The 72,089-nt window shown below is 38.3% G+C and overlaps 1 protein-coding gene across 1 annotated transcript; it reads right to left on the bottom strand.

The window, feature by feature from the left end:
- Positions 1–28,845: 28,845 nt before the first annotated feature.
- Positions 28,846–66,076, bottom strand: Col1a2 (collagen type I alpha 2 chain). The gene is made up of 52 exons (XM_048340042.1): positions 65,847–66,076; positions 63,327–63,337; positions 62,718–62,732; positions 62,054–62,089; positions 60,885–60,977; positions 59,511–59,564; positions 56,748–56,792; positions 56,498–56,551; positions 56,357–56,410; positions 55,923–55,976; positions 55,181–55,234; positions 54,614–54,667; positions 53,068–53,112; positions 52,724–52,777; positions 52,575–52,619; positions 52,151–52,204; positions 51,557–51,655; positions 51,415–51,459; positions 51,220–51,318; positions 50,757–50,810; positions 50,529–50,636; positions 50,116–50,169; positions 49,912–50,010; positions 48,933–48,986; positions 48,378–48,476; positions 47,928–47,981; positions 47,425–47,478; positions 47,236–47,289; positions 46,598–46,651; positions 45,591–45,635; positions 44,440–44,538; positions 43,170–43,277; positions 42,480–42,533; positions 41,235–41,288; positions 40,499–40,552; positions 40,342–40,395; positions 40,137–40,244; positions 39,701–39,754; positions 38,567–38,620; positions 37,434–37,595; positions 36,353–36,460; positions 35,609–35,716; positions 35,294–35,347; positions 35,100–35,207; positions 34,672–34,725; positions 33,272–33,379; positions 32,744–32,797; positions 32,542–32,649; positions 31,961–32,219; positions 31,377–31,561; positions 30,428–30,670; positions 28,846–29,293 (listed from the first exon to the last, which is right to left on the bottom strand). The coding sequence occupies exons 1-52, from the start codon at positions 65,914–65,916 to the stop codon at positions 29,147–29,149; spliced, it is 4,101 nt and encodes a 1,366-aa protein (XP_048195999.1). The 5' UTR covers positions 65,917–66,076; the 3' UTR covers positions 28,846–29,146.
- Positions 66,077–72,089: the final 6,013 nt, after the last annotated feature.

Raw genomic sequence — 72,089 nt, 5'->3', positions numbered from 1 at the left:
TACAATTAATGCAATGCTAGAGCCTTTAGGAATTATCCAGCCTGTAGGAATAATCAATGTTGTGTTTTAAAAACTTATTTTACAACTCTGTGTAAAGTTAACTTGTAAAAAACAGATATGATGTAAATAATTCCTATCTCCATATAGGTAAAGAAATTCAGCAGATGAGGAGAAAACACTACCTTTCTTGTAGTAAAGCTAACTTTGCAAATTCATTTTAATATTTCAGCTTCCTAAATTATTCATCTTTGAGGTTTCCTTTTGAATCTATTGTAATGGTCTCTCATTTAATTAATGAGTTAAATGCCATCTTTGATGTGTAGTGATTTTTATGTTTGTACTAGTGTCATATCTACTCTTTTTTTCTTTGTTTTTGGAAGTTATCATTTAACAAAATGTTTCCATGGGCTTGCTAGTTTATGGAAACACTCACAGGGAATTTAAGCAGATGCCAATGGTGCAAGGTTAGTAGGCTCAAAATACATATATACCCCAAATAAGAAATAGGGCTCCGAGATTGCAGAGCTTGCTTGTAGAGCTTATACAAACTGTGTTTGCCTTAAGTCTGCTGTATATGTTGCAATCATTTTTGACGGGATTCCTTGTTTTACTCTTTATTATTTTCATTTGGTTCAGTAAATAAAACTGCCAAAGTTTCTGATAACACATATCAAGGAGGTAGTTGAATAGAGGAATGAATTAGCATATTTGAGAAACATTCAACCCCAAGAGAGAGTCCCAAGAGAGACCAATTGCAAATGAAGTCTGTGCCTTTTCATATCTGTTCTCCTGTAGCAGAAATGCAAGGCATGATTTCACCATCTCTACCAAGAGCACAGGTATCCAGGATCTCATTTCTCTTCTCTTAGGTTTAGAGAAGTCCTGAACTGTTCAGATCAAGATAGAGATGTCATCTGTGACCAAAAATCTTAGAATACATTGCACTCAAAACCAATGGATAAAACCACTGGGTCCTTTTACAGTAGGGAGCTAACCCAAGGCCTCAGGCTAGCTAGGAAAGAGCTCGCCATTGAGCTACAGACTCAGAACTCCCCAGGGTGCTAACTAATCCCTTTGTTAGGCTAATGAAGGATTAAATAAGGTTAGAGGTCCTCCAGGAACTAAAGACTTCAGTAGATTAGACTTCCATTCAACATCCTAGCCCTGAAGGGTGTTCTTGGTGGAGGTTCTAAAGTTCATGTACTCTTTTCTAATCAGGCCCCCCCCCCCGCCCCCCCGCTTGCCTTTTGGGAGGCTCTCAAGTTCCTGGCTGATAGTAACTTTTACATTCATTTCTCCATTCCTTTCCAGAGGAGGGTAGGGAAAAGAAAGAAAAATTTCTTTCTCTCTATTCAGATTTCCTTCACAGGAACACACTCTTCCCTCCTGTTTACTTCAGTTCTTTTTACAATAACCATTGAATCATTAGTAATCAAAATATTTGCATTCTATGATTAATCACTAATAAATAAAACCATTACTAATCATTAATCAAAATATATGTGTTCTATTCTCTGCATAAAAGAAAGGAAAGATAAAAACTAAGCAGTATGACTTTGCATTATTATAATAGCCATAAAATAGTGTCTTTTTTTTCTTTTTTCTTTTTTCCAGTCCTGGGGCTTTAACTCAGGGCCTGAGCACTGTCCCTGGCTTCTTTTTGCTAAAGGCTAGCACTCTACCATAGCGCCACTTCTGGCTTTTTCTATATATGTGGTGCTGAGTAATCAAACCCAGGGCTTCATGCATATGAGGCAAGCACTCTACCACTATGCCATGTTCTCAGCCCCTAAAATAGTGTCTTGACACAAAAAAAACGACTTTAAATTTCCAAAACTTTCTGGATTTTTGTCATTTTGCTTAAGTTTGGGGGGCTTTTGTTTTCTCAAGTTTCAAGATACCATCAATTGGAAATTTTACTATCCATATGATAGTTATGGCAGTCCAAAAACCTCCAAATTTTTCATATATTTCTATCTCTTAAATTTTTGGGGTCATCTTTAAGTTGTATGTAATTTCATTACATTGTGAAGATGGCATGCATTATATCTGAATTTGCTTTGTTCTTTTTTTTGAATTTTTGAAATTTCATTTGGGAGTATCACATGATTATTGTCAATTTCTTATTCATGTTCAAAATGTTTATCTCAGTAACATTCTTCAGACTTTGCCTAAACTTAGAATTTGAATCTCTCTGATCTGTTCTTAGCCAGCACAAGAATATTAAAGATTGTGGTTATAATTGTAAAGTTGTTAATTTCTCCTCGGAATTCTGACCTTTTTTCCTTTGGTAAATGCTACACATTATTTCCATTTGTACCCTGCTCTTTAAATCCTTCCTTCAAATAGCCTTTGTTTTTAAAATGGTTGGAGAGCATATTACAGAGTTCTTTATCATACTCATATATTTAAATATGCATTTCCTCAAAATAATGATACTCTTTCAAGTAATAAATATAGTAATTGCACATGGAAATGGGTGTTGGGCAACATTATATATCACTTTTCAATTCCACTTAATCAAATGTTCGTGTGTGTGTGTGTGTGTGTGTGTATGTATGTATGTGTTTCATGTCTTTTGATTTCAATCTTTTTCAGTTCAATTTTGAGCAATACCCCAGTCTTTCTGAGTCCTTTGTGATCAAGAGTTTTAATGCACAGTTTTTTCTGGGGGGTGGGGAGAGGGATCTTATCTTTAGTTGTACAATATTCTTTATATTTCTTCTTTCTCTCTCTCTCCCTTCTCTTTCTCTCTTCTCCCTCTCTCCCTCCTTTCTTTCCCTCCCTCCCTCTCTCCCTCCCTCCTTCCTTCCCTTCCCTTCCCTTCCCTTCCCTTCCCTTCTCCCTTCCCTTCCCTTCCCTTCCCTTCCCTTCCTTCCCTTCCCTTCCCTTCCCTTCCCTTCCCTTCCCTTCCCTTCCCTTCCCTTCCCTTCCCTTCCCTTCCCTTCTCCCTTCCCTTCCCTTCCCTTCCCTTCCCTTCCCTTCCCTTCCCTCCCCTCCCCTTCCCTCCCCTCCCCTCCCCTCCCCTCCCCTCCCCTCCCCTCCCTCCCCTCCCCTCCCCTCCCCCTCCCCTCCCCTCCCCTCCCCTCCCCTCCCCTCCCCTTCCCCTCCCCTCCCCTCCCCTCCCCTTCCCCTCCCCTCCCCTCCCCTCCCCTCCCCTCCCCTTCCCCTCCCCTCCCTTCCCCTCCCCTCCCCTCCCCTCCCCTCCCCTCCCCTCCCCTCCCCTCCCCTTCCCTTCCCTTCCTTTCCCTTCCTTCCTTTCTGTAGTACTGAGAATTAGCACTTCGGGGTTGCCAGGAAAATGCTTTACAATTGAGCCTTCCAAACCTTTAATTTTTTTATCTTGCTTTTTGGGCTAGGGTCTTGCTGACTTTCCCCAGGCTGATCTTGAATTTGTGATCCTGACACTAGACCTCTTGAGTATCTGGAATTTCAGGTATGCACTACCAGACCTGGTTCACTTGATGTTTTTTGTTTCTTTTTGTTTTAAACTTCCCCAGACCTAGGAGATTTGCTGGAATATTCCAAATATGATGTCGTGTTCTCAGAACATTCTAGCTGGATGTGTAAAGTGTCAACCTTTCTCACTGTTCACAATATCAACCTTGAGTAGTTTGGTTTCCATAACATTTCTCTATTGTGTGGTAACCAATTGTCCTTCTTAACTGTTATGTGCATCCAATGAGAACAGCAGAGTATACCAATATACCATTCTTCAGCAAATTTCTACCCGGAAGATACATTCCCACTGCAATAGTTGCCATGTGATAGTAATTGTTGCCTCTTCTTCATATTTGGGTTCCAAAGGCTCTTTGGAGTCTTTCTAATCAACCATGTGGAAGAGGGCTGGGAAGATGGCCTAGTGGCAAGAGCACTTGCCTCATATACATGAAGCCCTGGGTTCAATTCCCCAGCACCACATATATAGAAAATGGCCAGAAATGGCGCTGTGGCTCAAGTGGCACAGTGCTAGCCTTGAGCTAAAAGAAGCCAGGGACAGTGCTCAGGCCCTGAGTCCAAGCCCCAGGACTGGCAAACAACAACAACAACAACAAGCGCTTGCCTCAACCATGTGGAAGACATCTTTTCTAAGAGACTAAACTCTTTGTCAACTCATTTGGGATCAATGCATTAATGCTACACCATGGGAGAGTGCTGAGATGTTTTTGTCTACAGCTCCTATTTGATTACATTCATACCTTCTAATAACTTTCAGTGAATTAAGAATTTCAGGCAATTAAATAGTCTCTCTTGAAAATCAGCCAAAGACTTCTGACAAATGTTTTCTGAAGGGCTTCATTGTGGTTCTTTAAAAGCATGTAACATTTGTATATATCACTTCAAGCTTTGAAAATGTATCTTCTATTAGAAAGAGTTGTTGTTGATTGCCTTGCCTGACTTCTTCCAGGTAATCTTTGGTTTCTTCTCTCAATAATATTTCAACTCTGTGCTGCCTCATAATGGATTTTGAAAGTATTTCAAGTGAAAATCTGGACCCTACGCTTAAGTGATGTGTTACTAAATAGTGTGTGGTACCAATGTAAATAATAGGGTCATGGCCCAATGACAAATTCCTCCTTTCTTTGCTCCCCCCCCCCCCCCGCCTCCTTATAATAGTCAGGGCAGACCAATCCTCCCACACAGCTGGGAATGAAGTTATGTACTACCACGTACAGCACAAAATGACTTCTTTATTTCGATAAGTCTATGTGCATGCAATGGTAGCTATGTCACAACTTACTTGTCAAAGATTTGTGGGCATGGAGTCCGAAAAGTATGCTTTAGAGTCAAGGAAATATGATGTTTTTATTAAGCAATCTATTGAATGATGCAATAGCTCTCTGGTAAGCAGGAGCAATCAGCTAGGTCTCCTTTGGCCACATGAGAAAACAAATATAAGTACAAATGGTATGAGGAAAAAAGAACATATTGGTTCATGTAACTGGAAATGATACTTTGTCTGCTACTCCTATAGTATCATGGAGACCTAGTATTGCTGCATCTCCAGCCTGCCATTTCCTGTTGTGGCTTTCATTTCAGGATAGATCTAGGCCTAAACTCTCCAATGTCTTAGTCCAGAGTAAAAGAGAGAAAGCATCTCCTCCAGAAGTTTCCACACAAATCACAGGAAGCAACTTGGGTTATGTGGTCCAGTAATTTGGGGGACTGTTTTTTGTCACTGGTCAGCAACTCCATGACAGGCCATCCAAAACACATAGATTGAGGGTAGGTTAGCAGATACTTGTACAATTTAACTTAAAAACAGAGCCGGGTATTGGGACTGTAGAATAATATTCTTACATAATATCTTATGATGGTTAAGTATGGAAGACACAGAATTAGGCTTTGGGGGTTTTAGCTCCCAAATGTAGAACCTGAAAGTGGCTCCGAGTTTCAGTTTCATTGCAGAAGTAATCAAACTATAAAATGTTTAAAAGTCTCTAGTTTTCTCTCATTAACTTTATATCATAACCTTATATCATTAACCATATATATATATATACATATGGGGAGATATACATATATAAATGCACATATATATATCACCTTATAACCTTCCTTTCTGTATAGACTAAACAACATTCATTTAGGATCAAACTGAAAGAAAAATACCTAGAGCAAAATTTTAAAAAGTAATTGTTTCCTTACTTGATCCAAGTGCACATGAGACTGATTTATTTATTATTATGACCTCTAAAACTTTACTTATGTTGATCCATTTGACTCTGGAGAGTAAATGACCTTAAGAATTCTTCCCCTTCAAACTGGGTGGAGATCAAACTGCACTGTTTATTTTTCCTGTAACTCCCAAATACAGAATTCTGCTTTTTGTCAATTATTCTTGTTTTCTGACCTACCCAGTGGCATAAAAATATGGAAATTATAATTGTAATTTAGTATTCTAGCCTCAAGATTGATCTATAGCACTCTTTCTCTGAGGTCTTGACACAGATAAAAACAGGAAAATTAAACAAGTAAAGACTACAAGCAACAAATATAAGCAGCCATAGGCTTTCATAACCAATCACATCTTGGTCTTTCGTTCTACCCACACCCAACTCCCTGTCAAATAAATGCACAGAATTGATTTATTCTCCACATTGGAGCATCACAACAAAACTTTTACCTCTTATGTGGCTCTTGGCTTGTTTAAGGCATTTGCAATAATCAATATAAAATATGATCTGTCTTAAGGATATGTACATTGTACAGGGAAATTCTTTAGCATTATTAAATAGGCCCTGAGGACAGTAACTGGGATTGTGGTTAGAGTTTCATGGAGAGGATGTATGAGTAGGAAAATGACCCACACATCTTTGTCTGTGTTTGTGCTTCTCTATGTAATCTGGGTCCTGCAAAGAGCATCCACTTTAGACATGTGTTTTGGAGTGACCTAAACATATGAGAATCCTCCTTCTTCCAGCCCATGAGAGAAGGAATAAATAGAGACTTGGCAGCCTTCACACAGACTGCTGACACCTGCTCAGGACAAATCCCAGGGCAATGTGCTTTCTGTCTTCATTGCATGTTCTGCACGAAGGCCTCAACTTTGTTTATCCTCAATCTAGCTAAAGAGATTATATTTCATGGCCAGCTGGTTCCCTTTGAGACTGATTTTGACTCCTTAAACATAGTACTTGTCTTTAGAAATGTTTAAGTTGTTTAACAGAGGACATATTTTTTTTCATTTTCCATTAGTCTAATTGTAATTATTTGCATATTTGTTGACAAGTTTAAAAAATTGTTCTTCTCTCTGAAGAACAGTATAAAAGGCCCAATAATTTTTTTGCTAGTGATGAAATTCCTTTTACTTTATCATTATTCATAACACTTTCCTCTGGAGATTGTGACATTAGCATAATATGTCTAAGGTTATTGGTTTTCAATTAATGTAAATATTCTCAGTTAATTGGGGGGAGGCTTTTTCTTTTCTGTTTGTTTTCTTCTGCTGTTATGTAGATATTCCCCCACTCCCCCCACCTTTCTCTCTTACGTTAGACTTGTGTGCTTAGAATTTAATCAAATTAAAGTCCCATTTAAAAAATCCTGAGAAGCCGCCTCTGAAGATCCCCAAGCATCGCCCCAAGGTCTGCAATGAATCCTCATGGTGGGCAGTGTGGTACCATCTGCACAAAATGCATTCTGTTTTGCATGTTATTTGAATGAAGATGTAATAGTTTTGAATTATCTGTGTAACTTTTGAGAAAGAAAAATCCATTATAATATCAACTGTTTCTATAAATCTTCTATTCTGGGGTGGATTTTTTTGTTTTTCTGTTTTTACATTTGGGCTGCTCATTTTCACGGAGCCCTAAGCCTGTCTCCATGGGCTACATCTTCATGAATGCAGTGGACTCAGATCTGACAAAGCTTCAGACTCTTTCATTATGATCAGCTTGCCCGATCTCACATAAAATGGGACCTGAGAAGAGCTGGGTCCCATCAGATCAGAAAGCAGCCACCATGAACTGAGCTAAATGAGACACCTCTGATTTTTTGGGCATGACTGAGATGGATGGCGTCACAGCTGTGGATGAAGATAGCATAACAGTTATATACAGCCCTGGAATCTGGCCATCTAGGTTGGGGACCTAGATAGTTCCTAGTACTTGCTGCATACTTTTAGACAAATGACTTAATATATCTTTAAGCCTCAGTTTCCTCACATGTAAACTAGAGTTAATAATAGTCTCTACCTCACAAGGTTGATGTGAGGATTACATGAGCTCATGCTCCTAGAGTACACGGGACAAGGTCTGGCAGCAAATAAACACTCAATGAATGTTAGCTGTTAAGTCCTCCTGTCTGCCACAACTACTCCTCGACTCTGAGCTATTAAAACTCTTGTCATCTGACATGTTCCTGTTGGCACTTGCTCTTGCATTATTTCATTCATCACCGTCTACGGAGGTAAGATTGGTGTCAATTGCTGAATATGGCTTCAATAGTGTTTGGGAGAACAAATTACCCATTTTATTGTTGTTCATAATTAAAGTGATTGCTAATAAACATTTACTCAAAAGCGCTAGGTCAGTAGTAGAGATCTAAAGTTACATTGTGCTCTATTGATGATGAAAAAATTGTCTAGCTTATGGAAGCCCCCCCCCCCCATCATATTTGGTTTCATTATGGAATCTGCATGTCAATAAAGACACTCAAGACACAGGGCAGGTAGAAGACGGTGGTGATGTTGATAGGGTCTAGAACTCCCAAGTCGGATTATGTGAGAGGCACTGAGAACCATTGGCTAGTGCTGTGGATGAGTTTTCCCTCTCTGATATCATGGGCCATTGGGGAGATTGTAGCAGAATCCCTGGAGGATTGGACTGAAGGGTGTGACTGCCCCCTGTTGGCTGTTCTCACCTTTGTAGCTCTTAAGGCTTTGTTTCTAAGTCCAGGTTACCTTCTTTGCCATTAGAAGGAGCGCCTACATTGTACCAGGGGCTCTAAGTCTTCCTGAACCCCTAATAAAATATACCTCTGTGTCATTTTCCTAGACATAGCATGCAAGATCAAAGAAATAGAAACCATGGGAAGTAACAGACTATAGAGACTGACAGGGCCAGGAGTCATGGTCAAGAGAGCACACTCACTGGGTAGGAGAGTGAACCCCAAGCCCTGCACTCTCTGGAGTGTGCTGATGGTTTGAAGTGAGATTCTGTCAAGTTCCTGCCAATCATTCTTATTTTTCAGACTGCCCTATGCTTTGAGGAGCATTCAAAATTACTCAAGTGATTTTGCCATTCAGATCATTTTAAATAATCAATGCAAGAAATGATGGTCTATGTACAAATTTCTAGTAAATGTCTTTCACACAAACACACACACATACACACGCACACATTTCCTTGTGATTTGGAGATCAAGGATATAAATATGCATTTCAAAACTATGAGTGGATATTCAGCCCCAATTTCTCACAGAATTCGATGTTGGGGACTATAGAATTGTGCACTTAAAAAACCCAATTACTCTAATTGTATGCTCATTTTTGTTTCTAAAATCAAAGATAAGTGCAATTTCAGAATGTTGTTTGAAGCTCTTGCTCATCGCAAGGCTGCTGATCTTGTATACTTTCTAGTCCTTTCACTGCCTTTTGCTCTTTCTTTTGGCTGTTTTTGTAGCAATGCAAATTTGCTGTTTGTTATTTGCTGTTATATCCCCTTTTTTAATTGTTTTTTTTAAGCAACAGCTATGATTCACACAATTATAGTAAATATATGGATTTAAATTCCTCTTCTGTGTTGAGATGCATGAAACATTGGATTGCTTAAGTGTCTATGAGAAATAGCCTTTTAGCACATAGCTTTTACTTTCATCAAACTCACATTAAACACCTACGTAATTTTGTTTCAGGTTGTGAAATGTTTTTGCCTCTGATGATTCCTCCAGGAATCCTTCCTTCTTTTCTCTCTTTCTCTCTCTCTCCCTTCCTTCCTTCTTTCCTTCCTTCCTTCCTTCCTTCCTTCCTTCCTTCCTTCCTTCCTTCCTTTTCTTTTTGCTCTATTTCCCTCCCTCCCTCCCTCCCTCCCTCCCTCCTTCCCTTCCTTCCTTCCTTCCTTCCTTCCTTCCTTCCTTCCTTCCTTCCTTCCTTCCTTCCTTCCTTCCTTCCTTCCTTCCTTTCTTCCTTCCTTTTATTCCATTCATTCTTTCATTCTCTCCTCTTTTCCTTCCTCCCTCTTTCCTTTCCTCCCCCATCCCTCCCTCCCTTCTATCTTTTCCTTTTATCTTCTTTTCTTTCTTAATTATAGCCACTAAAGTATAACAAAAGTTGCTGGAGTTATAATTTTCTGACATTTTAGGTAGTATTCCCCTGGGCATGAAACCTCTGCTTTAAATACCATAAGGTGTATATGTTGAGGTTGCCACCCTCTGGTGAAAATAGAGAATTGCCATTTTAATGAGTATTTGGGAATACTTTTTTTTTTTTTTTTTGAGTGTGAATTTAGAAAGGTCTTTTAAAAATCAGGATTCAAATCCCACTCAAATACTAAAGAGTTTCCTAATTCTGAACCCATAGAGAGCCCTGCTACAAGAATAAAAATAACCACCCCTGTGAAGTCATTTAAAGGTCCTCATTTACCTCTCTGAGAGAGTACAGAAGAAGGTAAAATACAACCACAGAATTTAATGTGCCAAATGTTATCCATAGCTGCTGTTTTGTACTAAGATTTAAGGGATTAAATTAAATTTTGTTGCTTCTTTACCCTCTTATTAACTTGTGTGTGTGTGTGTGTGTGTGTGCATGTGTGTTTGTGTGTATATAATATTATATATATATATTAGAAAAACGGTATTGCTGCAGAGGAGAAAATAGCTATATGTGAGCCTGTAGGCTAAAATTAAGTCTTTAATAATGATGCTTTATGGAGTGTAAGCAAAAAGAAAACAATAACAAAAACAAAAAATAAAGAAAATCACCTCTTAAATCAGTGCCATGTTTAAGGAAACTGATACAAAAAGAACAAAAGCTAGGGGTCTGGGCTGCAGCTTTCATCACTCCACTAGCACAAATTGAAATTCAAACACGTAGCCAGGATTTATGATGTGATAAAGATGCCCTTGCAAATGCACATTGTGCGCCAAAGAAATTCCAGATGTGAAAAATCAAGAATCAAGCACATTTTAGGTATAGAAATGAATATTTAGGTTAAGTAGAAATGGCAAAGGAAAAATATGAAGGAAAACTTCTTTCTTTGAAAATGGCACATAAATGATAAAATAGGGAAAATTGTTTCCTATAGAACTGACAAAATAAGTAAGACACCTTTTGAAAGGGCCCATGAACATTTGAAAAACATATGCAACCTCATAACTAATCAGAGTACATATTTTTCAATAGAAAAAATGTAATACAAAATTGGCCAAGACTATAAATATTTTATTCTGCTTAATGTTGTCAAAAACACTCCATGTTAGAAAGCCATCTTGCTATTTAAAATAATTCCTTAAATATTACATGGAAATGCTCATATCAAATTTAGATTAGAAAATAGGGTTTAAATAATAATGTAATTTTTAAATGTAATTTTTAAATGTAATGTAATTTTTTCTATACCTTGTCAGAAGGATGTTTCTGCAAAGTGTAAATGGTGAATATCTACATCATTCATTATTGGAGATAATTTTCTTTTAAATCATTTATAATTTCTTAAACTCTCATAAAAATTACAAACACACAAACTGTTTGTTAAAATTTCCTAGCTAGGTGTTAGTGGTTCAGCCTATAATACTGGATACTCAGGTGACTGAGATTTGAGGACCACAGTTCAAAGCCAACCTGGGCAGAAAAGTCCTTGAGACACTTATCTCCAATTAGCCATCTAACAACCAGAAATAGAGTTGTGGCTTAAGTAGAAGAGCACTTGTGGACCAGCACACAGGTACACAGAATCTTCTTGAACTTAAGGAGCACAGTAATATATAACTTGGGGCTGGGGATATTGCCTAGTGGCAAGAGTGCATGAAGACCTGGGTTCGATTCCCCAGCACCACATATACAGAAAATGGCTAGACGTGGTGCTGTGGCTCAAGTGGCAGAGTGCTAGCCTTGACCAAAACAAAACAAAACAAAACAAAACAAAACAAAAAGCAAACCAAAGAACAAATACAAGTAATATATAACTTGGCTACTCTTCTAATAAAAATACAAGCAATTGCAAATATGTACTTTTTAAAAATCTTTATTATTAAGTAGTTGTACAAAGAGGTTACAATTCTTTAAGTCAGGTTATAAGTACAATGTATCTTGATCATCTTCACTCCAATCATTCCCTGTCATTTTCCCCCTCTCATCCCTACCTTCAAGTTGGGTAGTTTACTTTTTACACGATGTACATGAATATGAGACTGCATTTGCTTACCCTTCCTCCCTCCATTCATAGGCTTCTCCTTTCCTCCCCCAAACGTGTTATGCATCTATTTATACCTTAAAATTTGTATCTGCAGATTCAGATATATTTCATGCATTTAAATAATCTGTTCTGTGGTCATATTATTATGGTTGTCAATGGTTATATAGGCATTATTAATATATAACCACTAAGTTACTTTATTTATGATTATTTTACTCCAGATGACAAAAACTGTGTGCGCTAAATGTATATACACTAAAATTATTTTTAGAGGCCTATGTATGGTGATTCATGCTTGTAACTTCAGTAACATGGGAGGGAAGAATTGAGAGATCTGCAGTTTGAAGTCAGCCCTAGCAAAAAGTACATGAGACCCAATCGCAACAAAATAGGTAGACTTGTAATTCCAGTTCTCTGGGAAGAATAGGGAGGCAAATTGAGGCCCCAGGCTGGCTTCCAGGCAAATAGTGGGAGACCAAACTGAAAATAAATGGAAACGCTTAAAAGGCTGTAGGTGCAGCTCAAGTAATAGAACATCTATGTAATAAGCACAAAGCCCTGAGTTCCAACCCTAGTGTTAACAAACACATAAACAAACCCCTCCAAAGGTAATATTTAATGAGATGGAGAAATATTCATGAACTATTTAGTTAAAAAATAGGGAAAAGTGCAATGTAGTGCGTAGTTTGCTCACTATTTGATAAAGTTGTCAGCCATGGTGACACTTGCCTGCAATTCAAGCTACTTGGGAGGTGGAACTGGGAAGATTGAGGTCTGAGACCTGCTGTGGCAAAAGTGAAAGACCTTATCTGCAAAATAAAATCCATGCATTAGGAGCTGGAGGTGTGGCTTTAAGTATTTTCCTAACAAGAATAAAGTCCCAAATTAAAAATCCTAATGCTGCTAAAAATACATACCTAAATAAAATAAAGAAGGGAATATTCTATGGTTTTCTACAGTAATATAAACATGGGAAATGGTTTTATTGATTTCTAACATTTCCAAAATTGGAAACACTAAAGTCCGCACAAACATTCCAAATTAAGTACATTTGGCATATGTAGGTTGTGTGCCAATTACATTTAAAGTGTTGACCAATTATGAAAACTAGTCACCTATTACTTCTAAAAAGTAAATACTGAAAAAGTGCCATGTTTACTTTCTACCTGTTTGAGGTTCATTTTGTCCCTGTTGTAGAATTGTCAGGATATAAAAAACATTTGTCTTTGTTGGAATTTAGTACAGTAACAGATATATATTCAAAGACAGTTTGTGCAGATTTGGACCTGCATACTTCTTCTGGTTCTTATTTCAATTATTGGATTATTATTCATTTATTTATTGTCACTACTGGGGTTGAACTCAGGGCCTTACCTTCTTTTTTTATTTTTTTTCAAATTTTTATTATCAAACTGATGTACAGAGAGGTTACAGTTTCATACGTTAGGCATTGGATACATTTCTTGTACTGTTTGTTACCTTGTCCCTCATACCCCCCTCCCTCCTCCCCCTTTCCCTTTCCCCCCATGAGGTGTTCAGTTAGGGCCTTACCTTCTTGCTTGGCTTTTTCACTCAAGGTTGATACTCTGTCACTTAAGCCATACCTCCAGTTCCTGGACTTGCAAATCATTTTAAAGGTGGGATGTGAGGAGAGTGGTGTAGATTATTTCCACTTACGTAAGTTCCTAAAAAATAAGTGACTATCATATCTGAGGAGCTGTCTAGTTGGTATAAACATTCAATTATTTACTTTTCACCACAAGTTGGTAATGTCTTGTGATTCATAAACTTAAGCGAGGAAACAAGCATGCTATGTATTTTCAGAAGGACACATTTACTCCAGTGTTAGACTTTGTCATTAACATATTCTGTGCATCAGCAGTAATTTTATTGATTATAGGAACTGTTAAATAGTCCATCTGCAATGCAAATGTAACTGTAAAAAATTTTAAAAGAACATCAATTTATTTTCCTCAAGCAATGTCAGAACTAAATTAAATAAAGCCTTTGATTCAAGGCAGTCAGCCTTTTCTGATAAAGCTTTCAAATATCCGGCATGTTAAAAGGTATGTGAAAGATGACACTAGACAAAGAATGACACTGTCTCAATCATTTTTTTTAATAAAGGGCAATACCCAGCTATTATGTGTAGCTGCACACAGCTTGACTGGTGAGTAATACTAATATGTGTTTAAACATACATCAGTGTGGCTGCATGTCTTGCGGAGCTATGTGGAGACCTTGCACAGATGTTCCTGGTGATGCTGGCAGCTGGTTGCCTGGTGTTTCCTGCCCCTTCTTGCAAAGCTGGGTATCTATAACCCAAAGAACTAATTGTTGAATATGAATGCACAGCACAGAGCCCAAGAACGAATGGAAATACTCACCCCTAAGGCATGCCATGAGTTGATTATAATAAAAATTGCTTAATTATTTATTAGTAGTTGCCTTCTAAATTACTCTGGGTTTGCTGGAGGGTACTCAGATGAAGGAGAAGAGCGAGTGAAGTAGAGTAGGCAGAGGAGACTGTGGTGAAGGTTTTCCACATTTTACAGATGCCTTTTGACTGTGTGCTGTAAATGCTGTGGAACCAGAAATCTTTCCACAGGGAGTAAAAGGTCAGATTTGTGTTTTCTCTGTGTGCTGAAAGATGAATATGGAGGGGCATGAGGACACAGAGAATGACTAAGGCCTTGAAAGCTTGAAGTAAAACATTGCGGTACAGGTGAGAAAGGAGGTACACAGGCCCCAAATATTTACGAAGTGAAGCATACAGGAAAAACAAGAGAGTCTAGAATGGGGAGGAAAGGGTGACCTTATCTATTAAATGGTCCTAATGGATACAAACAGATACCTGGAAATGTTGGGAGAACAAATTGGATGGACAAACACAGAATAAACAATGACAGCACAGCTACAACACCTTCCAACTCAATCACAAAAGCCATGGAAAACACAAGCACCTCTTTATGAAGAGATCAGGGATTGAGACAAAAAGCAAACAGATTGTGTTCCTTGTGTTTGTTATGTTGCAATGGGAATGATTTTACTTGTCCCACTAATGAGCTGTGGTATAATGGCCATTCTCCTTGTATCTTACCTACTCATTCATTAGAATGAAGTTTATTTATTTTTTTCTTTTACAAAGTAAATACGCAGACAGATCAAATAAATTTCGATGATTGCCAACAGATGGTGAGAGGCTCAACTTAAGGACCATCTGATCTTTTGCTTTTTGGTTCTTTCCGGCTGTTCTTTCTACTTAATTACCTTCCCCTCACTTCCTAATCCCTTCCATGTAATTCTACACCAACATTGGGTCTAGCGCTCTCTATTAATTTTCCACAGCCTACACTGTTTTCTGATAAGATATTCTTTCTTTGTAGCTGTGTTTCTAATGGATCTAAAGAGTCTGGTGTAGCAGAATCTTTCACTCTTCCTTGAACCATGTTGCTGCTCCATTTATTAATTCAGTTCAGGCTGAGAATTTAAGTCTTACTCTTACATTTTAATCGCATTTCACATCTGACATAGTGGTTCTGACACTGGTAATTTTACATAATCAAAGAAGTATTTTAACTGACCTGTCTTTTAAATCCCTCTTGTATGAGACATTAATTTTTTCAATCATTAGAACAGACTTAGTAGCATGATATATGTGTTGCAGTAAGAAGTTTCCTTCCTTACGTAAATGCACTTGTGCATTTTTTTACTCATGTATTTTTATGAATGAAGACAATAAAGTATTGCTGTGATCAGTATTTTAACAATATTTCAGGAAGATATTACAGGATAGGAATTTGTGAAAGCTCAGTAAAGCACCCTTAATGGCAATTTTCTATAGACTTTAGATGTATATTTTTATAATCCCGATCTAGGTAGAATCTTTTTCCCCCCTTTGACAAGTACATTTGAATGTCCAGTTTGTATCTGAAGGATTTTCTTGTCCTATTCAGTATTCTTTAGTAGTCATTCTTTACCAAGATGGCCTAGCAGTGTCCTAAGGATGGGACCAACCTTTATCATAGATATGTCCTCTTGTTCTTGTGTGTTTAGCTGTAATTTGTAATCAAGGGTCACTTTTTTTTTAATAGAGAGATCACACACCAAAATCTAGTAGTGAAGCATTTGTAATGCAATGAAGTTTAATTTGAGAGCTATTTTGTGTCGTTTAAAACATTTTATGTTTATTTAAGACATTTTTATAAAGGAAATACAGAAAGATAAAAAAATAGCCTGTGGTAATGTGTGATGATGGTCTAAATACTTTGCATATATTTGCATATATCCTTTCTGGGGCTTTATGCATATGGCAACAAACTAAATGTTTTAAACCAGCTTGGACTTGCATGGTATATAACGAGTTATACAGAGGGTCACTAAACACCTTTAATTTTGTTCAGTTTTACTCTGTGTATGGGAAACAATTTAAAAGCATTGATGGAAGTGAAGAAGGGAGATGAAATAGGAGGGTAGGGACTGACTGTCTGTGTATCTTTGCTACAATGCCCATGACACAGACGGTAATACTGTTTTTCTTGTAAAATGGCCTACATGGAAACCAATTACTTTTCAATGCTTATTCATAGAAATATCTATTTGGCACAAAAAGGAAAAAGAAGTGTTGAAGTTATGGTATTTGGTCTCCATTCTGAGGCTTGTCAAGGTTAATATTGACTGTAGAAGACATAGTCTGCTCTAAAAGACAGAACTTCTGCATGAAAGGTAATTCTGTGCATCCTACTTGTTTACTTTAGTACCCCATGATTAATTTTTCCCACATCAGTAAGTACGCTTTGAGAACATTTAAAATAACTGTTCTGAAATACATCATATGGATGCCTGATATCTAATTTAAACAATCCACTACAATTAGGCATTTGGCAAATTTCCAGTGTTTTGTTATGAATAAGGCTGTGACAACTGTTGTGCCTGAGACATGATATGAGGGTCAGTGCTTACATTTTCATGTGTTTAGCTGGTTTCTATGTCTCTCTTTGAGGGACTTTACAACATCCACTTATTTGTTGTTGCCTTCAGTGCAGGGAGAGGCAAGGAAACATGAATTTTTTCTTACATACCCCTTGGATTTTCTTTCCTTTTATTCTTCCCTCCGTCCCTTGCTCCCTCCCACCCCCTCTCTCTTTTTCCTCAGACTCTGCCTGACACCTGTTCAGAGGGTTAGACTGACAATTGTGTGAGCTGGTTGAGAGTGTGGGACTTTTTGAGAGCGGCAATATACTAGTTCTTTCTTTTGGCGCTGCATTAAAATAGCCACGGTATTTCCAAGGTTAGAAGACTTCTGTGCTTCACATGCTTGTTCTTTAGACCTGCAGAACTTCACTTTGCCCTGAACAGCTGCACTGGAAGCAGCTTTGCACTGCTCTGAATTGAGCAATGGACAAAAGGCTAGAGACTCACTGCTTTATGAGACTCTTCATACAGACTCATCTTGTTCAAAAGGCTTTTGAAAATGAATTGTTGGAGGATTCATTTCTTAGGATATAGTACTAGATTTGGAGTAATAACTGGCTAAAACAGTTATAATTATAAAGATGCTATAGATATTCTTAAGGCTTTGGATACATTTTCAAAAACTACTAATTGCTAGGAAAATTATATCAATTTCAAGATAAATGTAAACTTTAAATAGTAACAGTATATGAAAGTGATCTCTTTGCTAAACCTTTATTAGCATTATTGTTTTAAAGAACATAGCCATAGGTAAAGGGAGGTTTTATTTTGTGTATTTGTGTGATTTTGTGTGTGTGTGTGTGTGTGTGTGTGTGTGTGTGTGTGTGTAGGTGTGTGATTGTTTTCTTATGTTTTTTGTTTTTTGATGCAGGCTCTTTTGATACAGATCAAATTGGCCTTCACCTCAAAATCCTTCTATGTTAGCCTCTTTATGGCTGGGATTATAAGTACAGGAATGTACTCTGATACCTAACTTATTCAGTATTTTATTTACAAAAGAAGTTGAATTTTTTTTTATCTTAATAACCTTTTGTCTTTTGTTATTCATGTTCTTTGTAATAACTGCCTAAGCATTTTTTTCAAGTTGTCTAAGAGCTCTCTTATTTTAAGTCTTTGTGTAAAGATAAAATGCTCTGACTTGTGAAGAAAGATACATATTTTTTCAAGGGAATGAAGCAATGGGAAAAGTGTGAGAAGTAAGCAGCTAGTATTCAAATACAAAGTATTTGAATCCAGTTTCCATTTTATCCAGAACACTGTGGCTTTTGTGACATAGCTTTTAGTGAGGATGCTACCAATGGTATCGTGTCCTCATTCCCTTCAAAAACAAAAACAAAACCAACACCTGTCTAATCCATGGCTTCCGATGCCTAGGGAACCGGGTTTTATGCCACACAATTCTAATGAGGCATGTCCATTTGCAGGTCACCAGTTAATAGGCTGCCTAGGGATTTATGAACTGGATCCAACTATCTCTCACAATGTGCATGTGTATGTGTGTGAGTGAGGAATTGTTAAATAATGGCAGAACTGAAAGAGCTAACTTACCACAAGTGTGTGAAACATTTTTAGTGGAGATTGTCGAAAGAAGTGTTGAAATAATCATAAATACCTGTTGAGGAGCTCTCTGAAACCACCTTACAACGCAGTCATCCCCCAGTTCCAGCAAGAATCAACTTTCCTGCTTTTATTTCTGTATGTTCTGGTCAGTTGAACTGTTTTTTTTTGTTGTTGTTGTTTGTTTTTTAATGAATCTGATATTTACAGTGAAATGATCCTGAAGAAAAAGAATGATACTAAGGAAGAGTTGGCTGTGGATTTAAAATTACCTTAGTTACTATAACTCTGTAATACTCTCATAGGATCGTTTTTATTAGTAGTTCTTTCATTTTGCAATGGTTCAACATAAAGTCATAGACTACATGAAAACCTGTATTAGTGATTAGGCTTCAGAGCTGAAGCAGACAATCTCAAGAAGCACACAGCTCAATTGCACTTTTCTACATAGCATGCTCGTTCATTACTGCAAATTGTCAGATCAATGGTGACCAGCTAGTTGCTAGGCAACTTGAAAGGCAGGAATATAGAGGAAATGCAGCTTCATTCTGATATGAAATCTTTGAAATGTTTATCGAGAATAGTGAAGGATCTGAAATTTTCTCTATTTAAAGCTAAGATATTAGCCTGCCACAGTTTAATAATGCTAGCAAAAGACATGTGACTTCTGGGTCACAGAGACAAAGGATTTTTATTACAGCAGGGCAAGGAAAATCAGCTTTGTTTGCTGTAGGCTCCCTAGCTCCCAAGTCCCAAGGGGGCAATGTAGAGCAGCCCAAGTGGACAAAGTGTCACAGTTGAGTAACACCAAGCATCACAAAAGCAAATCTTTTACAATGTGTTGAGAGCAAACCTGCCTGACATTTGCCCTATGGGGAGATGTTATCTTTATTATACTGGGCAGTACCTTGCCCTCTGCTCTTGAGGGAAACACTCTCCCTATTTTCCAAGGTTGTTTCCTATCATTATACAAATATCCTTGAAAAGACAGTCCAGAACAAATGTCCTTGATGCCTCCCTCTGCTTCCAAGAAATGAAGAAATACCAAACATTCATGGACAATTATCTCCAAACAATGTTCTGTCTCTGGGTGCCTTTAAAAAAAAAACATTAAGAAAATTACCTCTTACTTCTACTTACTTTGAGTCTCTTACTCTAAAATGGCCTGGTATCCCTCCATTTTTGCCATATGTATTTTGCTAATTGCATTGTTCAAATTATTAACAGAAATGAACTTTCCCTAACTTAAGTTAATGGGTGAATATTGGAATTTTACATAGCCCAAAGAACAACTAAAAACCTAGCACTGTTCTGGGCCCTTAACTGTCATCTACCTCATGGCCATATCTATACTGCAGTCATCCTAACCTAACTCAGTGGCTCCATCCTCTCTCCCATACCTCACTCCAAGTTTTCCTTCTCAGGGAAAGGCTGTTGAGTGGCCCCATTTGGTTAAATTTCCTCATGTAGTTTTTCAGTTATTCCCAGGAGGGAAGGGTGAAAAATGCACAGGCCAATTCTGGCTTTTTTCCCCCACAAAAAGGAGTAATAGTTTCCTGAGAATTTGGGAGATCTTCCCAATTGTTTTGTATATCTGTCCTTAGACATAGTTATTATTCTCAACATGAGTTCATTTTTAAATCAATTAAGCACTATTTCACTTTGCCATTTTCTTAGTCATTGTTTGCTGTTTCCCAGTTATTATTATTTTAATTATTTTAAGTCATTTTGTAATTGGATCCTAGTCAACTTAGAGATTCAATAGGTTTGGTAATGTGAAGTACCTGCTATAGGTAGAAGATGGTTAGGACTTCACAACTTTTCTTGTCAATCTTGTTCCTGAGTGGTAGGCTACCATTAGAGAAGGATCAAGTTCAAATTTTGTTAATATGAAAGATTTATCAGGTAGTTATATGTCTTTAATACCATTATTTTCACAATGAAATATTACTTGTAATATTTTATGGTAATTAACATCTCTGGTGTGGAGTTTAGTAATGCTACTAGACATGCTAAAGTAGCCACCTCTAAAAGTGTGGATTTTCCTAACTAAGGTATTTTCAAGGCTACTTAATCAACCCTGGAATAGAGACCAATGTTACTGCAGTGCCTACATACATGCACTTATGTGAGACCTGCTGGGAAAGTATTTTTATTTTTTTATGAATAATTTCTTATTTATTGTCAAAGTGATGTACCGAGGGGTTACAGTTTCATATGTAAGGCAGTGGGTACATTTCTTGTACAATTTGTTACCTCCTCCTTCATTCCCCTCCTCCCCCTTACCTTCTCCCCCCATGAGTTGTTCAGTTGGTTTACACTAAGCGGTTTTGTAAGTATTGCTTTTGGAGTTGTTTGTCTTTTTATCCTTTGTCTCTCGATTTTGATATTCCCTTTCCCTTCCCTAGTTCTAATACCAGTATTTTTTAAGTATGCTATCAGACAGATAATATAACAGGCCAGAATTTAGTCATTTTGTCACACACTGAAGTTAATTTCCATACTCCTTTGTAATTAACATTCCTCCTGACTGGATTAATTGGGTTTGCAATAAGTAATCACATTTGTAATACTGCAACTGTTCTCAAATTAATTGCTCACATGTTCAATGAGCCATTACATGTTCTCTTTTAAAAGCTTCATAGAGAGCTCCTGATTTGAGAGCTGTGGTCCTAACTATCTTGGGAAGAGTGACACAGAATCATCCAAGAATATGCCAACAACCCACCAATGCTTTCCTACTCGGAGTGTACACAAGAATCACTTGGTGCACCAATTAAAGATGTAAATGGCTTAGTTCTATCTTAAGCAATTCTGGTTTCGTAGGGCCTGGAAATCCTTCACGAAATATTAAATGGTCTCTTTGGAAAAAGGCACATATGAACCTACCTCCAACTCTGCCAGTGAATATAAAAGAGTGTTAAGAGATCCTATGGTTTCAAATTTTAGGGATAAGGTTGGTTTTTGTGTGTGTGTGTGTGTGTGTGTGTGTGTGTGTGTGTGTGTGTGTGCTGCAAATTACAATTGCCAAGGGAGCTTAAGACAATTAAATCACAATTAAATCAGATCAATTTAATCATAATATGAGATGTATAGTGGTATAAAGTGGTTAAACCATCTTCATTTTTTCCAGCTTGGAATGAAGACAGAAAATTTTTACCCAATGTGTCTATCTAATTGGATATATTAGAAGTAGGCTCAAGTGACATATACCTCACAGATGAGAATATAAAAAAGCCTGGTGACCCTATAAATCTTAAAGAATACCCAGTTTAACTTGTGATTTGGTGGGAAAGCTGACCATTTTTGGAATCAATTTGTCTTTCTCTCCTCAAAGGTTCAAAGGATTTAGTGGACTTTGTACTATGTTTGATAGATAGCTCTCTCCTGTTTGAAAGAAGGCAGGTAAGGCTCTTATGTAATTTATAGTGTCCAGGTGACTCTTTATTGCCATATTGTAGTAGAAGAAAATCTTTTAAAAATGTGGACTTTTAAATTGACCACAAATTAATCATATTTTAATAGTTACTAGCATATAAGCAGTAACTAAAAGTAAGTATTTCATTATGAAGAATCCAGAGACACCTGTAAAAAGAGAAACTTTCTAGATGCTATCTGAGGCTTTTTTGGTTCTTTTTAAGTTCTCTTGAGTAGGAACAAATTTCACAGTGATGAACAAAGTAGTGGATGGAAATCATAATTTCGTGACATTGATATAAGTTTTAGAAATGATCATGGACTTCAGTACTATAAGGGAAATGTAGATCTATAATCAGTGATAGAAAATCCATGTTGGAAATAACTATAATCAAAGCTGCTTCTATGTGTCTTTGAAGTGGATCCACTTATAATATTAGTCATATAGACTCTCAGAGTACTGGCAATAATAGGTGATGTGGTGATGTCTAAAGCCCTTGAGTAAATTCACATAGGCTGAGACATTTCTCTGAGGACATGCATTTAATAATTAGCGATCATTTCTTGTGCTGATAACTCTTGAATTAGGATTTCCAGTGCCCCAATGTTTTAGAAACTCAAATTGCAAAAATTTCAGTGTCCAAAGTTTGGTAGATTTCACAAGGCTGAGTTGTGGTCCATTTCTGTGAAAGAAAGGACTCTAAGTAAGCAAAGAGGCCATTTCTAAGCACAGGAACATTTCTTTCTAAAATTGGATGCACCTAATGGTATATGACCTGGACCAGTTAGATGTGACATGTTCTTTTTGTCAGCAATTTTCCTTTTTTTCCCTGTGAAGATAGGGTTATTAGTTTACATTTTTGGTAAAAAACCAAAAGGCTTGCAAAGATTTTTATATTTAATAAAAGCCAGTTGTTTTTAAAAATTGGGTCTTAACTTACCAAAGTTGTGAAGGTTGGGAAGTTTTGCTGGATTCTCTCAGTGGTGGGTGAAATTGAAGTGTAATTGAATTGCAAATATGCTATCATTTTAAGCCCCTGTTGCCTGAGAAGATAGTACCTGTGGGAAGGTGATTACTCTTGTTGGTGATGGGAATTGAAGGCTTTTAGGGAGGATCCAGCTTTGTGGGGATAATGACAGTAATGGCCTAATACCCACCAGTCTTACAAGCTGCTGTGCTTTCCTGCCTGTGATCCTCAAAGTATCAGCAATAGTATTATTATTATTATCCACATTTTACTGAGGAGGAAATCATGGACAGAACTAAAATTCAGATAGCTCTATGTCCTAAGACTCTGTTCTCTCTGACATTGTCACATCTCTGTTTCAGTTTCTGAAATGTGCCCACCCACCACTGGCTTAAACCCTCAAGGGACGCTTGCTGCATCTTTGGTAACTCTACTCACCCCAAAGTCATTTTCCATGGGGCTGTTTAGGTCTTGTGACTTTTATTGTCAGCTCCATGGGTGAGATCTTAAAGATAGATCACAGAAAACAAATAAAGTAGGAGACAGTGAATGAAGGTAGACAACTCTGGGTGCTGGACAGAAAGATAGGCATCTGGGACAAGTAGGATACAAGCACAGGAAACGTTTCTGTTTTTCTCTTCCTAACTAAATTTTCATTCTCTAAAGGGGTGCATCTTTTCAGGAAAGGGCTGGGGTATTCTACTCTCCAACCAGTAGGGGGAGCAGTAAACTTGAAGTGACATCTTTAAGTAATCCACTCAGTGGAGTAGAGTGTGAGTAGGTATTCCCATCAAGTTTTTCACTAATACATTCTAATTTAAAAAGATTGTTTTGCTTTATTCTACTTATGGTTCATTGAGTGGTGGAACACCAAGAGCAATACTGCCCTAAAAAACAATGCTTACTTTGGCGATAAAATGCATGCTATGCTTATGATTTTTTTTTAAACTATGTGGTAAATTGTACATTTAGGATTACCATTCTAGATTCTAGTAGGATTGTTAATTATGGCTCAAGTACTCTTATACCTCGAGCTTGTTGAAAGAGGTGAGATTGATCAAGATGTACTGGATTCATAACTACTTTGTTTTATGGCAACTCCTTTGTTTAACTACTTAAATAAATAAATAAATAAATAAATATATGGAGCAGCTAGATAAGATTAGGGTTTATGAGGAAATTTGAAGTCCCTTGGAAGTAATTGTTGTCCATAAGGATCCTTTCATAGTGCCAGAAACTGCAATCTCTTTTGTTGTTTTTGTTAAACCACATCACTCTTTCAAAAGCAAATCAAACAACAATTTCACGTTACTTAAAAGTGTCAGCTCATTTATGGACCTTTATTATTTGCTTTGTTCTTCTTTAAAAGTTTTAAGGATGGGGTGCATTTTGATGTTCCAGATTATAAGGCTGGTGCCTGTCATCAGGTGCCTGTCAAGCTTGGTAAGGCTTAAGACAATCAATAGGAAGTTGAAGAGTTCAAAGCAAATACTTATTTTAATGTGGTCTCTTGTTAACTTGTCATCTATGTTTTCTCATGTAAGTCTTAGAAGAAGTACCATGTTCTGAGTAGGATATCCAACATCTGATAGTCATATCTCTGAAGAGTCTCATGTTCAATGAAGTAAAAACTACATACACAGTAGTTTCTAGCATTATTTGGGGTCACCCAACCCTTGCGGAAGTAGCTGAAGAAAGTTGTGGAACTTCTTTCCAAAACTGCAAAGACATATATAATTTTAGATTCTGTTTCAGGATTTATTGGTGGATCCAATCATGGAAGCCCATCACGAATCTCTTCACTGATGGGATCCTGTGAACGCATGTGGAAAATGGTCCATTGAAGTACAGATTGATCAAAGTATTCATTTTTGTCATTATTTTTACTATAGAGGTTCCATATTGCACAAAGTAAACTAGTGCCTTGGTGCCTATAGAACATCTGAATACAGATAAACAGGATTGGTTGTAAAAGCTCAAATTTTTATTGATTAAGAGGAATAATTCAAAATGGGCAGACTTACCAGTTTAGAGAGTAATGCTAATTAAATTTAAAGTCTAGATTATCTTCTTCCTAAATTGGAGGACCAGAGATAAGAAATTAAATCACAAGGTGATAGCAAGTGATTGGACATTTTGGAGCTAATGATGACAATTCAAACCTGCTGGACTTCGTTCAGTATTTTCACACATGTTCCACTTGGCCCCTCCAGTGCTTCTGTGACATAGTGAAGTAAATATGCCAACGTAAATCTCTAAGAGCAAGTATGTTAACTAAATCTCTGATGACTTAAGAGAGTTTTCCAAGGACCACTGACTAGCCAATGGGGGAACTGTTGTGGCTGATCACAAGTCGCATGCTCATTTCACTCACCTGCAGAGAGAAACAAACCATTATGGGATGGCGATGGCCCCTTTGCTGCAGTTCCTGGTGGTTCTTGATGATACCAGTTTGCTAAATCCCTAGCTGATTCAGGCACAGGGCTAGAAAACATATTTTAGCTACATTACCTGAGGGCCAGGAACCTGAACTAACAATTAAGCATTTATCTCTCTCCTGTTGATACCGTAATGCCAACATATTTCAAAAGAGATAGAAGGCTCTGGGAGGGTTTAGCTACATCTATGTGCAATGAAGATTTACAACGAGTTATTAAATAGGAGTTCTGAATCTGGCTCGTGAGAAGTGCCAACTGCTCTTTCTCCCAAATTTCCCTTGGTGCCATTGTCAAAGGCAAAGTACTCATCCAGATGGATTGTTGTTCTGACCTAGAGTGACATTTCCAACTTTTCTTATCTAAGATCCAATTTTAGAACTTCCTTTTCAGTAATATTAAGTGGAATAGCATTAAAAAGTCTTTTGGCATTAAAGATAATAAATGTGTTCAGTATTTCTCAGGTGTCTTTGCTCTTTACCAATGCATTAGCTGTATTGATCTTAGAATTTTAAATGACCCTTTTTACTAGACTTGATTAATATCCCTTCCCCAGATCTTGGCTACCTGCTCTGTCTATCTCTTATGTGCAGTCGTTGTTCCTTTCCCACTCACAGGAGTGAAAGGTGATTGACCTTCATTCAGCCCAGAGTCAGGGAATGTCACAAGAAGCTTCCCTTGGGCTGGATGATTAACTGAGAAGGGGGTTCTGATCATGGAAGGGTCAACCTTCAGAACATTGCTCAATGTCCAATTTTTGAGCTCACATCCTAGGAATGCTCACTGTGTACCTGTTGGCTTGAGGAATACCAGATTGCTGTAACGTATGGCTTCCAGAGTGGAAGCATTGAGCCAGAAAAAAATCTTGCAGATGAAACAAAATCTCTATTCAGCAAGAGACCATTCAATCCAAATATCAGTATGCTGCCTGAGATGAAGGTTAATTCCCCAAGAGTCCCTCTAATTAATGAATCCTATCCTGCTAGGCAGTAGAGATGTTTTAAGAAAAATCTGTTCACACATGGGTTTGTTTTCCAGCTGGTAGCAAGCTATCAGACCACGAGAATGGTGTCACCTGTCACAGCTTCCTACACTGGTCCTCCTGTATCTCAGAGGAGCTGATTCATGGTGGATGCTGACTCACAGGCCAGACTTTTTGATGGCCAATGTTGTTTCCACCTGTTGACTATTATTTCTCCTCATGGCATTCTGTGTTAAACTGTTCTAAATAGTACAAACGTATTACATCAAAGTTGAAATATTTAGGTCTAAAAATCATTCCCAGTCTTACTACAGGGGAGCATCTACTCAACACTTTTTCATGTGGTTGTTTAGTAGATTTCTAACAACAGTTAGAAACAGCATTTTAAAGTTAACAGGATTTTGAAGTCTGAGTATTTTATTCTAAGAAGTTTTCTTTGGTTCAATCATCCTCGTAAATATTATTTGGACACCAGAAATTGTTTCACCATTAATCCTATGGTTATGTAATATATATCATAATATATAGTTGTTTTTTTCTTTTATAGACCATTACTTCCTTACCCATTTTTCTGTTGTGTCACACTAATGATTATGAGATTGGTTGTTTAGGAAATCTCTGATTCAGATTCCACTTGAGGCCATTGCTATTATTCTAATACTTGTTTTTTGCCCATGGTTAGTAGTTAACAAATATGAGTTTTCTTCCTTGGGAGATATATTAATATTGAATCCAAACACTTCTAATTGTTTTATTGTGTAAATTCTTTCTATTTTTTATCCCTGGTTTTAGGAGTACTGGCATTCTCTTTTTTTTTTTTGTTTTTTTTTTTTTTTTTTTGGCCAGTCCTGGGCCTTGGACTCAGGGCCTGAGCACTGTCCCTGGCTTCTTCCCGCTCAAGGCTAGCACTCTGCCACTTGAGCCACAGCGCCGCTTCTGGCCGTTTTCTGTATATGTGGTGCTGGGGAATTGAACCTAGGGCCTCGTGTATCCGAGGCAGGCACTCTTGCCACTAGGCTATATCCCCAGCCCCATGTACTGGCATTCTGATCCCATGGCTTTAGTTTCTTTATGTTGTTGAGTCAGTTATATTGGATTATTCTTATCAAATGTAGAACTAAGCATGGAACCTAAAGAAGTGTGTTCTTCCTCAATTGGTGCACACTAGAATTTTATATGGTGCTTATAATTGCTAATACCTTATAAAATCCAAGTTTAGAGGAATGAGGACTCTGTACCTGGATTTTAATATCCCTGTATTCTAATTCCAGCAGTAGAAGGACCATAATTTGAAGTTACCATTTGGCTAGTAGACCTTACTAAATCTTTAGTAAATGTCAAGATACTCATCGTAATCAGACTTTTGCCTTAAAAACTAATTAAATCTGGAGATGACTTCTAACAGGAGGCAAATATTACAGTAACAATTATGTTCTGCAACAGGAAATGAGTTCTAAATGAATCTTAACATTCTACTTGACACATCACTATGTTTAAGTGTATTGCAGATGTCATCGAATGGTGCAGGGGAGGAAAATGAACTTGATTTGACAGGTAGGTGTTCCAAGTACTATTATCTACAACTGTCTGTGTTGATTGACAGCACACACATTACCTCTTAACAGGCATTGTACTCAGTTGCATCAGATATAAGTGTATGGCATTTTTTACTGAATATTTGAAACTGTTTTACTTAGTAATATTAATTTCACACAGACTTTCAGCCACAGTTGGAAGGTACTTAATGGAAAATAAGCCAAAAGTTTCTACAAACATTTTTGAAGCAAAACTAGGTCAACAAATGATATATAGCTTGAGTATTATGTATTCTGAGTAAGGCAAATGTTTAATAATGCATACAAGTACATTTCCCACATTACAGGTATAGAAGCTGAAACAGAAGGCTCTGAAGCTCAAGGTTACAAGAAGAGCCAGAATTGGAACTCAGATCTCTTGGATCCTTGTTCTCTGCTCTTCACATCCCACCAAATTACTTTCTATTGATTTATTTTTAACGTAATTTCTATCTAATGAGAGGCCACTTCTATGTAATGGCCAGTGTAGATATATATTTACATTGGAAAGAACATTGGAGCAAGGAATTTTAGTCAATATTTTCTTTTGGAAAACCAAACATGCTTTATTTCATTTTTTCACAATTTATTTAAACATCTCACATATACAAAATAGGTACAATTTAACTTTTTCTGCTGGTCTAGGAAACAAAACTTCTTTGGAACCATGGAAGAGAATGAAAACGGCAAAGAACAGATGCTGAGTCTAAAGAAGAGGACAACTTTGGGTAGATGATCTGCTTACTATTAGTTGGGGGTAAGATGGGAAATATGGATGATAAATCAATTTTTCTTAAAAAAAAAAAAACACCACACAGTACAACTCAATACGGAGAAGTATTCTTCTCAAATTCTTCAAGCACCATGGACATCCTTCAAGTATCTGAAATACTGTTAACTAGCACCTTTGCATTATGAACAAAACAAGTACCTCAGTTCATGTCTGTCTAGGCCAGCACCTGATGAGGTGGATCACACTCACAGGAAAGTGTTTGAGGTAGTGTAAACCTTTGGAAGTTGGGGTTTTAAACTTCCCTCTGTGGAAGATATTCAGAAGCCACAAGTGGTGCGAATGTTCATGGTTTTTATTTTTCAATTTTTATTTTGATTTTCTTACAAAGGTTGACATTTTCCACAACAGGTGTAAATGTTGAAAAAATTCCAAATCTTTGGGGGAGGGGGAGAGGGAGAGGGTGTTAATGAAATTGTATTGCACAATGCTCTGATCAATCTCTCTTCTCTGTTGCCCACAATCTAAGCAAGGAAGATGTGCAGAAGAAATGGAAGAATTCAGCTTTCAGTTAAAAAAGAAGACAAAGAAGAAATGGCAAAGAAAAAGTTTTTTTTTCAGATTTTTTTGAATTTTAATTTAGGTTGAGTTCATTTATTTGAAACAGACTGGGCCAACGTCCACTTTGAATTCTTGGTCAGTACCACCAATGTCCAAAGGTGCAATATCAAGGAATGGCAGGCGAGATGGCTTGTTTGTTTTGTATTCAATGATTGTCTTTCCCCATTCGTTGGTCTTTTTCTGTTAAAAAAAGAAAAGAAAGAAAAGACATGAAGTAGCTATCTCTATACCTGCTGGACATCTGAACCTTAGATTTTGTAAGAACCACTTTTTGGCATGTTCATGTCATTCTAAACATGGGTGTTCTACAATTTGTTGAGGTTCATCCTTGGAACTATAGGATCAAAAGTGTCTTTCAGAGGGGTTTTCACCCAGTCTGTTTTAAATATGCAACACACATTCCAAATGACTTATTTCTCCAGTATCATTTTGTGAATTGCTGGGTGTCTGTGAGTGTATTTGTATTTGAGGAAGTTGGGAGTGTATTCAGTATTGTTATTAGTAAATTTTAAATTTTCCTTTATTTATAGCATGTTGCAGAGATTATGCTTTGTATTTCTCCAGTATCATTTTTAGTTTTATGTGTGTGTGTATGTGTGTGTGTGTGTGTGTGTGTGTGTGTGTGTGTGTGTGTGTTTGGTTACATGGGATTGGGTGAGATGCAGTACTGCTATTAGTGAACTTTAATTATTTTATACTTATAAAACAGTGCAGGGAATATTTTACGTATTATTACTGTATAAAGGAAAAAAAACACACCAAGACAAAAAGGGATACCAGATCAATATATAACATAAATACATAAAATTATAACTTAAAGCTTAGAGGTTTTTTTAGTGTTTTTTTTTTTTTTTGCCAGTCCTGGGGCTTGGACTCAGGGCCTGAGCACTGTCCCTGGCTTCTTTTTTTTTTTTGCTCAAGGCTAGCACTCTGCCACTTGAGCCACAGCGCCACTTCTGGCCATTTTCTGTATATGTGGTGCTGGGGAATCAAACCCAGGGCCTCATGTATATAAGGCAGGCACTCTTGCCACTAGGCCATATCCCCAGCCCCAAAGCTTAGAGTTTTTAAACCTCAAGAAAATTTAAATTCTAGGTATTGGTTATCATTAAAAAAATGAACAACGAATTCATGACAATATCTGACAAGCATTCCTGGAATTTACCAGAGAACTTTTAGATGAATTTAAACAAATATACTCAAGGGATCAAGTTAGATGTCTCATTTGTCTGTTCACCTAATGGTCTAAGTGCGATGGAGAAATCCATCCTACTTCCCAAATAAATGTCCTACCACTATTTTACTATTACTTACCGAGCAGCCATCTACAAGAACAGTGTAAGTGAATCTGCTGTTGCCCTCAGCAACAAGCTCAACATCATTGGAGCCCTGCAGAATGACAGCCTTATCTAGGCTGCCAGTCTCCTCCTCCAGGTATGCGATGCTGTTCTTGCAGTGGTAGGTAATGTTTTGGGAGGCACGGTTGGCCAGCAGGCGCATGAAGGCAAGTTGAGTAGCCATTTCCTTAGAGGTCACTCCTTCTACATTATATTCAAACTATAGAGAAAAGATGGAAAGCGAGTTAAGTGAAGAAAGATTCACATACTGACAGTTAAATTTTCTTTTTAAATGAGTGTGAATAGGAATCATAGACTCAAATGAAAGTCTTACAGAAAAAAAGTATTTTTTAAAAGAAACTCCACTCATTTGTCTCCGAAGTATTGGTTACTTTGATGGACATAAGCTCCACCAGGCTTTAAGCAAGGTCATCTGAACAAGGCACTTGTTTTGGTTAAGTGTTGATATATATGCAGATTTGGTAGAATAAAAGAGTGATAGGACAGACATTCAGACATCTTTCCTTTTTGGTATTTACGTAATTTTTCTGAATTAAAGTAGGTATTCAATGTTGTAGAAAAAGGATGGATTAAAAATTCAGAAAAGCTGCTCACGTTCCAAAAATGCATATATGCATGGCTGAGGGCTATATGCTGGCCAGTTCACCTTTAAAATGAATGACATTAGCCTGTTTCTTCAATGATTATCAATGAAGTCAAATTTGAATATTAAATTTGAGTAATATAAATGTGTCCACTCAGTCATCTATCAATATTCAATCTAAGACAGAATTGGAACCCAAGGAACAGCAGGTTCTTTTAATCAGCCCATTTTGATAAGGGATTCAAACTCATGTAATTAAAAAGCAAATCACCCCCGAGAAATAGAATTTAGTAGAAGAAAGAATATTTGTAGGGCTGCTCACCTGGCTGCCACCATTGATAGTTTCTCCTAACCAGACGTGCTTCTTGGCAGCAGAGCTCCTGTACCAGTGCTTGGCTTGGATGTTTTCAGGCTGGGCCTGGATGCAGGTTTCACCAGAAGAGAAATCACAGAAGACTTTGATGGCATCCATAGTACATCCTTGATTAGGGTCAATCCAGTAGTAACCTTTCCAGGAAACAAGATACAACTCATAAGCTTCTCACTAAGCAGAAAATAAATTCTAATAACAACCAAGGATGCTTAGTCCTATAAATAACATTTTGAACACAGTTATATTTGCTATTTAATTACTACTGGGAAAAGAGTGGCTAATTTTTTAAGACGAGATAGTTTTTTTTTGCTTCTCTTTCAGGCAAATTTGGATATTTATCACAAAAAATGGCAAAATACATGTTGAGGCAAGGTTGGGAATGGGTATGAGTTGGGAGAAGAAAGTGATGCTTTATTAATTATGTAATGTAGTTTTTGGGCAGATACATCTGCATTGGAAATGTAAGTAGGGATTGATTTTGGAAATTTCAACTTGTGAGAAGGGTCATCCTTGTTTGGAGATCTTTCACCTACCACTGGTCCACTCAGGGTGGCTGAGTCTAAGGTCACGGCAGGTACGAGCCGGATTCTTCCTGGAGCCTTCTGGAGTAAGAAGGGTCTCAATCTGGTTATTGAGGGATTTCAGAGTAGCATCAACTTCATAGTCCTTGGGTCTGAGAGAAGGTTGTGAGCGAGGCTGGTCAGCCCTATAGAAGTCTCCTTCATAACCAAAGTCATAGCCACCACCGCTTATGCCAGGAGGGCCAGGGGGGCCAGGAGGACCAGGAGGACCCTGCGAAGGTAAGAGTGGAAGGGGAGCATCTTTTAATCATGTTATAATAAGAGAAGGATCACTGGCGGAGGGTTTTCAATTGAGTTTCACACAGAAGTATGTTTGGATAAATGAAGAAGAACCAAGTTCATGGAATAAATAACTTCTCAGGTACACTTACAGGAAAGGGTTTTTTTTTGTTTGTTTGTTTGTTTTAAAGCCTATTGCCCACTGACAATTTTCAGATATCTTTGGATATATATTGAGGTAGAACCAACATTCCCTTTGTTTAGTTGGAATAAATGCTTTGGTGAGATACATTATTTTCCCAAATTATACTTACAGCAGGACCTTGACTACCCTGACTGCCTCGAACACCAGCAGGTCCGACAGCACCAGGATGTCCAGAGCGGCCATCTTTGCCAACAGGGCCTGTAGGACCAGCAGGGCCCTAAGGAACAAGGATACCAAGTACATGTGAGAGAGGGCTCCCTGCTCATGTCATTTCATATTTCAAAATGGAACTGTCTTTTGAATTCACCTACCCTGGGACCAGCAGGGCCCACAGCACCGGGAGCACCTTGATCACCATGTGGACCCTTTAAAGCGAGAACAGAAAGAGAAAAATCATGCTTTCTGAACACGTGTCAATGGATAGATTAGTTTTTCCTTTCACATTGAATAGAAAACATTAGTTTCAATGGACTCTGGATTGAGAAAATTGAAAATGTAAAGTGGGGCTCTTTTCTCTCATTATATCTATTATATTCAATTATTTTTTCACAGCTATTTCAACAGTGAAATATTAGTCATCCTTCTAATGATATTTATTTTAAGTGGGGTTGAAAGATATTGTTACCAGGAGATTTTAATACATCTTTTCTCTCCTTTAACTCTTGCCTTTTTATGTTGGTAGGTAGTAGTGTTATCTCAGAGAAAGATGGGAGTTAGCCAGAGAATGGAAACTTGATATGAGGCAGGATATATTAGAACAATAGCAGTGAAATATCTCAAGATGTGAGCTGAAGGTCACTGAGGTCAGAAAATAGGAAGGATGACCAACTCTTGCTTACCGCAAGGCCTGGAAGACCTTGTAACCCGCTGTGTCCCTTATGGCCAGGAGCACCTCTCTGCCCTTTGTCACCAACCTCTCCCTTTTCACCCCGAATGCCTTGAGGGCCCTGTAAGGAAAGGAAAGGATAGAGAGAACATTTCTTTGGTCATTTATTTATTTCATTATTTAATGACACCCCTCCAAAAATGCTGTCCAATCATTTCATTTGCCAGACATGAGCTCTCTCCTTGTAGCCTTAGTATCGCTATCAGAGAAAGGGTTTGAATCTTACAATTATTTAATGCAAATAAGCCTAATAAGAAAAGCCTTAAGATCCATCAAGTTATCTGTATCAATTTTCACTCTGGATGAAATGATTTTTAAAAAAAATATGGAATCTATCCTCAGAAGGCTAAACATAGAGCTCCCCTATGACCCAGCAGCCCCACTTTTGGGCATCTACCCAAAGGACCACAAACAAGAACACACTAAAGCCACCAGCACAACAATGTTCATCGCAGCACAATTTGTCATAGCTAAAATATGGAACCAACCCAGATGCCCCTCAGTAGATGAATGGATCAGGAAAATGTGGTACATATACACAATGGAATTTTATGCCTCTATCAGAAAGAATGACATTGCCTCATTCATAAGGAAATGGAAGGACTTAGAAAAATTATACTAAGTGAAGTGAGCCAGACCCAAAGAAACATGGACTCTATGGTCTTCCTCATAGGGAATAATTAGCCCAGGTTTAGGATAGTCACAGCAAAGGATAACAAGAGCCTAATAGCTATGCCTCTATGAATGCATAAGATAATGCTAAGTGAAATGAACTCCATGTTATGGAAACAAGTGATATATCACTGTTGTAATTACTTTCAACATGCCATGTGAAACTGTAGCTTCTATTGTTGATGATCCTCTTGTATCTCCTTCCTGTGGTTGTACCTACCCTATCATTGTATATTATCTGAATACATTGGAAACTGTATATACTGGTATTAGAACTAGGAAAGTGAAAAGGAATACCAAAATTGAGAGACACAGCATAAAAAGACAAACGACTACAAAAGCAACACTTGCAAAACTGTTTGTACAACTGAACAACTCATGGGGGGGAGAGTAAAAGGGGGAGGGAGGAATGAGGGAAGAGGTAACAAACAGTACAAGAAATGTATCCAATGCCTAACATAAGAAACTGTAACCTCTCTGTACATCACTTTGACAATAAGAAAAAAATAATTCAAAGTAATAGGATGAACAAACATTTGACAACCATAAAATATGGAATCTAGCCTGTACATTATATATTTTCTATGCATTTATATCTATTTATCACCTATCAATATAATAGATGTTGAGATTGATTTTCCTTAAGTAATAATTTGTAAGAAATCTTCACCATGTACGTACACTAGGGCCCCGTGGACCTACAGCACCAGCAGGACCAACAACACCAGCAGGACCCTGTGAATTGGGAAAGAAAAACAGAAATTAATTAGCTAGTTCCAGAGCCTTCTTCCTGTGCCCCCGACATTTATTTCTTTCTTTTTTTTTTTTTTTTTTGCCAGTCCTGGGGCTTAGACTCAGGGCCTGAGCACTGTCCCTGGCTTTTTTTTTGCTCAAGGCTAGCACTCTGCCATTTGAGCCACAGCGCCACTTTTGGCTGTTTTCTGTATATGTGGTGCTGGGGAATTGAACCCAGGGCCTCATGTACACAAGGCAAGCACTCTTGCCACTAGGCCATATCCCCAGCCCCACCCCCTGACATTTCTAAGAGTGAAGTCAGAGGTGAAGCCTGTGAGATGATAGCTCAAAGGGACTGATACTGACAGACTTACAGGTTCACCACGGTTTCCATGTTTGCCAGCAGGACCCACGGAGCCTTGAGGACCAGGTGCACCTACAGTGCCAGTGGGACCGATGTTGCCAGGGTAACCACGGTCTCCCTACCGAAGATGAAATGAAGCTTAGCATCAATCTGCCTGTATTTTAATCACTATTAAATTAAAGAAAGATGAAGAAGTGTGCTGACCTTGGGTCCATGTTGCCCATCACGACCTGGGGGACCATCGCTTCCAGGATTGCCCTATGAAGACAGCATGTGAATTAAGTCAGTGCTCAGAGATAACCCCTTTCAGACTGCTAAAAAAGAGCAAGAACCTGCTCTGTTAGATTTCCTTTTGAGAGATAGTTTACACATTTGGATTCATATATAAAAATATTTGGTTAAAAGGCTCCAGCCCAAGTAACTTTTCTTATGTTTAATGCTAAGAGAGGTCATTGTTGCAGATGAGACTTGCAACATGAGAATCTCAGTTTCATTTAATTGTTCAAGTGTTAGACTCACATCACGGCCAGCTTCCCCGGGAGCACCATTGACTCCAGGATTGCCCACAGCACCAGGGGGACCACGTGCCCCAGGAGGGCCAGCAATGCCCAGAGGACCAGGTTCACCCTAAAAAGGCAGAAAAGAAGAAATAACAGCGCTCTCCTTAGATAGAACTCTAGCCTCACCCTCCCAAAACAATCCCCCCAGGAAATTTTAGTTTACAGAGGGAAAGAATATGGAAGGGGAAACAGGCTGCACTGTGGCAGGATGCATAGCGTTCCTTTCTATTTACTTAAAGGGTCAGTTGTGCGGTTATGGGAACATTGTACAGGGAAGTTTGTGACATTTGAGCTGAATGTATAAACTTCCTAGAGGTGATAGCAATGGGATGGTTTCTAGATGTTGTCACATGTAAAGTTAAATGAAATGATTCAGAACTTCCAGTTTCATTCTTCAGGATGATGCCAGCATTTCTTATTGCAGAGAAGTCAGTGCAATTAAAGCTTATATCATTCTTAAGTGTGTAGAAGGAACAAAAATCATCCTGCATAATGTTAAGCTGCTTTATCTTTATAGTGTGTGTCTAAGTAAGGTGGTATTAAAGCTTCTTAGATAAGTGACATATGATCTGTATAAAGAAAATGCCTTGAATAAAAAAATCTTAAGTGAAGTTATTCAGTGATCAATCTGTCACATTTGAAGTGGCAGCTTTTAAGATCTTTTATTATGCTAATGAGAATCAGAATGATGTCAAACACTCACCAGAGAACCAGAAATACCTGGCAGACCACGTTCACCTCGAGAGCCAGGGAGACCCAAAATACCAGGAGCGCCAAGAAGTCCCTGAGGACCTGGGGTGCCAGGAGGTCCCTAAAGATGAGTGAAAATACTGAGAATCACTACTAAGACCCTAAGTAGTAACACAGCTTTACTTGAGGATTATGGGACTGAGCTGTCCTCAGTTTAAAGAAAGGTTAGTGACCTTCTACCATTGGGGCACATGCTTGTACATCTTTCCTTTAGTTGTATCTGCGCAGGTAAACATTTTTGTATATGCTTCTTCCTTGAGGTCAATAGTACAATACTGTGTGTGTGTGTGTGTGTGTGTGTGTGTGTGTGTGTGTATCTGAGATTAGTAAAGTCTTTAGGGGGAATGGGATTAAGTTTTTTTAGATTCTAAACAGGAAAGCAAATTTTGAGCGTGACCTCTAAGGTCTAATAAAGGCACCTTCCAGAAGAGCAATAACACTGGACAAGACATGTTTAAGTAATTAGTAGCTTACTGAGATGATTAACATATAGCACAATGGCCACACAAGAATAGGACTCTATTTGAATCTTGGAGCCTTAAGTGACCTCAACAGTTTGAAGGGCTGATGTGATAAAAGTTGAGTTCCTTTGTTTATTATTATCCCATCACTCCTATGATGTACTTTCTGAGCATCTGCTAATGCCACAGAACCCTACTATGCACTAGACAGATTTCATGTTTCAACTGAGCTCTACTTGAGGGCCTGCAATATGTATCAACAAATATATGCTGTTTGAGAATTGATAGAGGGGTATTATTATTATTTGGGGCCTAGGTGATGTCCCAGAACTTTTGTGCTTAAGGCCAGTGCTCTACCACTTGAATCACAGCTCCAGTTCTGGATTTTTTGTGGTTAATTGGGGATAGGAGTCTCGTGGAATTTCTTGCCCATACTGTCTTTGAACTGTGATCCTTAGATCTCAGCTTCCTGAGTAGCTAGGATTACAGGTGTGAGCTACGGGTACCTGACAGGAGAGGTATTATTTTAACTCAATGTAAGGTGTTAAGAAAAAGGAGTTTGAAATCACTTACAGCAGTACCAGGCTCTCCAGAGGGACCTTTCTCACCAGTAAAGCCAGGGGGACCAGATGCACCTGTTTCTCCAGTTCGGCCAACTGGACCTTGGTCACCACGAGGACCACGAACCCCTTCTTTACCAGCAGCACCAGGGGGACCAGGAGGGCCAGTAATACCCTGTGAGCAAATATGCATAGTCATTTACTCCCTATTCATTATTATGGACCTGGAAATGTGAAACAGAGGTTGTAGATGTTAAGATGCAAAAACTGTGATACAGCAAAACAATACCCCAGCAATTTGGGGGAAGGTTTAGATTTTTTTTTAAACCATTCTCATGGAAAGAAAATAACTTTTGCCTTACTCCCAAGGTGGTGAATAGTTGAGAAAATAGTGAATATGAATTGTTGAGTCAGATTCTTTGGCCATTTTCAATGGGAAAAAGCAATGTCAAGCCACTGGCACCCAGCATATTGGACTCAGAACTATGAGGAGACAGATGAGTTTTAAGTAAATGTGACTTTGGATTTCTTTTTGAGCAAAGCCAACATTGACATTTGTTTACAATTGAAGAATCACATATGCTCTCAACTTGGTTTAATTAAATGCCTACAGGGAATGAAGATTTTTCTGTTATGAACCTCTAAAAGGATTTCAAGAAATCAACATCTTTGCTACTTTTTTCCCCTGAAACCTTAACCAGAAGACTTAAACCTTGGTAATTAATTAAATTCTCTTGAGTCCTGACAGGAGAGTCTGAATCAGAATTAAATTAGAGGCCAAACCACCTTTAAATTCAGGAACAATTATACCTCAACAACAGAGGCAGAATGTTAGCCATAAAGGGTAATTGGATATAGAAATATCTGATATGTGACTAAAACCGCTCTGTTTTTTTTTTTAGACAGAGACATCAATGCCTCTGAAAGGGGACTGGTGTTTGCATGAATTAAAGCCTTTTAATCTGATCGTATAAAATGCAATTTGTGATGATTTTTGCCTCCATGATTTAGAAAAAAATTGATTTTAGACCCGGAAAGTAATAGCAAATAATAGCCAGTGTATCACAGAGAGTTTCTTACTAGTTTCTGACCAGAGGCTAGCTCTTTTAGCTGAGTAAATGAAGACCTATGGAGTGTCCTACTTACACTGGGTCCAGGGGGACCTGTCCGTCCAGCAGCACCAGGGAAACCATTCATACCCTGAGAACCAAGCACATTACAATTCTCTTGTTAAACCAACTCTAAAGATCTGTATATGATGGAAACCTCTTTGAGAAATCTTCATATGATTAACATGGACTAATGAATAGGTAGCATGCATAGCTTCCGCTTGGTATTATTAACCCCTTCTCCATATGTCTTCCTTCTCAGCAACTATAAGGCCCATATTGTACATTAAGGTTTTGATAGACTTTTTAATTTTTTTTAGCTCAGCAATGTAGGCATCTTTCTTTTTGTTTTAATTTAATTAACTGGGGCTTGGACTCAGGGCCTGAGCACTATCCCTGGCTTCTTTTTGCTCAAGGCTAGCACTCTGCCATTTGAGCCACAATGGCACTTCTAGCTATTTTCTGTATATGTGGTGCTGGGGAATTGAACCCAGGGCTTCATGTATAAGAGGCAAGCACTCTTGCCACTAGGCTATATCCTCAGCCTTTGATAGACTTTTTTGAAGGATGTTTATAAGAGCAATATAAGACACTACATATTTCACTTATGCTCATTTAAGTATACATATGAATACGTACACTTAAGTAGAAATAACCATCCTAACTACTTGGCTGGGTGCTAGGGAAATGGACACTATCCACAGAGGAAGCTACAACAATGACCTAGAGTATTAAGGCCCTTCCGTGGGCAGAAAATATTAGTGGAGTTCACTCCCAGGGATCTCTGGGTCTTTAGAGAGTTCATTTAATAGTACTGGATGCAAAGGCAAGGACTTGCTTGGCCAGGCTGAAGAAGTAGGACACCCACAAAAGTATATGTGGCACTAAGGAGATGTTGTATTTACTTCAGAATTAAGCTGCCTGGAGTTGACTTTAGATATATTATCTCAGTCAAGGTGGTAATAGCATATACTGTGCTAATTTGAATTTGGGATTAAATTAACAGCCAAGTAGCTGACCTTGGATACAGGATTAGAATTGCTCTGATTAAAATGAACTCGAATCTCGGGAATCTCTTTCCTGTTGTTCAAATTTACCAAAAATCTCAAGTTTCAAATTGTCCCCGTCACATTCTAAAGAAGAGTGATAAGAGTCCACTGTAAATACTCACAGGGGGACCGCCATCACCACGACCTCCAACAGGACCAGGGGGGCCATTTGGACCCTAAATGCAAATAAAAAGATAGCGTCAAATCTTTCTCTCTCTCTTCTCCCCTCCGCCATGCGCACACAACAGGCGCACACAAGCTCTTATAAATGTCACTCTTTTTATTAAAAGAACTATTCTCATATCCATTAGAAGGACATTCAGCAATGAAAAATTGATTATATCATATAAAATAAATGTTCTACTTCAATATACCTACCCTGTCAATATTCAAGAACAAAAATAAGATAATATCTATATACATTGTGAAGTACAGATGTTAATTAAAAAACAGTCTATAATATTGCTGGAATACAGTGGGCACTAATTGATATGAGTGAAATTATAAAATCTAGGGGAAATTACAAGTGCTGTGTTAAACAACACAGAATTCACTTACAGATGGGCCAGCAGCTCCGACAGGTCCCGAGGGACCAACAACACCATTTTCACCCTTAGGACCTTTGGATCCCCTCTCTCCTTTAGCACCAGGTTGACCAGCAGCACCCTGTTGGAAAGGAACAGTTAATAGCTCTGACAGTCTCACTCATTCTGCCTCCCAACTTGTGATATCAACAGATTAAACTTCATTATATGATACTCACAGCAGGACCAGCGAATCCATTGGGACCAGCAGGACCAACCTCACCACGTTCACCCTACGGAGGAAAAGGGATTTAAGATGTCTTAGCAAATCTTAAGTTCATAACTGTCTATGAGTCCCGAGATTTGAATGTCAACATAATATCGATTTCTACTTACAGGGCTACCTCGAGGACCAGCAGGGCCAGCAGGGCCAGCAGAACCAGCTTCACCCTATAATGGGACCAAAGATGTGTTTGTGAATGTGTTTTTCACAGGTGCACCATGAGTGGAAGGAACAGAGAACAGCAGTAGACAGTGAGCTACTGTTGGAGTTAGCAGTTGTCATGGAAGAGATAACTAATGGACATCCTAGAGTAAAATGAAGTGGATTCTTACTCTGTATTGCTGTATTCATTTTAACGGTTCAAGTGGTATTGGTTGCACAGTTGCAGACCACTATAAATCAGTACCCACAATACCAGGAGGACATTTTAATTTTTAGATGGACATAGGACTGATCTATTTGCTGCAATCTTTTCAGTACGATAAATAAGGCATATTTTAAATGGACTGTTGGATGTGAAATGGGCATGCTATGTATTTTATTGATTTCCTTAAATAATTGAAGGCTTTGAGAAGGCTTAGTGCATTAGTATATTGTTAATGGGCAACAGGGAAAGTCTTTAAAACAAATGAAGGGATTAAAGTATAGATCAGATGGCTAGCACATTTATAAGATAGGAAGGAGAACTTTAAACACATAGCATTTGTTTCCTGTCGCCCTACCACAACAGCTAGGTTTTTAAGTATGTGGATGTTCTACCGAGCTGTAAAAATGAATTGCTGGGGCAGGAACGTTTAGTCAGTGCTGCCAGCTCAAGAAAGATACAACTCTGTGAAAATGCATACTTACTCGGTCACCTGTAGCTCCAGCAGGACCGGGGGCACCTACAGCACCGGGAGCACCCTAATGTCAAAAAGGAAATGTGTTTTATTAACAACTCTTCACTCAATCAAAAGTGAACTTGTCATTCTCTGCTGTTAGGCATATCCAGTGATTGAACAGTTGTATTACACATGTTACTTGAACATCAAGAAGGCTTTCGATACATTTCAGTTTCAGTTGTCAAAAAGCTACAATAATCAAGATTTATTTTAAAATAAGATGGAGGATAAAAAAAACACAACTCCAGTGATAAAGGTTGTAAGAATGTGTAAGGTAGGAACAGAGTGGAGGTTAGGGAGAGGGGAACTCTTGTAAAAGTCTCTGTGAAATAGCAAATGAGTAGTGGTGTTTGGGATCATAAAACTGGGTGATTCAAGAAAAAGATTATTGGGCTGGGGATATAGCCTAGCGGCAAGAGTGCCTGCCTCGGATACACGAGGCCCTAGGTTCGATTCCCCAGCACCACGTATACAGAAAACGGCCAGAAGCGGCGCTGTGGCTCAAGTTGCAGAGTGCTAGCCTTGAGCGGGAAGAAGCCAGGGACAGTGCTCAGGCCCTGAGTCCAAGGCCCAGGACTGGCCAAAAAAAAAAAAAAAAAAAAAGAAAAAGATTATTAGGAATCAGCTACAGGGAGACGTGAAAAGACAGAACCTAATCAGACTGTGGCCTGGAAATATCAGGATGCTAGACCCTTGAGTAAGGTAATTATACTTAGATAGTATAGCTTTGTCACTGCCTTGGCATTACAGCTAATCTTTAAGTCTGCTCTTAGATAAAATTCCTAAGACATACATGTGAATAGCTGTAGTACCTTGTTAGGGATTTTGGCTTTTTTTTTTTTTTTTTTAAAGAGAAACATTGTGTCTTTAAGCTCCCTTACCACTTAAAAACAATCATTATGTTCTATTAAATTTTGAGCTTTGGGTCTGCAGTTTGTAAATGGTATATTTAAAACTATGGAAGGTATTAAATTCAGGATGGGATTTTCCAAGGAATATGCCTAATTGAATTTTTTTCTGTTGGAACATGTAAAATAATATTATTAATGATCCCCAAAGGAATGGAATACTGTTTTACTAAACTTGAATTCCTCTCCTCCACCCTTCTTTTTTTTTAACGGTTCTATGCTGGAAACTATCAATTCAAATGAAGGAAAATGTTAAGAAACAAAGATCTATATACAAACTGATAAATCAATAAAATTTTACTCACACGCGCACCATCTCTGCCTGGGGTACCGATTTCACCTCTGAGACCGGTTTCACCCTGAAAGTATAAAGCAAGAGCAACTTTGGAGGGACCAATTTTTAAAATCGGAATTTGTTGGAGATGTTTTTCAGTTTTTCTTTTCAGAGGATGTTATGATGCTGTCATTTAAGACTGAGTGATTTTCATAGGCGGTTAAGTGAGGGGAGAAAAAAGCAAGGTCCTCTCCAGCTTATGGTTGAACTTTTTTTTTTTTCCTACTTCTCATACATCCTTCTGATGCATAATCAAGCAAGGTACAGATTCATGTGGACAGAATTGTGAGGCAACATCATAACGGGCTGCGGTGCCTGATCACTTTTATGGCATAACGAATGCAGCAGCACGCTTGACAGCTGTTCGATATAGCTTCTTCCCATTAATTAGGGCAGGATGAGGCATTATTGTTAGTGGCATTAAAATGAGCCTCATGTATTACTCAACACCATCTGCTTGCATGAAATTCCATGGTAGCAAGAAATTTTGCCAGATTAGTGAGTTTAGAAGTGTGTAGGTGTTTGGTGGCAGAGAGAAAAGTGATAGATAGATGTCAAAATGCTACCAGACCACCTGCCAAGCATTGTAAAAAAAATTGTTCAAGCCTTTATTGCTCGAGGTCATCAACTACGTTTATGGTGTCCAGTACTGGAAGGGTACCTTTTCTCCTTTGGCTCCAGGTATGCCAGCAGCACCTCTCTCTCCTGGGAGTCCACCAGGGCCAGATGCGCCAGCATTGCCAGGAGCACCAACTGCACCGGCTTCACCCTTGAATCAAATACATGTGCAATCAATTATTTCAGTAGCAAAAGAGGAAAGTGAAGATTCAACCTCTTGGATTTCCAATTTAAACATTTAATAGGTAACATTCTTGCTTGCTTAGTGACACAAGAGAGGGCCATTGAGAGGAGAAAGAATATAATAAGGCAATGCTCTTAATGACAGGATAACTAAAGAAAAGAGGGGAGTGGGAGTGGGTGACTGCAATTCTTCTTTAACCTGTTCCCAATCCTCTTAAGGAAGAAAGTTGTGGGAAAAGGAGAGACTAGGACAATGGGAAGCTGAGCTTGAAAAGCTTTGCCCACTATCCCTTTTATTGGATAGGTCTCTTAGCCCAGGCAAGAAACATGGAACAAAACCTCTTCAACTGGGGAAATGTTTGTGTTTTAGTCTACTTAAGAATGGAGTCTATAGTTTCCATTTTTATATAACTCCTACAATTCTATGTACTTAAAACTTGTCTATTGGCTCCTGAGATGAATAGATCCCTTGGAAAATACCATCTAACACCACCATATTTCCTTTCTCATTTCTTCTCTGCCTCTTATCTTGCTTTATTATTTTTTCTTTTTAATGCCCTTCCACATACTACAATAGCTTCATGTACCTACTTTTCACATTCTTTGCCTGGAAGGTATGAATCAGAAGTAATATGATTTGCTTTCTTTTATTGTGGTTTAAGTAATCCATTTTTTCAGACATGGATAATTCCATCTATTTTAAAATTAAAACTATAGATTCTATGGTGGAACACCATAGAAGTTTTAAGACATGTTGTGAAGGTAAATGTAGTGCCCAGTTAATTTTCATTACTCTTATGTGGTGGGATGTGAAGAGGGTAAAAGTTGAATCTTTAAAATAATGACTAAATATACAGGATGGTTCTAGAGTCAAATCAAGGTTTACACCATGTAATGAAAAAAGAGGTGAAACTGACACTAATTACTAATTCATCCTTGTTTGTAGAACACTCTCCGCCTCCCCATTATACTTTTCTTCTTTTGAAATAGTTTTGAAATAGGTACCCTAGAGTAAGCAGTAAAATGCTGTTTAGTGATGTGAAGATCATCACAGAACTGGAAACAATTGAAATCTGTTCTGGGATACATGAGTCATCCCGCCAATCTATATATAGAACACAAAGTTTTACCTTGTTTCCATCAGGACCTGGGGGTCCAGAAGGACCTCGGCTTCCAATTGGACCGGAAGGACCAGCAGCACCACTTTCTCCTGGGGGACCACGTTCCCCCTGTAAAGGAGAAATGATAACTCATTGACAATGTTTTATACCCTGTGGTCCATGCATTAGCTCTGATTCTTCCATATTTTCAGCAAATTAAAATTTCCTTTGTAATGTATCCACTGATAAAATGAAGAGATGGGGAAGAGATAGATAATCCCTAAGATCTCAGTTCAAAATTCTGGGGCTACAACACCCAACATATGGTTCTTCTAGAGCATAATTATTCAGAAAAAAAAATTTTACTTAAAAAATCCTGTTTACTATAATAGATCCACAGGTAAAAATAAATGTCTGTTATGCACTCTGGTTAAAGGAGAAGACTGTGGCATTTTAGTTAGATCACAGGTATAGGTAAGATTATATCCTTATACTTTAAATAGTGCAATAATGTTACGACACTTATAATATTCAACAGGGGACTTACCTCTAGATTTGCATCTATAAGTATATATTGCCTATATAAGTAGAACATAACACTCTTTGGTCCAGAATATTTGTCAAACAGATCCACATTGCAACTGTATCAAAGGACCTCTCAATAGCTTGTGGGTCCATGGTACTATGGCTTATGAAATGAACTTTGGGCTTCCTAGGTATGTAGTGCCCAGTACCACATTAACTGCAACCCTTAAATTATGCCAATTATGCTATTAGACACAGACAAAAAATATCTTTTTATTTATCAAAGTTGACTCATGAGTTCAGCTTTAGGCTTTGTGCATCAACATGCATTGCAAAAATTTGACTTTAAACCCTAGGAAGGTATTATTTTCCCGTAGTTTAAGCTGAGCAGTGACTCAAATATGTAATACTTGTTTGTGTAAGTCCCTGATGTGACACATATATTAATTCACTTATACTTCTTGTATCATGTGGTTACTGAATAAGAAATATGCGCAACAAAGCAAAAAAAAGTGTGCTATTTAGGTACCTAATATTGCCTACAGATCAAGTTTGATTGCAGGAGTGGGTTAGGATCATATTGTAAGGACAGTCATTAGTAACTTCCTTTTAAAAAACAGATTGCTAGAACTTTATGAAAATTAAGTAGCACTTACTCTTGGACCAGCAGGGCCAGGGAGACCAAATTCACCAGGAAGACCCTAAGGCAAAACACAAACACAAATAAAGCATGAAATACATTGTATGATCTCTAAATTTATTTGTAATTATGATATTTAAAAGGTTGTGAAAGACTGGAATAAACCTACAGGGTCTCTCCCTATATAAGTGCTTAAAAATATAGGCACCTAAGAACAACAGAACTTTTAGTTGTCTAGGGAAGGTACAAGAAGAGAAATGCATTGATATCAAAGATGGATCTGTGCTAGAACTTGGTACCAGCAAATTTACACTTTCAATTTTGCAGCATTATCTTTAAAAAAAAAGTGACAAAGCAGACTATTGCCTTCGATAATGTGATAAATAGTAATGAACAAAATCAGACATTGCCTGTTTTTAGTTATATAGCAGACTGCCTTCTTAACAGAAATTCATATTCTTCTGTATATAACCTAGTTAATTGTATACTCAAGTGTATCTCTTTTATTACTGACCAGCTGTCTCCTTAATGTGCCCCAATGTTGACAAAGAAGACCAGGCCACAGAATGGAACTAAATGGAGACACATTCATCACTATTACAGAGAAAATGACTCCGAACTCATGCTCTGTTTGTGGAGAACAGTGTTACGTTTGAATGCCAAGATAAACATTAAAAGCAATTTTTCAGAGTCTGGTTTGATAGAAAATCAGTGCATTTATGTTTTCGCTATGGAGAAGGAAATAATTTGTATTTTAATATTACCAAGAACAAAACAAAAAGTAAAGCTATTTATGAAATGTGCATCAATAGAGTTTACTTTCATAATGTGATGTTTCATTCCATCCATTAAACAAAGTAATTGGAAGTAAAATAAGTAACTTGTTTTATTGTCTCCCTCAGCGTCAACTATCACTAATATATGAAATTTCCCTTTGCATATTGGAATGGCACTTGCAGTAACTCATTAAACAGAAGGAAATTCTCAAATTTAAGTGGATTCATTGTCACTTGGTTTACTCACCCTTTCTCCTGGTTTGCCAACTTCTCCAGCTGTACCTGAGGGACCCGGCAGACCCTACATGAAAAAACATACAAATCTCAATCTTATTGTCATGAGTAGGGCATTTGCTCATAATCAGATTTAAGGGGGGAATGACTTAACATCAATCTGAGCACCATCATGAATTCCACAAGTTTCTTTTGACAAAATGCATCCTTTAAATCTGGCAAGTGGATGTCCTGAAGTTATTTATCACCCTAATGTGTTTGGATAGGTCTAGACCATTTGTCTCCATGTTTTTGAATAATAACAAGATCCATATTATCAACTGTCTCTGTGCTTGGAAATTTAGCATAATGATTAGAGGTTGCTAAGTCACATGATCAGGTATATAGGTAAGAATTCAAGTTCCCACATACATATCAAGAGACAGAGACCAGTCATTTCCTGCCTGTGAAGCAGGAGATGTTTCTCTCTTGTGTTTCTATATGTCTCTATCTTCTTAACTAAACTCCTTGCTAAACATAAAACAAAAGTAAAAAGAAAAATCGCCTTTGCTTCAGTTCTGAAGCCATGTTTGGTGGCACAAGGGAGAAGGATACAGTGAGTTGTGGTGGAGAGTCTGGGTATGGTTAGTATCTTGAATGTGTGTGGCTCACCTGGAAGCCTGGAGGGCCAGCAGGACCCTGTTCCCCTTTGCCACCTTGGACACCCTGAAAGTAACAAGACAGAGAGCATAAGTATCAACTTGGAGCCAGGTTCCTGCTAGTTAGAAAATGGGGATAGTTGTTTCCAGGGACTAGATACCTTCCAGTGTAGAAAGGCTTAGGAGTGGGAGAAATACTCACTTGGGGTCCGGGAGGTCCCTGAGCACCATTGTTTCCATCAGGACCAGGAGCACCCTAAAAATGTTTAATAGAAAATTTGATGGTTACATGAGGGCCAAACAGGTTAAGATGCTTCAAAGAATCTTTATAGTTAGTTCCTCAAAGCAAAACTGTCATTTTAGCATGAATTAAACTTCTTGTGGATTCTGCCAAGGCCTGCATGTTGATAGTACTAAGTTCTCATGTTTCAATGGTTGGAAGAGATTTATAAAGCTCAAGAATAATAACACAGTGAATAAATTAAAGGCCAAAGGCTTTTGTAGTATCTCTGTTTTCTATTGTCATTTGTTTAGCTTACTGTCTTCTCTGTGTGGTATTTTACAGAAAAGCTATTTTACAATGGTCATAGGACCCTTGAGGATACCAGCTTTGAAAAGAAAGTCTCATATGGTATCCCATAATCCTAAAGGAGTGTTTCTTGGGTGTCTTCTATGCAAATAGATTTCTGTGTCATCAGCACCTACCCGAGCACCAGCGAGACCAGGATGACCTTTATCACCACTTTTGCCAGGATCACCCTGTAATAAAGATTAAAAACAAAAAGCAGTCTTACATATTTAACATCCAATTAGCTGCAACAATTTTGAAATGCTGATTTCTTGCTTGTTTGTATTCCTGAGCTTCCTGATTAAAAAAAATTGATTATTTGAGTCGTGATCCATCATCACTGAGCATTATACACAATAAGAGGCCCCTGTATCTTTGGAAGCACAAGACTTAGGAAGTGGACATTCAGCTGATTGTGCAATGTGGTAAATCTCAAATGTGGCACACATACTCCAGTTGTCCTGTGTTGAAAGGACCCCCTTCCCTTCCCTTGAGGTAGACTAGACTGAGAAGCAGGAGAAAAACAGGAGTTCTCGTGAAATGTCCTAAACAAATACTGAGAGAAAGGAAGTTGTGAAGATTCTTACAGTGGGGCCTTTGGGTCCAGGGAATCCAATGTTGCCAGCCTCGCCTCTTGCTCCTGCTGGGCCAATGGGGCCAGGCCGACCATCAATACCAGGAAGGCCCTGAAATCAGAGTTAAAAGTTTACTCAGCATTCACATGTCTTCCAGCCTCAAGTGTATGATGCTGCCACCAGATGAAACAGAATCATTTACCTGAATACATAGAACTTCTCTAAAGTGTCAATAAATTATGAATCAATTTTCCTTTTCTAAATAGGATGTCAGTACACACACAGCCAATTCAATCTCATATGTAGGCAATTTCCTTCTCTCCCCTCTATCCCTTACCCTCATCACCTGTTTCAATTTTCCCTGCCATGGTTTCTTTTTCCCTCTCTGCTTTCAGTCCTGCGTTCATTTGGACTCCATAATTGCAATCTTTTACTCTGCCTTCCCAGATGATATACGTGGCTGATACTTATTTTCATTGCATTCATGTATAAATAAGCCACAAAATTGACTTGATAAGGGTGTAATAAGTGTTCTTGAAAATATAATAGGACAGGAACAATACTTACGACAGGACCTTCTTTACCAGTTGGGCCAACGCTTCCAGGGGATCCAGGAAGTCCCTGTCAAACAGATAATAATGCTTGCAGGTTGACACTGGAGGTTCACACTAATTGAAATCTCAAAAAAAGTACCTTTCCATCACTTCTTGCTTATTGCTGAGTATAAATTGTTAGGTATATTAACTATTAGACTGAAAGTACAAAAAGAGCTCTGAATGTTTTTCCTATTTGGTGTACGTGTGTGTGTGTGTGTGTGTGTGTGTGTGTGTGTGTTTTCCTTTATTAAATTTTAGAGTAACTGATCCATTTACAGATATCACAAGAAACTGTGAAGCAGCTGGCTATAGGGGCAAAATGTATCATGTTATTTATTTCAAAAAGAAAAAGCTAATACTTTTAGTAAGCAATTTCCAAAGTGGGTTTTTTATTGCTATATTTGGTGTTCTTATTACTTGTTTATGGTGCAATTACAGTTCATATTCACCCATAAGAGATAATGGAGCCAAAAAATACTGTATTGCTATGGCTCAGAGTGTCTACAGCTCTAAAGGTCATTTCTCCATAGCTAGTAAGATGCTGAATGCATTATAACACTTTGTGGTTGCTGGAAAAATGATTTTACTTATGAATCTAATATATTACTAATAATGTATAGCCCTAAAACACTGTATGAACACCTTATGCAAAATTTACAAATTAAGATAAAAGAATCATGATGACAGGAGGACCAACCTAATTTATATATTAAAAATAGATCTGTTCCTCTAAAAATTTTACAGCCATTTTGTCAAGTAATAAACAGGATATTTCTGAACTAGGCACATAAAAATATCTACAGAGACTTGATGAAATAAAAAGGCATTGTCAGCAAGTCTACCAAAAACAATTGTTTAGATATTTGTATTGTTTTCTTCAAAACTAATCAATGCCTTGAAAAAGGACAAGGTGACAGATATGAGTTGCTCAGAGTTGATCTGAAACTTACTCGAGGTCCCATGAGACCAGGCTCCCCAGGACGACCAGAATCTCCATTAGGGCCTCGGGCTCCAGCAGTACCAGTTGAACCTCGATTACCAGGGGGTCCCTATTAAAAAGATAGGGATAAATGAAGGGTATGCTATTTCTTATGACCCATCCATCACCAGAAATATCTAGATTCTTCATCAGAAATGAGTGATGGACAGCTTACCATGACACCAGCTCTGCCATCAGCTCCAGGAAGACCACGAGAGCCAGGATTACCCTGCAGCAAAGTACATGAAACAGAAAGGAATCAAGAGAAAAAACCCTTGAATCCCATAGGGCAGAGCACATTCAAACATGATATGATCCCTACAGAGAAGATACAAACCACGCCAAAATTCATCACCCAAACCCCAAAGGAATATGTGGAGGAGCATCTTGCAAAAGTAGGTCAACATTGTTTCCCGACTAATTTTATAACATACCAAATTGGAGAGTCACTGCTTTCATAAAAACAGATGGAAAGCAGATGCTTCTTTCGTCTAGAAAATGCTCTCAGCAATTTTGACCAATTCCCAATAAAAGGGTGTTATCGTCTGCCTCTAGTGTATCTGGGTTGTTGGAATATTTGGAACGTACCCTCAGCCCAGGAGGTCCTGCAGGGCCAGCGGATCCAGGTTCACCATTGGACCCTCTCTTGCCTTCTTCACCACTGGGGCCTGGAGGACCTTGGGCACCTGCGGAGCCCTATTTAATGAAAAGAACCGGAGGGGAAGAAAAGAAACACCATATTTATATCATAGCCAGCTAGATTGAAAAGTGCACTGAAAGGATAGCCCACAAAACCATGATCAGAGAATTACTTACAGGCTCACCCTTGTTACCAGTCTCTCCTTTGGAGCCAGCTGGACCAGGCTCACCCTAAGATCCAACACAAAAACAGTGGTCAAATGACATTTGTTGGTTATAACTCTTTTTGCTTACAAATAATTTGGAATATGTATGTGTTAAGATAAAGAGAAGCTTCAGTTCTCTAAGTTCGTAGTTAAATGGCCTACTGGGAATGAAATGGTGTTGGTGGAATGGTGACTACTTTGTAAAACTTGGCCTCATCTAGTTTGGCAGAAGCTTAGGATAGAAATAAGTGTGTGTGTGTGTGTGTGTGTGTGTGAGAGAGAGAGAGAGAGAGAGAGAACTATGTACATGTCTGTACATACATTATTTTTAAAATAGAAACTAAAAATACCAAAGAAGGAAAATAAGAAGAAATAAAGCTGTTTAGATGATGGCAAAGTATGTATTTTAGGATGATGAAAGCCACAGCACTTACAACAAGTCCTCTGGCACCAGTAGCACCAGCAGCACCAACAGGGCCAGGGAGACCACGTGGACCAGGGAGGCCAGGAGCTCCACCAGAACCGGGGAGACCCTGTTGGAGAACAATGCATGGTCCATCGTTAGGTTGTGAGATGGGGAGTCAGCACACACTACATGCCATTAAACCCACGCTCCACATTTTACTTACAGCAACACCCTTAGAACCAGGGAGGCCATTTGCTCCAGGGTTGCCCTAGAAGGAAGAGGAAAGAGAAAGATAGAACGTAATTAGCATATCTCGGGTCTCCTTTGACTTCACCTTTATCCTTGTACTCAGCAAGACTACTCACAGGAGGTCCAACAGGGCCAGAAAGACCTGGAAGACCCACTTCACCACGGGGACCAGCAGGACCAGCAGCACCAGGATTGCCAACAGGTCCAAGTTCACCCTGAAAGGGAAAATGGCCCAGGAATCATCCAGCAAATAATGATAGAGCTTACCTCTGTCATCAGGACACAACATGTAAAGAAATTCTTCGAAATTACTGTTATTTACCTTCCCTGGTTTATGAACACATGATTTTCAGTAACAAAGCGGGGTGTTGACATTCCTAGCCTAACTCTGCCATTTGGCTATGCTAATCCTGTGTCTTTTGGTTGGCTGAGTGTGGTTCCTAGTTAGTCCTGATGACAGGTTTATTCAGTTTATTCTGTAGGGGCCATGGAGAATCAACGTTCATGCTATACTTCTAGTGTGCAAACGCAGTTTCAAAGGTGGGTCTGTTTCAAAGGTGGATTGAGAAAATTGGTCATTCTTGAGCCACTGAAGGGAAGGGCTGTTTAAGATAACCTCTGTAAGAATCTTTCTGCAAATACAGTTCTGATCTTTGGCATTTTAGTGCAGTGTTTATCAAGATAGTGACAATGGTCACCAATGTTTTTACCTTGGGACCAGGTGCACCTGGGAAGCCTGGGGGGCCAGCAGATCCAATGGGACCCTAGAATCAAAGAAGTGGAAGAAATTTCCTGTTAAGTAAATTAAGAAAGCAGTGATGATAATGGCAACAAAATGAGAAGACTGAAGTGGTTTTGAGTGGTCTTGATCTTATTGGATACAGATAAGAAAGAAACTGGTTTCTGGTGTGTTGACATTAGGGTCTCAAGGAAAGACTGTCAAGGTAACCAGTGTAAGGTGAATTTTACTTTACACACCAATCCAGTATTTACAAATAACCTATACTGTTTATAAGTGGAAACTTCAAAATAATCTTTTAGGACATTTGGTAAAGTGTCTAAAATGATAGGAAATCAAGACAGTTCCTACTCCATATTTTCAACCCTTTGAATGTCCCCAGGGTTAAAACTTACAGCGGGACCCACAGGACCAACACTACCATCACTGCCACGGGCACCCTAGAAAACACACCAAGAAAGAGAGTCAGGTGGAAGTTTAAAGAGCAGACTTTAGAAGATACGTTAAAAGGAGGGAAAAAATGAACAAAAAATGAGACACTTACAGCTGGACCAGGGGCACCAACACGTCCTCTCTCACCAGGAAGCCCACGAGCTCCCTAGAAGTAGAAATATTTTTCAATAAAATCCAGAATGCTATTTTTTTAAAGTTACAAGCAGCATTTGCTTTGTCTAATTTCACACACACAAGAATCCACTAAGAATAAATAAATCTTGTTCTAAGACCAGGTAAAAGGTAGTGGATTTCAATTAAGCATGCAAAAGGCTATTAGAAGAGTATCAAAGAATACAATGCCTAGTGAAATGGTAAATAGCAAAAACATTAAAGAAGTTCTAGCCTGTAAAGACTGTACACATTTAGATTTGCAATAAAGTAATCGATACTTACTGATTGACCTGGAGTTCCATTTTCACCAGGGGCTCCGGGTTCACCCTACATGGAGAACAAAATGAATTTTTGTTCACTATACATACATACATATATACGTACATGTGTATTTGTTCCTTATATATACAAATACATATATCAAATACATATGGTTGCATATTTTCTATAAAATTATTTCAGTTTGAACCATTTATACATTTTAAATATTTCTTACATATTTAGATTGTTTCTAAATTATCCAAGACACATACAGATTGCCAAAGTGCGAGTTTTTATTTAAATACACCAAATATCAAGGTGCTAGAGGGATGCTGCTATTTGACTGTTGTAGACTAAGCTTGTATATTAGGAGTGGAATCACAAAAATGAGACAGTAAATCTGCTTTCAGTATGAATGTATTTGCATACTTGAAGTTATCTTGAATACTTAACGTTGTCATCCTCATAAAACCTCATGAGAAGTTGAAGCTTCATAATAATATTTTCATAGCTGTCACAGGATTTCCAATCTATATTCTCATGCCTAGTAAAAACCATGGCATCAGTAGTAGTGGTTTGTGACTCAATATCATGCAACATGTAAACCGTCTTTGCTTCCAGGTAGATCTGATTTAAGTCTAGAAGAAGCATGATTCTTGAGACTTTCATTCTATGTGAAGTATTTTGTTGGGTAATAAGCACCAATGTGGACACCAGGAAGTCTAGCCTATACTTTTCTAACCACTAGCTAGGTGCATGACTTTGGGCAAGTCATTAGCTCTTACTGAGCCCAGTTTCCCCTGTTCTCTGTGAGAACCTACAGAGCTCCTTTCATTGTGTGGTGCAGTGATTAATAGCCTGAGCTGTTATATTGGGCACTTGGGAGAATGAGTTTGACCTTATCCATTTTTGTGGCAGCTGGAAAGTTATAACAGATTCTCCATATTCACACTTCTTTCTGCTCTTGCTAGTATTCGTTACTCATTAATCTGTAATTATGTTGGTATTCACTTTAATATCGCATTATCTCCTTAATAGGAAAGAGCACATTTCATAGTTGAAAACACTGTCAGAGAAGAGCCTAGCCAAGAGATAACACACTTCTGAGACTTTAATTACCTAATTAAAAATTTTTTGAGTGCATACAGATAAATCACAGGAAAAAGGTTGAAAAGTATATTGTGACATGAATGTACCTATCTAATTAGCGCATGGTAAAGGAGAATTTACAGTTTAAAATAGCACATAGTGTTCTAATATCAGATTATGTGTTTATTTACTTTTATTTTGGTCACAGAGGTTCATTAAAACTATGAGAGGAGGAGATGAAATAGAGGAGGAAATAATTAACATTTTTGTGTCAATTGTTTAATATGATAGATATTAAATTAATAAATTTTGCCCTTTTGTCATGGTGCCTCAGTCTCCATCATTAGGGTTTTAAAGTACAGAAATGGAAATAAGTTACTTTTTAGGATGTAAGTATTCTTCAGTCAAAATATATTTTTGGTGGTGATAGAGAATTGTATTCAATTGTTTTATAACAGTGCTTCTAAGTCAGTGTTACCTTGATACCAGGAGCACCAGGCTGTCCCTTCAATCCGTCCATACCATTGTGTCCCTGAAAGGCAATGGATATAATTAAAGTGCTGCTCTATTGCAAGGCTTGGTCAAATCAAAATCTTCTGTCTTGGCAGCTACAATCTCCTGGGTGGGTCCTGTGCTACTGAGGTGGAGTGGAGTCCAGTGTTCCAGCTCCAGGTGAGCTAGTTAATGGCCCAGGTAAGTCATATCACCTCCTTGAATTTGAGAAGTGAGGGATGTTGGAAAAACACTCATGTTCTTGCTCTCCTTTATAATGTTATAACTTTCATATCATTGTAAATACCCATGAAGTAACTGTGTATGCTATGTAGTTTCTCTATGGAGCAGCAATCTTGCTTCTTGGTAGCTACTATGAACAGACTGGCAAAACAACATCCCACTCTACTTTCAAGTATCATACTTTAATTGTTTCTCCCCTTGGGCAAACTCCATGAAAGTGGAGGCCAGGGTGTGTCTCCCAGGAGTTTAACTGAGTTCCTTTCCAATAAATAATCAACATTTTCTCTCATGGGGTAATGGATGTGCTTACCCGGATACCCTTGAAGCCAGGAAGTCCAGGAGTCCCAGGGAAACCACGAGCGCCCTTAAAAAGCAATACAGAAGGTGAATAACATATAACTATAAGTAAAAAGACAACACCTTGTCCTTTCAAAGTCATTTCTCTCATCAAAACCCAGGCTTAATCAAAAGTTAGTATATTTTTAAACACAGAATCATAGCTGTACTGTGAATATCTAAGATTGTGATGTTTGTAGTAATCAGAGTTTAGTTTCTTGTAGTATGGTTGGTGGCACAAATACTACATTATTTACATCAATAAAACTCTATGTAGCCAGGCACCGGTGGCTCACGTCCGTAATCCTAGCTACTCAGGAGGCTGAGATCTGAGGATCAAGGTCCAATGCCAGCCAGGGCAGGAAAATCCATGAGACTCTTTTCTCCAATTAACCACCAGAAAAGTGTAAGTGGCGCTGTGGCTCAAAGAGGTAGAGTGCTCCTTGAGCTGAAGAACTCAGGGACAGCGCTCAGGCCAAGTTCAAGCCCCACATCCAAATAGAAAAAAAAACAAAAATCAAACAAAACAAAACAAAACAAAACACAAAAAAACTATGTTTTTTTTTCTTTGTCCTTTCACTTGTCAGATACCTTCAATCAGTACTACGGGTAACAGTGACCTCTACTTACCAATGATCACATGCTCACTTCAGCAACTACTTTATATCTAAGAAGACTCTCATATTAGGACTATATATTATGGGAAACAGTCTCACCTGAGGCCCAACAACTCCTCTCTCGCCAGGGCGTCCAGGTTTTCCAGGGTGACCCTAAATCATGAAAGTATTGGAAAGTCAACACTGCCCAAGGCCAACACTTGTTAAACTAACAGACAACAGTGGGGGCCATCCTTGTGTTTATGCCAGAAGATAAAAGTTCACAAGAAAATATGGACCAAAGTGCATATCTAATTAACAATTGCATTTCCTTAAGTACAAGTAAGTTAATATTTCATTAAAAAGAATATTTCTCATATGGAGAGAAGTTATGTCAGGCATATTCAGCTTTGGGCACAATACTTATTTGGCAAGAATTCTATCATATAGACACATTCCCAGCCCAACGATACTTCTTTGGGAGTGATCTAGAAATTTTTGTTGAGGGGATGATTTAAATGGTGTTTGGGAAAGAGCTTCAGAGTAACACTTACGTCCTCTCCAGCCTTGCCAGGAGCACCAGGTGGACCACGTGCACCTGCAGGACCCTAAGAAAATGGGTACCACAGTTCAGTTAGAAACATATTCATAAATGTCCAATGAAATTTTTTTACCAAGGGAGACAATGTACGCACCGTTTGGCCAGGTTCACCAGGCTCACCAGCAGGTCCTTGGAAACCTTGAGGACCCTGAAAAAGGAAAAGTGTTCCAGTCCAAGCCAAAAATTGTCTTTTCAGTTTTTGATGGTACTGGGGATCCCTTGGGTCCCTGCATTTTCTAGGCAAGCACTCCATCACTGAGCCGCAACCCAAGCCCATGTCTTAATTTTTTTGACTCCCTCTTCTCTCTTCTTTTAATGAGAAGTTCTGAGTCTTCGGTACTTACAGGGGCTCCAGTAGCACCAGGAGGGCCTCTGGGTCCCATTAAACCCTGTAAAGGAGGCAGACAGATATGGTTAACATCAACAAATTTGTCCTGGCTTTTCATTGAGGTCAGGTAAGTTAGCTTAGAGAAAATAGAGTAAAGAGCAGACACTACTGTACCGTATATATTTTGTGATAAACAGATTAGCAGAACCATCATGGTTTTATTTCTGTGTTTGTCCCTTCCAAGGAAGCATGTAAGAACACTGAGCTATCCCCACTGTCTCTTCTTTTGCTTTTCTTTGTCTCCCAACCAAAACAGCTGAACTTGAAGCAAATTGGAGGGTATTGTGCTGGGTCCCTTTGGGATGTGCACAGCGGGGTATATTGAGGTGGTACTAATGCATGGAGGTGAATGGATTTTTACAAGTACAGAACATATCATTTCTTTCCCTGTAGCTGATGAAGCATTTTACGTGGATCCCTTTGATCATATATCATCTGCTATGTCTCTGTTAGCTAGCTTATTATTATTATTAGGTTGCTATTATTATTTTTGTTGTCACAGGGGCATACATTGAGAAGGACCAAAAGTTCTTCTTAGTGCCTAGAGGGAGACTTGTTATAACCTTAGAGATCTTTTCAGGGCTGCTAGTGATTGTTGGTGAAAATATCAAACACACGTGTATATAAAGTGGGGTGAGAGAAGAATATTATTGAAAGTTTACTGGAGGAGTCAAGCATGTGATAGTTTTACTATGGAAAGTATGACCCAAAGGACAGCAGATTGTTATACCATATCTGCTTTATACTAGACCGCAAAACTAAGGGGAAATAAAATGTCATTAGATTTTGAGCTAATTACCCATTCTTGACTCCTCTCTGTAGCAACCAATGCCTGCAAAGCTCCCTTGTAGGGCCCATTTCTCATAATGCTGAAAATATTTTAGGTGTATGACTTGAGAAATTTGTTCATGACTATCAACCATGAAGACTGCAGCCAAATCTATCCCCACTCTATTAGTGCCTTTAGTGAAACACTACAGATTTTATTTAAATTGTGTATCATTTAAAGACAAGATGTATTGGGTTTTAGAAATGGCTTCAACATTTAACAAAGCTGTTGATTTTAAATAGAAATAATGTTTAGGTGTACATTAAGAAGACTGTTTTGACAGCATACATTCTTTATAGTGTTTACTCAGTTTTACATGCATTTGCAACAATTTCATTTACATAGAAGGTGAATTATCTCATGGAGACTGAGATGAACTATGATGACTCATTAATTCAGAAAGAGACCCAGTGGGAATTTGTTGTTATTGATTTTCCAACATGGAAAATTATTTTAATACTTTATTACTACTATCTTCTCTATTGGTGAAATTATATCTGTTGATTGCCTGTGTCTGTGGATATGTGTTGATGTACAAGCTGAAATTATATTTCTCTGACATTTAAAAGTAAAATACAATATGTTCCCTCTCTCAAGAGAAAGATTTCCCAAGGCATGGGAATCTAAAATCCATATTAATTTTCCGTTCTTGTATGTACTTTTTTAAAGTGACATTTATAGTGCTTCGCTTTATTTTCTTCTTTGCTTTTTCTTGAGAAATAGGTACTGCTTTAGAGCTGACTAATATCCAACATTAGCAGAAACAGCTAATTTCAAATATCCAATATAAACAAAGCCAAAGCAGCCCTCCAATTTTTCATTTCAGATATGAACACTTTAAATTACCAGAAAAAAATCAGGAAATTGGAAACCATCAATTAAAGGCACATGACTTCATAAGCGAGAGTGTTAATTAAACAGAAAATATTATCTTGGCCTTATAGTGTATTAGTTTATTGTGGGCCATTAGCTCCAGTAAAGGATCTTTTGAAGACAAAGTAGTGAATGCATGCCCAGGTAAAATTTGTATTTTAAAGATCATATTAACACTGGGCAGATAAGTGCTTTTCAAAAATAAGTAATTAGAATCATCAAATGTGCATTAGATTTTTGTAGTGCTTAATCAGACTGATGTTTTTAATTGAAGTAAAATTTTCTCTCTTTATATATATGAATATTTGTGTTGAGTGATATAAATGCTAGATTTTCTTTAGCTTCTATCTTGACTTATAATCAACATTCAAAAAAGGTCATTTTCATCAAAACTGAGAAAGGAGACATTTCTTATATTGTTAATTCCTTAAGAAAAAGTCGGAATCTGTCCTTTCAGTCTCTGCTTTGTCCCCAAATGTCTAATATAGTTTCAAGCACACTGGAGAAATCTGAATGTTCTATTTAAGACTAGACACGTGAAGAAATCTTGCCTGGTGGTTAATTGTAGTTCTTTCATTAACTGCCTGCATGACCTTGGAAAGGGTCTTAAACTCTCCAGTTACCAAATGAAGCGGATGGACTAGAACTTATTGATTCATCCTCCCCAAGCCAGGAAACTTAATAAATATTCATTCTAAGAACTGCTAAGTAATATAAAACATTAATTGGTGCTAATATTTTTGAATTAAATTGATTTGCCTACATTACAGTTACCATGGTCAAAGGTGGTTTTCAGACCTAAGTATATGACCTATTATTAATGAGGCATATTTATCCAGATAATTGAAGTTCCTAACACAGGCTTAGGTTTTGAAAGATTCCAGTACAGAAAAAGTTGCTGTTCATCTGACTCACATGTGGAGTATTAATTTAAGTAACTAAACTAGTAGTATTGTAACACCTAACATAAATTCTCTATATAATCATTTTTTCAAAGGTAAAAAGAGATCAGCATACCATTGGTCCAGGGCCAAGTGACACTCCTTTTCCATCGAATTGAGCAGCAAAGTTCTAGAGGGTTTCAAATAAAATAAAAACAAAGTATATATAATATGTTTACTGGTTACTTTCCCATTCTACTTGGAAACATTTTTCTGTTGTTATTTATAGAAGAGATATAAATGATGAAGAATTGAACACTGAGTTAAATTATTAAGAAGTTTGGGGAAATACAAATGTAACATGTAGCCCACACCTAGCATAAAATCTCTTTGTCAGGCTTTAGTCCTGTTAAATCTGTCTTTCTGCTACTGCCAGCACCTCTACTGTGATGAAGAGAATCTTTTAGTCCCTCAGAGACCCTGGTAAATGAAGAAGGAATAGGAGGCCAGTGTCATATTTCTACTTGTTGCCCTTGGCCATGAGAATTACACAGAAATGACTGGAGACTTTTTTTCTTGCTGGAGTTTCAGAAAAGAGATAAAGAGTTTTCAAATTTAGAGGAAAATTAAATTAAAATGCCCCTTGGAAGATTAAACTTTTAAAAAATAGTTCACAGAAATAACTTTACTGTTAAAGATCTCTCTTAGAGTAGTAGCTCTATTAAAGAAGGTGCTTTTTAATGCACTCAGTAGATAAGCAATCATAATAAGATCTTTGGGGGAGAAAGGTCTTATTTTATTGGCGTAGTTAGGTATTAGAATCAGGCTTCTGATTCATACTGCTAACCAATTAAGCAAATATGTTTTCCTTCCTGCAGTGAGGCCATTTGGCACTCATACCATTGTTAAAGACATAAAGCGAAAAGAAGATATTAATGAAAAAGGGAAATGTACTTTTCTCAAATTAGTTGAAGCAAATTAAACCTAAAACTGCTTTGAATGTTGGTTCAGCAGTCTTCAAACCAGAGAGAGAGAGAGAGAGAGAGAGAGAGAGAGAGAGAGAGAGAGAGAGAGAGAGAGAGAGAGAAAGAGAGAGAGAGAAAGAGAGAGAGAATAGGATATTGTGCAACTGCTTAAAATCAGGGATTTCACTTATGTAATTCAATCTAATCAAACTCGTTAATAATGCACCTCCTATTTGTGCCTTACTGATAAAAAATATTAAAAGATAAAAGATATTAAATCCCCCAATTAAATAATGGTGCTGATGGCCAGAGCTACCTTCTGTGAACACAATCAGTCCTGCAATTGACAAGAGCTCACAAAGAGATGAGCAAAACAGAATCTTGAATGAAGAAACCAAAGGAATGAAATAAAATACCCTCACTTCCAAACAGCAGACTTCCTTCCCCCTTTATTGCTAAAAATAAATGGCACAATAAACTTTTCTTGTAACAGACATCTAAGAAACTAAAGTTAGATAAAAATTTGAAATTCTTAATCATCTTACCCCACCAAGACCAGGGGGGCCTGGAGGGCCTGGAGGGCCAGGGGGGCCGTTGGGACCATCTTCACCATCTCTGCCTGGGGGGCCTGGTGGACCCTGTTATGTACAAAGTCAGTTAGGGCTGGATCAGACAGAAACCTCTACAGCGTGTGACAGGAGATGTAAGAACACATGTTGGAGGATCACTTGCTCAGACTTTTCAATGTGCAAGAAGGGTGGGAATTTAACACACCCAATGTAACATTCTAAATAGACTGGAGGCTCTTTAGAAAAGGTTTTAGTCATCTAGGTAAGAAAATGATGCAGAATGGTTTTCTTAGAGAAATAATGCATCCATTGACTATTAATTCCTACAGGGATTTTGATATTCAAATAAAGCTAGAAAGGATGCCTCAATTTTATGAATCTTATCACAGCGCACAATAGCATACTATATATCTTGATTGTTGGTTTCTGACTTTGATGAATGTATTCAATTGTTTTGGTATTGATGTGTGAATAGCAGATTAATTGATAAGGTCATTTTATTACAAGATAGAAAACCCTGCTGATTTTCTACCATTTACATAATTTATGTTAAGATAATTAATTGATATAAATGGAGTAGAATACATATAAGTCTGTAGTTTACAATTGTCATGAAATATAGGTATTTATGCATCTGTGTTATCTAATGCAAATAATATAAAACCAAGTAGTAACATATGACAAATAAAATAATAAGGATGCCACAGGGAACCATTTCCTATATATATACAGATTTAGACAGGGTAACACATTGCTGACTACCATTATACTTTTGTTCCCAAGTTATATGAAAGACCTTATTTTAAAAAGAACAAAACATGCTAAAAAGAATGTATGGTGGTAGGTAAACACAGTTAATTATATATGCATTGGATAGATCAATTAAAAATAAATAAGATAGACCATGCAAAGGGAATAGTTATATCTGTAGTAATTTTTCTTGTTTAAAAGAGTATTCTTGACCTAAAAAGAAAATTCATGATATATAATAATGCTTATTCAGCTCTTCTATAAGGTGATTATTTATTTAAAAGTTGATACAATTATCTGGATATGTAATGTTCTTATAAATTACCAGTCTCATTTATTTTCTAACATGTGGTTATTCAAATATGGGCTAAAGCTCATAATTCAAAACTACATACCCTTTCTCCACGTGGTCCTCTATCTCCGGCAGGCCCCTACACGGAAGATACAAACAGCACGATCATAAATGTCTATGTAATTTCTAGTGAAGAAACAAACCATTCTTGATAAGAAAGAGTTGGTAAGAATGATCCGACCAGTGTTATTAGATAGTAACTAAAAAAAGGGCATAATACAATAGATAAAAGTATGCTTTTTATTATAATTATATGTAATTTTTAAGTGAAAGACTGGAGGCTACTATAATTCCTAGTCATTAGACCAAGATTATGCACAGTAATTTTAGTAAGACGATTACTATAGTTAAAAGTGGCCATGTTGTTAGATCTTTAACAGTGTATTTATGTAGTTAAAGCCCTTTAAAGTTTTCATTTACTACCTATCATTAAGATAATATGAATTCTACCTCAAGAATGATAAGTCTTTTTTCTTTTAGCATGTAAATTTCCAATTTGTATAACATAAATGTAATTAGAGATGATTTTGGAAGACAATGAAACTTCTTACCATAAATATCAGAGCTACTCTTTCATGCATTAGCTAGTATGTATTCATGTGGGCAAAATCTTGACAAAGCATTTTCCTTCTTCAGCTTACTTTAAATTTCCTTAGATTTTATCTCTGATAATTTCAGAGATTTGTAGAGAAATATTAGGTTCTTACCTTTCTTGGAGTTCCCTAGAAGAGAATAAATAAAAGATTATTATGAGGAGAATTTTATACATAGGCATATATACATATACATATATATATATACACACATATGCTCTCATTTAGCTGCCATATACAAACATATTTTGGATTGTATTATATTGCTCATTTACTACTATCTTCATTAACTATTTCAAAACAATGTAAAAATTTTTCAAGAAGTTAAATTTTGTTATATACAAAAGCAAATATATATGCATATGTGTATATATATACTTATCTGTTTTGCTGCAAGCTGATTTGGTGAGCTAAGAATGTATTCATAACATTTTTGAAGACTTCTCTAGCTTAGGCAAATCTTGGATTTCATAGTAGCTGATGCTCAAACCCAAACTAGCAGTGGTTTATTTACTCTCAGTTTCTTTTGGGCACTTTATGAGGCCAGCCTGATTTAGTAGCACCACCCATTTTGGAAAATGGGTGGGCTCTTTCTATGGCAGCCAGAAAGGTTTGGACTGCCACATCCCTTCACCAGACTCATCGCCTCCCTTCCTCAGCAAAGATACAACTGTGATCAAGGAAACAAAAGCAATAAAACATTCTAAAAATAATTGTACTCACCTCTTGTAAAGCTGTAGAGGAAGGGAAATGTAAGAAACAATTATTAGTATCAGTGATTAGTAACAGTAATTAACAAATAGATATACAAGTTTATAAAATTTAGTTAGCTAATTAAAGGACCAATTGTTTTTTAAAATTAAGAATATTCTAATGACTTAGAAATTATGTAGGTTAAAAATATACCAAAGAGCAGTAGGGTGATTTGTTTGCACTATTAATATGTAAATATATTTTTAATGAAATGGTTAATTATTTACTATTTTATTAATGCCCTGAAATATTAATATGTCTGAAGGGTATTTCTAATGCTTAGCATGGAAATTGTCTAGTTGAGTCACTGACCATAGATAATATTATGCTAGTAGGTTGATAAGGAAATAGTTTATAGTTTACATGATTTTTTAATGCTTCAAATACTAAAAAAAGGGAGAAGTTAGCAAAGTATGTTACATAAAGCAGACTTTGTGTTCTTTTTTAAAGATTGAAGTTATTAGTACATCAGTGACTTTGTAGCATTCTTAATGTCCCTTTTCAAAAGGTCTAATTTGCACATTAGTAGTTTCAAATATGAATTAATCCAGATAGCTGCATATCTGCTTTAAATTAGTTCACTCAAACTAAGTAACATCATTTTTACTAAGATGTAACACTTTTGTCCCTCAGGAAAAGACTGTGGATTCAGTGTCTTACAGAATAACGGGAAAATAAAGTAATATCTCCTCCTTTGCCATAATTACTAGAAATTCCTTTCCTATAACATAAAAATTAAAGGTTAATGTGGGACACAAGCTGGGCCAAGCTTGCAGTAATATAAGCCACCTCTTCCTATCCATGGCTAAGAAGCATGTTTTTTGGAATGAGACCATTTGTTGAAACAGTCACAGTTCAGGAGGGTGGAGCACATCCCGCACTAATATTTCAGGGCAAATTTATGAAAATTTGTTATTTTTTTAAAAAAAGGTATGTTTACTTTATTGCATCCGTCAATAGGAATGAGAATGATGCCTTCTTTGAATAACGGAAGCTCTTAAAATTTTGGAAATCTGCCTTTTAATTACTCATAGGTGAGCAGTTTCAAAGAACATGTGTCTGATAACGTTTATTCTTCATGGTGGTGGTTGGCTATTGATTTGAAGGTGAGTTGACATGTGTGCTGTCAAGCTTCCCAAGTTTATTGACTATTTTATTTTTTATAGGGTGTAAACTCTTCCTTTCTACTCTCAGATCTCTGTCCCTCTCTGTCTCTGTCTCTGTCTCTGTCTCTCTCTCTCTCTCTCTCTCTCTCTCTCACACACACACACAAAAACAAATTTGGTAATATGAATTAATTCCTCCTTTGGATCTTCAATGTGTAGTACACTCAAAGCTAGGAACGGAAGGCACATTCTCGCAATTGCGCAGTAGAAGGCCTCGAGGCTTGTGGGTGGAGCAAGTGTTTGAAGGGTAGGGTGTGGCCAGACATCCTTCCTCTCCCATCAACATGCTTAGCATCTCTAGGCAGCCATTTTCAAACTGGAAAGGGAACGAGGTTCTTCCTTTCCTCTTGATATGGAAGTCTGGCCAAAAAACCTAAAACTAGAAGGTGGTATTGGAGCCTGTTTAATTTCCATCCCCCATTTTAGAAAAGACCCATTTTCACTCCGTCCAGGACACATGGTAAATTAGTAGCGCACCCACAATTAGGTTCTGGTCTCTTGTCTCAGGTTCAGTGGATACTTTCCAGCTTTCTGTGTTCTTAAGGTTTGATTTTTTTTCCTGGGAACATGTTGAACGGGTAACTAACATTTGAGGTTCAACGAAACGTACAGCAGATTTTAGTTAAATATTACCGTTTTCACTACCAGGTAAGTGGGAAGCGGAATTTGAGTTTTCAGAAGGTTACAGTATCCTTCAAAGTAGCATCTTTTCCCCGGACACACTGACTTGCGGAAGGGAATGGAAGCCATCACAGTACAAACCTTTAGCATCTGCAACTGGGATTCCATTAAGTGCTGCTCCATTAAGGTGCTTTCATATCCCTGCCTCCAGAGGGCGCCTTTTTGCCATCACCACCACCACCATCAAAATCATCCAGACCCATCCCAACTCCGAGGAGATAAAAGTTCAGTGGGTCGGGGCGAGTTTTGTATTGCTGAACTCAAAGGCTTCAGCAAGGCCTCCAGTTGTGCATGGTGGGTATGAGCTTGGTTCTAGGCCTGATGAGAGAGGCCCTTGACTTCGGCCACCAAGTCAGTTACTAATCTCTCTACCTTGTAGGGGAGAATGAACGCTGCTAATCTGAGAATTCATTGCCTCGATTTTGAGTTCAGAGAGAAAGCTCCCCAACTTTCGTTGCGACTCAAGACTTAGTTGTGTTCGTTTTTCAACTGTGTTCCCCATCAAGCCTGCATTTCTTCACATGCCAGAGAGACTCCAAGGAGTACTTGGGGTGAAGGTTTACGTTTTCTCCTTTCCAACCTGAACGCCCACACGTCTAACGCTCTCCTTCCCACTCCCCCCGAACAGGCGGAAGGCACTTACATTGGCATGTTGCTAGGCACGAAGTTACTGCGAGCAGCAACAGCGTCCGCGTATCCACAAAGCTGAGCATGTCTACCACCTAGACATGCAGACTCCTTGTGTCGCAGAGGCCCTGGGTCACCGGCGGCGGGATCACCTGGCGGGAGCTGGCATGCAGTCGTGGCCAGCACCTCCAACTTAGCCGAAAACCTCCTGCCGCCGTGGTGCTAAAATAATAAAGCCCGGATCTGCCCTATTTATATGGCAAAAGTTTCCCCGGCCCTAGGGTGCCTCCAAAAGCGTCTCCACCAATGGGAGGGCTGGGGCTGGGGGCCGGGGCGGCCACACTGGGAGGAGACTGCGGGGGCGCAGGGGAGGGCGAGACCGAGGGAGGGACGTGGCCAACGGGGCTGGCTTCTTAAATTGGTTCCATTCTTTTTGAGGACGTGGACACTTTTGAGGCTTTCAAGGGGGAAACTCTGACTCGCAGTCTGCATACCTCCGCCCCCTCCCCCCCGCCCCCTTTCCAAGTTTGGAAACACTTCTGGACACGTCGGAGCACTTTGCAGACACGGACGTGGGCAAAAGTTTGAGACTCTCGGGACAGCCGGGGGCCTTGCAGAGAGACCTGGAGGCTGGAGATTAAAGCAGGAGCTGTCCAGTCCTGCTTCACCTTGTGCCCTGCGGGGCCACGAGGGGGTGGAGGGAGGGGACCCGGAGAGAGGCCCGGGAGAGGCCAAAGACAAAGTGAGGTGCAAACTAGGGCCGCCTCCAGCCCTCCCCGGCCCCCCTCCATCCAGCTTTTCTCCAGCTTTAAGGGTCCTGTGGGCACCCACCTTTTCAGTTCTCTCTTTCTCCCCCCTCCCTCCCTCCAACCCTCCCATCTAGCCTCCCTTGCTTTAGTTGTCTGCCTTTACTCTGCGTGCCTCAGCTCTGTGAAAAGGGGGTGTGGGGTGTGGGGAGAGGAATGCAGCGTGGCACTCAGCAGGAAGGAGGAGAGACTTCCCACCACCCTCCCCCCTCCCCACCCCCAAGACTTTGGACCTCCTGGTTTGCCTGTGCTAAAGCCTATGCCAAACTGCATTTTGGAAGTAACTTAGGGACTATTTGGCTCTGCAGCTGACCTTGAGACCAAGGGCGTCCTTTCTTCACTGTCCTTTCTGAGGTTAGTGTGCAGACCCTCCTTTCTTCTCACTTCCCAGTCTTCTCCAAGGATTTCTTCTTGGCATTTTTCCCGCTTTACCCAGAGTCTAGACTCCAATAACCATCCCATGAGACCCCCCAACTCTCTTGACCTTGCTGCTCACTCACTGACCCCTCTGATGTAGCTGATGTCCAAGCATATTTCTGTCTTTATCCTAACCTGGTTCCCCAAAGAAGAGGAATCTCTAGTGGTAAATCTAGAGGATGAGTTACTTTGCTCTTAGGGGTATGCACAACCTGCTTGGTTGGTGGTTGAAACCCCTCCCCAAACAGTGCCCCCATCCTCAACATGGAAATTCACTTTCTCTCCCACAACCCCACCTCTTTCTTTCTTTGCCTCCACCCTACTGTCTACTCCCCACCGGAAGAGGTCTGAATGAGAACTTGAAATATAGAAGAAGGAGGCCAAGACTCCGAGAATTGTGACACAGAACGCTGCCTTCGAAAGGCGCTGGGGATGTCTTTCCAGACCGGAGTTATGGAAGGCTCAGTCCCAGGCTTCTTCTCCGCGGGGTCAGACCTCAAATGGAGCTCTTCAGTGTCATTCTATCCCAGACATGATCAAGGCTCCGCAGGCTAATTCTGTGCCTATGGAACAGCAACTGGATGTTTTCCTTAAACATCTTTGTTTCTTCCCCCATTCCCCTCTCACTTTTGGTTTCCTGAAAGGAAGAATTTCTAAGTTAACTCTATCAGCAGCTGCTATAAAGCCAAGTAGATCAGATATTATTATTATTATTACAGCTTCTTGGCAAACTCGAAGTAAACTCACTCGGGAACTAACTTTGGAAGTTTTTAAAAAATAGCATGGAGTGAAAGAGTTTGAAAACATGTCTGGTCAGTCCTAGGAGGGAGAGTGTCTAAAGGAAGAAATTTACATCCAAATTTGCTCCTAATCAAGCAAGCAATGATGTTTGACATTTTATGAGGACTAGTAACAAAAACAAATGACTATATCAGAATCATTATTCTAATGTTTCTTTTCCCTTTATTCAATCTATTGCCATTTTAGAATTAACCCAAACTTTCAAAAATAGAAGTTACTTTTTTCAGAAAAGAAAAACTTCAAAAGTACACAACTCAATTAAAAAATATTTTTCCTGCATCAGTCAGAAAAGTGAGTTATCATTTTCAGCCTCTGTTCTGAGTTGCTTTTGCAGAACATTATTTGTGCATTTGTCTTAGGTTGCTGAAAGTCAGAGATTAATTCGGAACAAAATGACTCAGGTATGTTAAGATTTATGAAAGAAACTCTCCATATGTTTGTCCTTGTGGGAGGTTCCATGGCTTACAGGGACCACTGTGGCCAAATCATTGAATTTCCAATACTAATCCCAGATCTTAAATGTTGTGAAGTGAGTCTTGTTGTCAAAGTAGTCTGAAATGGAGAAAAAAAAAATCCTCAGGTATTTTGTGAGAATTAGGAAAAGAGGAGTTCAGGCACACAAATCTACACTGAGAAGAAAGACAAGCCTTGCGAATGGTAGAAGAGTGAGCTGATAACTTGGAAAGCATTCCTGGAGAAGGATACACATACCAAACGCTGCTGGGCTCCCTCCCTGCTGATGTGGCAGGGTTAGAAGCAGGCAGTCCTCGGCATTGAGGGGGAGGGGGAGAGGAGGCCCTGGATCTAGACAGAACAGCAAAGATAGAGAAAGCAAAAGGAGAATGTTTCCTTGTGGAAGTGGGAGGCAGATTTCAATTCCAGCTGTTTTTAATGTATAATTTTGACATGCTCTTACTAACCAACTACCAGGGAAGACAGCTCCCTAGGTGTTGGTTGGTTATAAAGGAAGAGTCCTTTAAAGCTTATATCTACATCTCCATTACATATTTTGTAACTTCAAATTACAAAGAAGTTTTTGTGTGGATGAGGGTGGGACTGAGGCAGCAGGAAGAGCTGTTGCAGAGCTGGAAATGGGCATCCTAGTTATGGCCTGAATGATGTGTGAGAAGGAGGAAGGGAAGGTAAAATCAGGCTGCAGGTAGAATGGGAATGAGGTTGAAGTATAGAAGAAAGGAAGAAGGGAAACAAAGCAATCAAAAACTTCTGCAACTTTGTTACTAGACAGTGAATACTTGGGTTCCCACTTCCATATTGTTCTGAGAGAACAGCTTTCAATAACACATAAATTGCAAACTGTTGGTATGAAGAGAGAATACTCAAGAGTTTGACTGATATAGGACCTTAGAGGAGTTTGACAAGGCTATGCTGTCTTAACATTAATATTTTTTCAATGACCAAAGTTACCCACCTGGTATCTCTTGTTAAACATTGCTTTTGAGGATGGAGTCCAAGAATTCACTAAAAGGTACCAGACTGGCACTCTCTTGTTCTATTCCCCTGTCTGGTTACCTTGTATATTGAGCAACTCTTTTTTTATTATTCATATTGGCTTTAATGTTTTTTTTTCTTTTTTATTCAAATTTTTATTATCAAACTGAATTGAGCAACTCTTAAAGAAGGTATTTGCTGATAATTAATGTGATACCTGAGAAGGTTTGAGGGCTAGCTCAGATATGCTGTTATTTGCATAGAAGGCATGGGCAGAGTCAGTCATATTCTGATTTGGATTGTGTATTTTATCAATGTATTAGATGTATTAGATGGAATCACATCCATAGTCACTCAAGTAACATGTGGCATTATGCCAGGCACTATAGTTGGGAAATAGAAAGTGAAATGGTATATATGACTGTCAGGAGACAGATTTAGTTTGTTATAGGATAGAGATGAATACTTATGGGTCTATGGTTTAGACTTTGGTGGCAGGATCAAGAAGGGCTTCTTGGAGGCTGGACATCCTTGTTTAAGCCTCAAATATGAACAGAAATTTAAAAAAGAGTAAGATGACCCAGACTTGTAGACTATAACTGTAATCCTGGTTACTTGGGAAGCAGGAGAACAGAGAATTTGAGACTATCTTGGGCAATATAAAGAGACCCTGAATAGAGAGAAGGGGGTGTAGAAGAAAAGGAGGAAGGAGGAAGAGGAGGAAGGAAAAGAAGGAAAAGGAAGAAGAGGAGGAGGAGGAGAAGAAAACGGAGAGGAGAACAGGAAGAGAAAGAGAAGGAGGAGTAGAAGGGAGGGAAAGGGAAGGAAAGCAAAGAAAAGGAGAGAGAAAAGAGTATTCTGGTGTTTGTATTTTCTTTACTGTACTGTTGGGGTCTTTAGATGATTTTAAATGTAGAAAGTAAGCTATTAGAGAGTAGTTATAAATGGGTGGCTTTGGCTGAAATCTGGAGAAATCTAGAAGAACACAGGGGAGGAGGAGAAACAAGCTGTGGCAGAAATTCAGAGGGAACCAGTTGTGGCCTGAACAGCGAAGTCGTGACAGAGTTCAGGTAAGTTGTTGAGCTTTAGAAACATCTTAAAGGTAAAAGAAAAGCACTTTGAAGTTTGATTGTGGAAACTGAGGTTCAAGAACTCCAGGAGCACCACAGGTTTGTGGTTGATACTCTCTACTGAATTGGGAAGATCTGAGAAGACGCTGGCTTAGAAGAAGGTAGAGGGGATGAGAGATTGGTTCTTATTCAGACTTGGTTGGTTATTGATATTCAATAGTTAGGTCTCACAGAGAACATTCAGAGCTGAGGTATGCCATTTATATCTGGTCTTGATTTGTGAATCAGGGAGTTCGTGCAATTGCTCATGTTGCAGAAGTGGATGAAATCCCTCAGGTTGTATGTAGGTATGGAAATAGGAGAACAAATCCTAGAACAAATACCTGATGGGCTCAAGGAATGGTGAGAAGAGGAAAAGGCGTGTTTGGGGGGGGGGGGGCGGCGGGTGTGAATGGGAAGCAGAAACCATGTTGAATAGAAGAGACACTATGATGTTTGCATGGCCGAAAGAAAGAGTTGTTGGGAGACAGGAAGAAAGCATAATTTTATGGGTGCTATAATGTTCCATATTTTTCTGAGATGGCAAAGATAAAAAGATTACATAAGTTAGTATCTCATATATTAGTGACCCTAGTGAAGGTCACTAGAAAGGAATGGAAAGAAAGTAGAAGAGAGGGATGCGAGGTAATAAGTAGACTTCACTCTGAGATGCAGCCATACCACTCCTGGGCATCTACCTAGAACATTACAAGCCAGGATTCCATAAAGATACGTGAAACCAAAGGAGGATACACAAGGTGTAGAAATTCAAAGTTAAGTAAGAAATTCAAAAGTAATTATCAAAATGAGGTGCAGAAAAATGGAACCAAGAGGCTTTATTTTTGTCTGTTGTTTTGGTTTTCTTTTTGTCCTGTTTGTTCATTTACTGTCTTTCAGAGGGTAAGGGGGGGCACAGAAATGGAGGGACAAAGGGTGAACAAATGCAGCAGTGGGACTCACTAGACACTATATTGAAAATGAACTATACAACTTGTGGGCATGGACGGGAGGGGAAAATGGGGAGAGAGCGAGGGAAAAGATGACTTTGTCCAAAAATAAATTAAAAGAAATCTCCCTATTAGCACCAAACTCTTAGTAAACAATGTGCCAAATGCAAAAATAGATAAATAAAAACACTGTGTGTGGAATTTTAGTCACAAGAGGAGTTGAGAAGAGACCTCAGTGTACTTTAAGGATAATGGTAGGATTAATATGTGAGAGAGTTATATGCAGGTATAGAGAAATAGCATCTACAGCAGCAGTTTCATTTCAACCCCATCATAAAGTCTTTTATTCTTCCTCAGGTCCCCTATGTTGGACCTCTCCTCATTTGCTTTTCAGTATTGAATCAAGGAGCATTTAAATGCATATAGATTTTTTTTCAACTTGGTACTGAATGATCAATTTCTTTTCATGAAATCCCTTTAAAATGTGTAGACAGTCAATTTGTCTCATATTTTATGAATCCCAGTTTAATCTTCAGTGCCCCATTTTTCAAGTTTAGAAACATGAACTAAACAACTCCTTCTTTACTTATGTATGCATCAGAGTATCCTTGAGGACAGATAGTTGTTTCGTGGTATCTTGATATTGACTGTTCCAAGCCCTATAACTCAGAGGGATGCAGTAGGGCACACAAATTTCAGCTTTCAATTAAGTTCACCTTTTTCTTTGAGA

Source organism: Perognathus longimembris, chromosome 2, assembly GCF_023159225.1.
Source record: "Perognathus longimembris pacificus isolate PPM17 chromosome 2, ASM2315922v1, whole genome shotgun sequence".
Taxonomy (NCBI): Eukaryota; Metazoa; Chordata; class Mammalia; order Rodentia; family Heteromyidae; genus Perognathus; species Perognathus longimembris.
The sequence above is the reverse complement of the archived record's forward strand: the minus strand, read 5'-3'. Positions and strand labels throughout refer to the sequence as shown.

Coding starts and splice junctions, on each gene's coding strand:
- Col1a2 (XM_048340042.1), bottom strand. CDS start 65,916: ATGCTCAGCTTTGTGGATACGCGGACGCTGTTGCTGCTCGCAGTAACT. Junction 50,011..50,115: donor ATGGCAGAGCTGGTGTCATG/GTAAGCTGTCCA, acceptor TCTTTTTAATAG/GGACCCCCTGGTAATCGAGG. Junction 46,652..47,235: donor CTGGCCCTCCAGGCTTCCAG/GTGAGCCACACA, acceptor TTTTTCATGTAG/GGTCTGCCGGGTCCCTCAGG.